At 39.5% G+C, this 72,089-nt stretch overlaps 3 protein-coding genes across 9 annotated transcripts in view; 1 reads left to right on the top strand and 2 right to left on the bottom strand.

Moving 5' to 3' along the window:
* Positions 1–19,101: 19,101 nt before the first annotated feature.
* Positions 19,102–41,652, bottom strand: LOC131366363 (6-phosphofructo-2-kinase/fructose-2,6-bisphosphatase-like). Of its 7 annotated transcripts, none has more exons than XR_009206799.1 (15): positions 38,538–38,733; positions 37,842–37,967; positions 36,866–36,962; positions 36,445–36,511; positions 36,230–36,304; positions 34,818–34,874; positions 34,037–34,158; positions 33,101–33,308; positions 32,417–32,563; positions 31,565–31,669; positions 30,428–30,557; positions 29,274–29,336; positions 28,157–28,221; positions 19,972–20,226; positions 19,102–19,167 (listed from the first exon to the last, which is right to left on the bottom strand). XR_009206799.1 is itself a non-coding variant. In XM_058410778.1 (15 exons), the coding sequence occupies exons 1-15, from the start codon at positions 41,560–41,562 to the stop codon at positions 24,657–24,659; spliced, it is 1,500 nt and encodes a 499-aa protein (XP_058266761.1). In that variant the 5' UTR covers positions 41,563–41,652; the 3' UTR covers positions 24,132–24,656. The 7 variants fall into 7 exon arrangements, 6 of the variants coding, with proteins under 6 accessions (XP_058266764.1, XP_058266765.1, XP_058266761.1 ...); XM_058410778.1 differs by lacking the exons at positions 19,102–19,167; positions 19,972–20,226; positions 38,538–38,733 and adding exons at positions 24,132–24,716; positions 26,566–26,691; positions 41,511–41,652; XM_058410777.1 differs by lacking the exons at positions 19,102–19,167; positions 19,972–20,226 and adding exons at positions 24,135–24,716; positions 26,566–26,691.
* A 4,549-nt stretch (positions 41,653–46,201) lies between these two features.
* LOC131366085 (structural maintenance of chromosomes protein 1A) lies at positions 46,202–61,872 on the bottom strand. Its single transcript, XM_058410249.1, has 26 exons — positions 61,452–61,872; positions 59,858–60,046; positions 59,160–59,272; positions 58,757–58,960; positions 58,352–58,590; positions 57,999–58,257; positions 57,767–57,907; positions 57,596–57,678; positions 57,168–57,267; positions 56,951–57,058; positions 55,189–55,374; positions 54,905–55,084; positions 54,120–54,266; positions 53,897–54,034; positions 53,695–53,811; positions 53,467–53,573; positions 52,058–52,199; positions 51,822–51,967; positions 51,531–51,684; positions 50,120–50,230; positions 49,305–49,461; positions 49,058–49,212; positions 48,813–48,964; positions 47,039–47,108; positions 46,838–46,948; positions 46,202–46,750 (listed from the first exon to the last, which is right to left on the bottom strand). Exons 1-26 carry the CDS (start codon positions 61,558–61,560, stop codon positions 46,670–46,672), a joined length of 3,699 nt encoding a protein of 1,232 aa, XP_058266232.1. The 5' UTR covers positions 61,561–61,872; the 3' UTR covers positions 46,202–46,669.
* A 2,195-nt stretch (positions 61,873–64,067) lies between these two features.
* The window catches only part of socs2 (suppressor of cytokine signaling 2), an 8,897-nt gene continuing 875 nt past the window's right edge, over positions 64,068–72,089 (top strand). The window contains exons 1-3 of the mRNA XM_058410919.1: positions 64,068–64,566; positions 66,395–66,648; positions 69,888–72,089. The exon at positions 69,888–72,089 is cut by the window's right edge and continues 875 nt beyond it. Coding sequence (XP_058266902.1) covers positions 66,402–66,648; positions 69,888–70,363 — 723 coding nt within the window. The 5' untranslated portion in view covers positions 64,068–64,566; positions 66,395–66,401 and the 3' untranslated portion in view covers positions 70,364–72,089. The remainder of the gene's footprint in view (positions 64,567–66,394; positions 66,649–69,887) is intronic.

Raw genomic sequence — 72,089 nt, 5'->3', positions numbered from 1 at the left:
GAAGACAAATAGAAAAAACAAAGGAAAGGAAAAAGAAAGGGATGAACTGGAAGAAGACAGATAGAATGCAGTCTTTCTTCATATCTTTCTTAAGCAGTGACTCAAATCCCTCTGGTGATATTTTTTGTGAGAAATCAGATGTTTGGATGTGAAAGTCTTCATCGTCATCCATCGATCCACTGATCACCAGCGGTTATACTCGTAGATGTGAAAGTGTCAGCCATCATGATGTCACCAGCTTTTCTATCATAATGTGCAAGAAGACACTTCTTTACTCAAGTCCTGAATGTGCAACACACAGTGGAGCAGTGTGTGTGTGTGTGTGTGCTCCAGGATGAGCTAATAGATTGTGCATGATGTCTTCAAGCTATTTGGAACAGGAGAGAGGGATGATGAAACACGTCAGCGAAGGGAGACACATGTGAGAGGAGGAAAGAGAGGGGGAACGCTGGAAGAACCCACGTCATACTTGTGGCTTTTGTTCGGTGTGTGTTGATGATGGGGTTGTGTTTCACCGTGTGGGGGCTTTGACTCAAGACACATCAGGAGCTAGAAAAAAAACAGCGATAACGTGTTTATGTATGTATCCTTACATGTACTCACCTTAAACCGCAAATGAAATCGCATCAGCGTCAGTCTTCGTTACTGCACTAGCTAACTAGCACATCATAGAATTAGGTTAACTAGCTACAAATGACAGTAGCTACCGTTTATTTTCCTGTTTAATGCTGCTTAGCTATCTGTTTAGCTAACATTAGCTATTAGATAGATAGATAGATAGATAGATAGATAGATAGATAGATAGATAGATAGATAGATAGATAGATAGATAGATAGATAGATTATTCATCCATTTATTCATTTTTTAGTTGGCTAATTTACTATCATTTAATACTATATTGTTCTAAACGTGATGCACTTCACTAGCTAAATAACTCATACAATCAGGATAAATTAGCATTTGTTTGCCAGGAGAACGTTGCTATATATCTAGCTTTCTTCCTAATTAGCTAATATTTGGATAAATTGCTAACTTGCTCATGATTCATTTGGGTTAAATTATATTTGCTAAAATATTTCTTGCTGCAGTCCTTTTAGCTAGCTTTAGGGTTAGCTATTATTTGGTTAAATTACATTAACATCAGTTTAGCTAACATGTTAATCAAGGATTAAATGACTTTGAAAATTTCTCTCCTAATGATAGCTATCTAGCAAAGTTAGCTGTTTTTTCTCATCAAATATTTAGGTCAAATTACATTGAATTACATTTTTTATGCCTTGTTAATGTCGCTATCTATTTAGTTAATATTAGGGTTAACTTATTTTCCTTGCTAGCTTGTAAGATTCTCTTTTTCTGAAGCTTTTGTACAGAAAGTAAAATCGGCCTGAACGTGTATTTATACATCAGGTAAAAAAAAAAAGCTAAAGAGCTGTAATATAGCGACAACAGAGCTAAAACAGCTCCATTTTCTCTAAATGTTCTCCCTTACACAAGAAAGTGCATTCGAACTCCATCAGTGTGCGTTTGCTGTAATTACAAAGCGTCTGCTCTCTAATTACGACATCAGAAGCTCTGTGTGTAACGTAAGACAACTTTCTTCTCCAGAATCTGCCTGCAGAGCGACAGCGTGTCATGACGAAGCCCGAGCAGGAGAGAAGAGCAGGGAGATGTGAAGAGAAGGCTGTAATTAGCCGAGTTAATCAGAGAGATTTCACACAGGACGAAGAGGAGGAAGATGGGGTGGAGATGGGCAGGTGGAGGAGGAGGAGGAAGATAAGGTGGAGGTGGGCAGGTGGAGGAGGAAGAAGATAAGGTGGAGGTGGGCAGGTGAAGGTGGAGAAGGAGGAAGATATAGTGGAGGTGGAGGTTGGGGTAGGCTGGTGAACGAGGAGGAGGCGGAGGAAGATGGGGTTGAGGTGGAGGTGGGCAGGTGGAGGAGGAGGAAGATGGGGTTGAGGTGGAGGTGGGCAGGTGGAGGAGGAGGAGGATGGGGTGGAGGTGGGCAGGTGGAGGAGGATGAGGTGGGCAGGTAGAGGAGGTGGGGGAGTAGGTGGAGAAGGAGTAGGGGGAAGATAGGGTGGCGGTGGATGTGGGGGGGTGGTTAGGTGGAGGAGGAGGAGGAGGCGGGCAGGTAGTAGCAGGGCACTAATTGTTGTTGTATTTTGTTCTCAGGAACTCTGAAGTTCAGGGCGTATCCCCTCTGTGTGTGGTGCACCTGCTGAAAGGGAGAGAGGGATCACCTGTGTTCTCCCCTTCTCTCTCTCTCTCTCTCTCTCTCTCTCTCTCTCTCTCTCTGTCTCTCAGGTATTTGGACCCTTAATAGCTGGAGGACGTGCCAAGAAATGCAAGGTGCACTTTTGTTCTCTTGTCTGGACTTGCTGAGGTTTAAAGCAGCCGTGAACGTCAATCGTTCCTCTACATACCTTTAGAGACAGAATGAGAGAGAGAGAGGGAGAGGGAGGGAGAGAAGGGGTGTGGGCGGTAAGAGACATAAGAAAAGACAGTAAAAATCTAAGGAGGGACAAAGCAGAAAAACTATTTAAACATCAAGATAGATAGATAGATAGATAGATAGATAGATAGATAGATAGATAGATAGATAGATAGATAGATAGATAGTTAGATAGATAAAGAAAGAAAGAAAGAAAGAAAGAAAGAAAGAAAGAAAGAAAGAAAGAAAAAGAGGCAGAAGAGTTAGAGGAAGGAGAAAGAGAGGCAGTGGGGAGAGAGAGAGAGAGAGAGAGAGAGAGAGAAAATGACTGATAGAGCACATAAGGAGCACAGATTGAGTGCACACACACACACACACACACACACACAGAGCATGTGATGAGGAGATAAGAAGTGGCAGCCTAAGGGTATGGGTTTCAAGCAGGTGCAATCACACACCAGCATCTTCTCTTAGGGACAATATGGAACAAGGCAGGGGGCAAGTGTGTGTGTGTGTGTGCGTGCGTGCATACATGTGTGTGAGTGTGTGTGTGTGTGTATGACGTGTCCCCTTACCATGACTTATGTCAATATATCACATTCCTTTTCTCCAGAAACCTTTGAGATAACTGATATACATCACACACACATACACACACACAGACACACACACACACACTGCATATCGCTAATGTCGCCACCGCCACAGAGCGATCTGGTGGATTAACGGTGTGTTATTCTTGGCTCGGTGTCGCGAGGGGATGGAGGGACGGACGGACGGATGGATGGATGGATGGATGAAAACATCCCTGAGTATTTCTCCAGCAGTGCTGAATCTGAAAGAAGGAATGAAATAAGTTCCAGATGCTAGTGTATGACGGATGTTTATGCTAATGAAGAGTTCATGCTAATGAATAAATCCTGCTGGTACAGGACAACAGGCACAGATAGCACACTAGGAATGAGTCACGATGAGAGAGAGAGAGAGAGAGAGAGAGGAATTCAGATAGATAGATAGATAGATAGATAGATAGATAGATAGATAGATAGATAGATAGATAGATAGATAGATAGAGAAAGTAAGAAAAGTAAATGAAGCTAAGTAAGGACAGAGTGACATGAATATACATCAATAGATAGATAGATAGATAGATAGATAGATAGATAGATAGATAGATAGATAGATAGATAGATAGAGAGCGAGAGAGAGAGAGAGAGAGAGAGAGAGAGGAATTCAGATAGATAGATAGATAGATAGATAGATAGATAGATAGATAGATAGATAGATAGATAGATAGATAGATAGAGAGCGAGAGAGAGAGAGAGAAACGGAAGGGAAGGAAAGGGATGAACTGGAAGAAGACAGATAGAATGTGGTCTTTCTTCACATCAGGAAGCAAAATATTATTTACTCATTTACATTATTTATCAATTAACTATAAAATAAAGAACCTTTCCTGAGGGGCGGGGCTTCACTCACTGGCTTCATTCATTGGTCAGAAATACAACGAGTAAAGAAACCTTTGGCCAGAGTGTGTGGATATGATCAACCTCACCCTGAGAACCAGGATAGTTAAATCAGATATTAGATTATAGAAATGATAAAAATTATTTTGTTTATTTTATTTAATCTATATTTTCTCGAACACATGGCTTGTCCTCTGCCGTTTGGATAAATGTAGCTAAAACGTCTACCACTATCCGTGCCCTTCCTGTAATTGGTTCATTCAGGATGATGTCACTTTTTCCCTCCAATCAAACTGGCCTGAGTTTTGAACTGGAACCAGACCTGCACCTTCTCTCTGGAGTTAGGTGATGGATCTAAGATCACGTCATGATGTTCTCGTGCTCTCATGTTCTCCGTCTCTTTACTTTAAGGTATACAATGCTCCGGTTCCCTGCACACTTATCACCCAGTGTCACAGACGCCTCCTGTTTACTTCCTGTCCTTCTTCCTGCTTCCTTCTTTGTCTTCTTCTTCCTGGTTTTCACAGTTTCTGCTTTATGTCTTCCTACTGCTCCGGTTCCATCCTGAACCCTGATAAGGCTACATGCTTGATCGCTGCCCTGTCTGAGAGAAACTGCATGATTTAGAAATGTGTGTGTGTGTGTGTGTGTCAGCACAGAAGGCAGAGCCAGGTGGAGTGAAGGTGGACAGAAGGTACCTTCGCCCTGAAGGTGCACTCAGGTGGACGCACACACCTGTTCCCCAGCTCACAGAACAGATTCTGGTTACCTCTCTCTCTCTTTCTCTCTCTCTCTCTACCTCTACCTCTCATCGTCATCATAATCATCATCATCATCACAGTGAAGCTTCTTTATAAAGATTCCTTGTATTTACCAATTTTTTCATATTATCATAATCACACACACACACACAGGTCGCTGAGCTGTGACAGACAGAGTGAGCAGCTTGGGCCGTCTCTGCTGAAGTGTGTGTACAGCTGTCAGTGTGTAACTCGAGCCGCTGCCCACCTGAGTGTGTAGAGACACAACAATAACACAATCTTCTGCTCTTCTTTTCTATGTATTTTCTTCTATGGACTTAAATATTGTGAGGGTGGAGGAGTGTGTGTCCGAGAGAGAGAGAGAGAGAGAGAGAGAGAGAGAGAGAGAGAGATAGATAGATAGATAGATAGATAGATAGATAGATAGATAGATAGATAGATAGACACTATGAGAGGGATACAGAGAGAAACAAAGTAATAAAAGAGAAAAAAAGAAGTGTATGTGTGTGTGTGTGTTTATGAGAGAGAGAGACAGAGAGAGAGAATAAGAGAGTGTGTGTGCGTGTGTGTGTCACAGATAGATAAAGAGAGAGAGAGAAAGAGAGAAAGAAAGAATCAATGGCCAGTTTTACACTTGCAGACACTGGATTTTTTTTTTACAATTTTGAAGCCCCACATATTCTCTGCTACCCCGTCCACTCAGAATCCTGATTCGGTCATTCGGGATAGTCTCCTCAAGTCCGCCTGAGTCTCTGAGATCAGCATGTGAAGTTAAATCAACATGGCCGCTCACAGCTTCAACACCAAACACTGTCTCTAACATAAAACAAAAAACTCTAAAGCATCCATGCTTTTTTCCATCTCCGGCGTCCCATTTCCATGGCAACTCTTGGACATGTATGTTGTATGATGAAGGTTTCACACACGCTGGGAATCGGACCCGGGACTACAGCAGGAAAAGGGGAGTGAGGAAGCATTTAAACGCCACATGTGTGTCTAAATCAGCTCTGCCATATGGAGCCTTTCCTCCCCGGGGAACGCAACAAACCTGAACATGTGCCACAAATGCGCATCTGTGCGTGTTTGTGTGTGTGTGTGTGCTTGTGTGTGTGTGTGTGTGTGTGTGTGAGAGAGAGAGAGAACACACAGCAGGCAAGTGCATGTGCTGCCATAAGTATCCACTTGTGCGTCAATGAACAAGTGCACAGACTTCCATAAAAGGTGTGTGTGTGTGTGTGTGTGTGTGTGTGTGCGCACATTATGGGCAAGTGTTTCTGCTATTGCTCTGATTTCACACAGCCTGTATATCACCTGACACACTATCCATCTTTTTTTTTGTTCTGAACCTGTCTCTCTGTCTGAAAAGCGAATATTTTAAATTACTAGTGAGAGATTTCTTTTCTTTTAAAGTTTCACTGAATTAATAATAAAGTAAATATAAAATAGAATTTAAAAAATCGAACTATACAGTTCAAATGCTTAGATTTCATCATCTCATGCATTTTTTAAAAAAATGTCTCAATATTCTCTCTCTCTCTCTCTCTCTCTCTCTCTCTCCCTCTGTCTCTCCCTCTGTCTCTCTCTCTATGTGTCTCTCTCTGTCTTACTCTCTCTCTCTGTTTCTCTCTCTGCCCCCCCTGTCTCTCGCTCTTTCTCTCTCTGTCTCTCTCTCTCTCTGTAGTTTTTTTTCTTTTCTTTAAAGATAATAAACTTTATATTAGAATTAATCAATAAACGTTTATTGACTCAGATATACGAAAAAACACTGATCAGTCAAAAATGAAAAAAGATCAATCAAAAAAAATGTAAAAAGCCTAAATAATATTTAAAATAAAAATCCTGTTCTTACACAAACCCCTCCTTTTTAATTGAAATGAAAACAAAATGATTTTTTCTTTTTAGATGTATAATTCTTCTACTGATCTTTCTACATGTTTGTAAAAGAACAAATCTACTTTAAAACATCATTTTTTTGACATTTATTTGTTATTTACGCCGAATAACATTTTATTGTGCTGAGGAATTTTTTTGCTCTCAACTTTATTGCTTAATAAAAACAAAATTGAAAAAAAAGAAGGAACAATTGCACTGGAGCGTTGCCTCACAAAAAATCCCACAATGCACCGCAAATCCCAGGGAGCATCCATGCACGCTATTAACAACTCCTTACAGGAAATGATGTCATACTTTCTAAAAAAAAAAAAACCCTACAAACGTATAAAAGGTAGCTTTCTCTCGTTGTCATAGCTCTGAAACGATCCCTTAAAGCATTTTAGAGTAAATATTTTAACTTTATTCAACATTCTATATACGGTTTATTTGAGTCTGATTCATTTGAAGCGTTTAATTATTTCTGAAATCCACTAGCGAGCCTACGATCCTGCCTGAAGCACTGCGACAGAAATGTGTCTAATGAAGCGAACATGTTTATATGACATATAAAAAGTTGATCATTTTGGGGTCTGTCCACTGACTGATGATGAAATTCGAGGTCATCTGTGTCTCAGTGTGGAGTTCGTGTCCTCACCAGAGCCTAGTGTATCTAGGGAGCTGGAGAGCTGACCGAGACGCAGCCTACGATACAAGAGAAGGATTTTGTGATGCGTTAATTCTAGCTCCGCCCACACTGACCTGTTGGAGGTACGTGGTAAAGTCAGAATGTTTCTACAGATCACTTCTTTCCTTTTTTTTTCTGGACGAATTACCGAACATTTGTTCTCAATTATCTCTTTAGTCCCTTTTTTCAATCCTAAGTAAATAAGAACAGACAGTAAAAAAAAAAAGAAAAAGAAAAAGGAAGAAAAGAATAAGGCAATAAGAAGAGAATAAGGTTTTGTTTTCTAGATTAGACGTGCTGAAATGCCAACTGGCTCCGTGTGTCTGCTCTTTTCTTTCTCTCTGGGTTAAAGACACACACTGAAGTCATTACACTGCAGCTTGTTTTTTCAGGGTTGCAAACCTCCAGGAAAACGGCCCTCCTGCAGAGGGAACTGAGAGAATTCCCACACACCCCTACACACACACACACACACACACATATGCAAACATGCTGCGGAACCGGCACCACTCCAGAGACCCCTGCCGCCACCACATAAGGCTTTCCAGATGTGCTTACATCCGTCCCTGTGCACAGAGATGCCACCAAACACACACACACACACACACACACACAGAAACACACACACACCCCACACGCACTCACTTTGGGGATAATCTGTCACAATAGTGACAGTGTCATGTTAACAATGCATCTATTCTCTCTAGTGTGTGTGTGTGTGTTTTCAAAGCTGCTTCAAGCACTAACCAGTGATCTGCAATGCCACACGATGACAAAACACATTACGCTTATAAATGACGGCTCCTCGAAAAGCTCGCTATAAGGGGATCCAGATCACTGGCTTCTCTGATACAACAGGATTTACATTGCGGGTTTGCGCCTGTCGTAGCGGAAACGACGGAAAATCACATGATGAGAGTGTATGGAAGTAGGTCATGATTATTCACAAATGTGCACACCATGAGCCGATAATACAGTAGAGTGGAACCTCAGCATAGGAACACCCTCACTTATGAATTGTCGCCTTAAGAACTGAAATTTTGTAAGAAATTTGTGTCATCATATGAAGCATTTTCGGCATACGAATCGTAGCGAACGCCAGCTAAGTCGCACGTATGTCCGGGAGCTGTTCAAAACTTGTTAGCGTCAGTGGAAAGCCAAATGAAGAGACTTTATGAATTTGTTTTCAGTCAGTGAAAGCTGTGTTTAAGAGTCAACCCACGATACCAACGTCGCCTACGTTCAAAAGCTAGGTGATATTTGGGGTGTTTTTTTGTTGACAGATTGGTTGTGTGGGCGGTCTGTTCTATTTTTAGCCCAGGCTTGGTGGCATGACTTCCTGTGAGGAGCCTTGACATGGAATGCTTGGCTTGAGTCAGTTCTTTATAAGCAGCCATACAGTTTCCATACTCTTCATATCGGGAATATTGGTCATATTTTTGGGTGGCTGGAACGGATTATCTGCATTTACATTATTTCTTATGGGAAAATTGATTTCACAGTACAAATTTTCACCTGAAGAATTCAATTATCTTAAACAAACAAGCAGCGATTCAGACCAAACAGATTGATAGATAAATGCTACATGGACTCAATGCTAATGCTGGGAAATGCAGTGAGAAATGGTAGTGAAAATAAAATAAATAAATATTGTTAAAAATCGTTAAATGGAATCAAAAGCATGATAAACGTCCTAATATTCTTCCCATATAATGAATTCAATGGAAAACTATCAGTGTTGGTATTAAAAAATAACTAAAAATAAAATGCAAAATATTAGCGTTTTGCTTTGATTCATGAGATGATTGAAGCGATATATTTAAAATATTGGAAAAAATATTTTGATGGATCAGTGTGTTTAAAATAAGTGATTAATTTAAGAAAAAATTCTTTTAACTTTATTTTAATTTAAGTAAAAATATTCAGCTTTTACATGTTGATATAATGCCCATCTTACTTTAATGAATTTAATTAGTATTAATTAAATCATGCATTTATTTCTATTTAATATTTATTATTTCTGTTTAATAAAGCTATTGAAAATGATCTAATGATCTACTTACAATTTTGCCCTTAAGCAATTTATTTCAGTGATGGTTATATACTATAGTGATTTGTTAGCATTGTTTATAATAATTTATATTAATTTATTCATAGAAAGTATTATCATCTCTTTATTTAAATTTTTTTATTCATCATTTTACATTATATTTAATTTTTTTTTAAATTCCTTCTTCGGTCCACATTTTCTATCCCTGAGTTTTTTTAAAGTCAGGTGTTGGGGTTTAAAGCCGGTGGTTTAGATGCTATTAACAACCTCGTCTCGAAGGTTACTGCTAAAGAGAAACGAAGAAACAAAGAGACGCAGGTCATTTGCATAATCCGCAAGAGGAAGTGGGAAAATCGGCTTAAGTGTCTGAGCAAAGGAAATGATTCTGTGTGTAAATATTAGCTTTTAGTCTGAATTCAACTTTCAGCACATGCAGTGTATAGTGAGGGATTTTTGTTATAGCCATTATGTCCAATTAGTAAAAAAAAAACATCAGATTTTTGTTCACCTCACACTTAAAACTTCTGATTTCTCTCCGAACGTTTTGTGAAAACATGAAACAGGGTTTTTTTTAAGTGTGTAAACATCAGCAAGTCCAAATGATCCTTTTTTATTAAGGAGGCAGAAAGGAAACTGCTTTGACTTACGTTCTCATCCTCCTCTTCACACACACACACACACACACACACACACATTTTCACACACAGTTTCACACACACTGTATGCAGGAAGTCATAAATGTGAGTTCACAGTCACATGGGCCAAATGGGGCAGTGATAGCAACAGGCTGCTGCGAGACGAGACACTGGGGAAGAAGAGGTGTGAGGTGTGTGTGTGTGTGTGTATTTGCAGCCGGGGTACTTAACAGTACTGTGGCAACATCGACAAAAAAGCTGTAATGGGCCGTGGAGGAACAAACAGGAGGAAAACATTTGGGAGGAGACAGACTTGAGAAAAGTGTGTGTGTGTGTGTGTGTCTGGATAAACACATGGAAGAAATCATCCAGCATTCAGATGAGCAAATTAGACATACTGTTACTATGATACTTTGCATCCCTGTTTTGCTATTAGCAATGATTAGCCTGTGTTAAGTATCAACAGCAGGTGGAGACGCTTTCTAAACGTTAATATCTCTACATGTTTCTTCGCTAAATAACAAAAATAAATAAATAAACAAAATAAAAATGTGTTTATTGTTAGCTTTAGTCCCTGTCAATATTCTGTTACTATAGAAATGCTAACGTACTACATTGAGCGTATTAATATAAACATTTGCTCTGTGGCTGCACTATAGAAAATTAGTCAACACCTTTTGACCAATCAGAATGCAGAATTCAACATGGTTTACTTTATACACAAGGTACACGCCTTATACACAAGGTACACGTCTTTTACACAAGGTACACGCCTTATACACAAGGTACACGTCTTATACACAAGGTACACGCCTTATACACAAGGTACACGTCTTATACACAAGGTACACGTCTTATACACAAGGTACACGCCTTATACACAAGGTACACGTCTTTTACACAAGGTACACGCCTTATACACAAGGTACACGCCTTATACACAAGGTACACGCCTTATACACAAGGTACACGTCTTATACACAAGGTACACGCCTTATACACAAGGTACACGTCTTTTACACAAGGTACACGCCTTATACACAAGGTACACGCCTTATACACAAGGTACACGTCTTTTACACAAGGTACACGCCTTATACACAAGGTACACGCCTTATACACAAGGTACACGCCTTATACACAAGGTACACGCCTTATACAGAAGGTACACGTCTTTTACACAAGGTACACGCCTTATACACAAGGTACACGTCTTTTACACAAGGTACACGTCTTATACACAAGGTACACGCGTTATACAGAAGGTACACGTCTTTTACACAAGGTACACGCCTTATACACAAGGTACACGTCTTATACACAAGGTACACGTCTTATACACAAGTACACGTATTATACACAAGGTACACGCCTTATACACAAGGTACACGCCTTATACAGAAGGTACACGTCTTTTACACAAGGTACACGTCTTATACACAAGGTACACGTATTATACACAAGTACACGTATTATACACAAGGTACACGCCTTATACACAAGGTACACGTCTTATACACAAGTACACGTATTATACACAAGGTACACGCCTTATACACAAGGTACACGCCTTATACACAAGGTACACGTCTTTTACACAAGGTACACGCCTTATACACAAGGTACACGTCTTATACACAAGGTACACGTCTTATACACAAGTACACGTATTATACACAAGGTACGCGCCTTATACACAAGGTACACGCCTTATACAGAAGGTACACGTCTTTTACACAAGGTACACGTCTTATACACAAGGTACACGTCTTATACACAAGTACACGTATTATACACAAGGTACATGCCTTATACACAAGGTACACGTCTTATACACAAGTACACGTATTATACACAAGGTACATGCCTTATACACAAGGTACACGCCTTATACACAAGTACACGTATTATACACAAGGTACACGCCTTATACACAAGGTACACATCTTATACACAAGGTACACGTCTTATACACAAGGTACACGCCTTATACACAAGGTACACGTCTTATACACAAGTACACGTATTATACACAAGGTACATGCCTTATACACAAGGTACACGTCTTATACACAAGTACACGTATTATACACAAGGTACATGCCTTATACACAAGGTACACGTCTTATACACAAGTACACGTATTATACACAAGGTACACGCCTTATACACAAGGTACACGTCTTATACACAAGTACACGTATTATACACAAGGTACATGCCTTATACACAAGGTACACGTCTTATACACAAGTACACGTATTATACACAAGGTACACGCCTTATACACAAGGTACACGTCTTATACACAAGTACACGTATTATACACAAGGTACATGCCTTATACACAAGGTACACGTCTTATACACAAGTACACGTATTATACACAAGGTACATGCCTTATACACAAGGTACACGTCTTATACACAAGTACACGTATTATACACAAGGTACATGCCTTATACACAAGGTACACGTCTTATACACAAGTACACGTATTATACACAAGGTACATGCCTTATACACAAGGTACACGTCTTATACACAAGGTACACGTCTTATACACAAGGTACATGCCTTATACACAAGGTACACGCCTTATACAGAAGGTACACGCCTTATACACAAGGTACGCGCCTTATACACAAGTACACGTATTATACACAAGGTACGCGCCTTATACACAAGTACACGTATTATACACAAGTACACGTATTATACACAAGGTACGCGCCTTATACACAAGTACACGTATTATACACAAGGTACGCGCCTTATACACAAGTACACGTATTATACACAAGGTACGCGCCTTATACACAAGTACACGTATTATACACAAGGTACGCGCCTTATACACAAGTACACGTATTATACACAAGGTACGCGCCTTATACACAAGGTACACATCTTATACACAAGGTACACGTCTTATACACAAGGTACACGTCTTATACACAAGTACACGTATTATACACAAGGTACACGCCTTATACACAAGGTACACGTCTTATACACAAGTACACGTATTATACACAAGGTACACGCCTTATACACAAGGTACACGTCTTATACACAAGGTACACGCCTTATACACAAGGTACACGTCTTTTACACAAGGTACACGCCTTATACACAAGTACACGTATTATACACAAGGTACACGCCTTATACACAAGGTACACGCCTTATACACAAGGTACACGCCTTATACACGAGGTACACATCTTATACACGAGGTACATGCCTTATACACAAGGTACACGTCTTATACACAAGTACACGTATTATACACAAGGTACACGCCTTATACACAAGGTACACGTCTTATACACAAGTACACGTATTATACACAAGGTACACGCCTTATACACAAGGTACACGCCTTATACACAAGGTACACGTCTTTTACACAAGGTACACGCCTTATACACAAGTACACGTATTATACACAAGGTACACGCCTTATACACAAGGTACACGCCTTATACACAAGGTACACGCCTTATACACAAGGTACACGCCTTATACACGAGGTACACATCTTATACACGAGGTACACGTCTTATACACAAGGTACACGTCTTATACACAAGTAAACGTATTATACACAAGGTACACGCCTTACACACAAGGTACACGCCTTATACAGAAGGTACACGCCTTATACACAAGGTACACGCCTTATACACAAGGTACACGCCTTATACACAAGGTACACGCCTTATACACAAGGTACACGCCTTATACAGAAGGTACACGCCTTATACACAAGGCACACGCCTTATACAGAAGGTACACGCCTTATACACAAGGTACACGCCTTATACAGAAGGTACACGCCTTATACACAAGGTACACGCCTTATACACAAGGTACACGCCTTATACACAAGGTACACGCCTTATACAGAAGGTACACGCCTTATACACAAGGTACACGCCTTATACAGTAGGTACACGCCTTATACACAAGGTACACGCCTTATACACAAGGTACACGTCTTTTACACAAGGTACACGCCTTATACACAAGGTACACGTCTTATACACAAGGTACACGCCTTATACACAAGTACACGTATTATACACAAGTACACGTATTATACACAAGGTACACGCCTTATACAGAAGGTACACGCCTTATACACAAGGTACACGCCTTATACACAAGGTACACGTCTTTTACACAAGGTACACGCCTTATACACAAGTACACGTATTATACACAAGTACACGTATTATACACAAGGTACACGCCTTATACAGAAGGTACACGCCTTATACACAAGGTACACGCCTTATACACAAGGTACACGCCTTATACACAAGGTACACGCCTTATACACAAGGTACACGCCTTATACACAAGGTACACGCCTTATACACAAGGTACATGCCTTATACACAAGGTACACGTCTTTTACACAAGGTACACGCCTTATACACAAGGTACACGTCTTATACACAAGGTACACGCCTTATACACAAGGTACACGCCTTATACACAAGGTACACGCCTTATACACAAGGTACACGCCTTATACACAAGGTACACGTCTTATACACAAGGTACACGCCTTATACACAAGGTACACGCCTTATACACAAGGTACACGTCTTATACACAAGGTACACGCCTTATACACAAGGTACACGCCTTATACACAAGGTACACGCCTTATACACAAGGTACATGCCTTATACACAAGGTACACGCCTTATACACAAGGTACACGCCTTATACACAAGGTACACGTCTTTTACACAAGGTACACGCCTTATACACAAGTACACGTATTATACACAAGTACACGTATTATACACAAGGTACACGCCTTATACAGAAGGTACACGCCTTATACACAAGGTACACGCCTTATACACAAGGTACACGCCTTATACACAAGGTACACGCCTTATACACAAGGTACACGCCTTATACACAAGGTACATGCCTTATACACAAGGTACATGCCTTATACACAAGGTACATGTCTTACACCCAAGGTACACGCCTCATTATCATATATTCCCAAATATAATTAGCCTCATGCTATGCCTGTTTCACAGACGCTAACACACTCGGCTCAGCCTTCAGGAGTGTGTTAATTATTTGAATTCCCCCTTTGTTGTTTTCTTCCTTCTGCCATTGACGTGTAAAAGATCTGTACTTTAGCACTTTCAAGCTAATTCTCTTACAAGGCTGCTTTTCACCCAGGTGCTAAATGAAGAGTGGGGCTAATCACCTCACGCATGGTCACCTACCTGGATCAAAGGGGTGTGTGTGTGAAGGGGGGAGAGAGAGGGAAAGAGAAACGCGGTGTACTTGAATTAAATTAGCTATTAAACTTCCTTTCCCTCACACACACACACACACACACACCACTGCTGGTTTGAAGTACCCTCATACTGCAACAGGTGTGAGAACATCAGAAACGGAAGAAAGAGAAAGAGGGAGAGTTAAAAGAAGTAAGAACACCTGTTGTAGAAACCTCCCACTTGTCATTAGAACACACACACACACACAAAAAACTCATGACATACCGGATTTCTGCACCTGTACTGCTCCATATCTGGAGATCAAAATCCCTCACATAACACTCCACTTGTAATGATAAGAAGGCTAAGAGATTTAACCTGTTAGTCTTTTTTTGGCTGTTTAAAATGAATTTTTTTAATCAATGTAAAGGTGTTGCGATGTTAAAAACTACACCTACCTGTAGGGAATACCAACATTTACCTCAGATATGTTGATAAATTACCAAGAAAACATTTCCTATGACTGATATTCCACTATAACTACACTAAAGCATAAGCTGCTAATTAAACTTCTATTATTTTTTAAGGTATTGAGAAATTTCAACACTGAAGCACAGAGATAAGCTCTGAGCTAGTGAATAACAGTGTTGGCTTAACATTAAATAAATAAGGATAAAATAGTTTAATTACTTTAATTCAATAATTTATTTTTATTTCTAGTTATTTATTTATTTTTATTTATTTATTTATTTACCCCCCCCTTCTCTGTTTATCTTCTTTTGTAAAGCTGCTTTGAGACAATGTCCATTGTAAAAGGTGCTATACAAATAAAATTGAAATGAATTGAATTGAATTGAACGGCGTTTTCTTGTAGTATTTATGAAAGAAATCTAAAAAAAAAATAAATTAAAAAAGATTGCTATACAATGTTAATATGGCAGAACCCATAGAAAATGGATTAGCAGTCAACGCTAATCCAAATCAAATGTTTCTGTGGATAATGTTTACACTAATGTTGGGTTTTATTTTGTTTCTCATGTTCTAACGACTTCATGTTGTTCCTAAAAGACTTAATGGCTAGATTCTGACTAGCTAAATCCACCAAGCTAACCTCATTCATCCAGGCAATTAGCAGCTTTTTGTCTTTCACGTGAATAGTATACAGGTTGTGATTTAATGCTCATCACTATGGCGGAACATGCGAATGTTCAGTTAGCCGTAAATGCTAAATGTAATTACAATGTAGTTACAGTCGTATGAATTGTGTTTTTGGTAATAAACCAAGAAATCTGAGGTAAAAGTTTTTATTCTTCTTGGTTTTGTCTGGTTTGTGATATTCCCGAGTATGTACACTGTCTTTTGACAGCTCTGAGTAGACGTTGTGCTTCAGTGTTTCTTAGCACGGTGGAAAACATGGAGGAAGTTCAGTTAGTAAGTCAGTTAATACTGAGCATAATTGCAATGTTATTGCAGCTGTATGTGTTTTCTTATGAAATAATCAACATTTCTGAGGAAGAGTTCTTATTTCAAATTCTTTAAGCTTGTTTTGAATGTTCCCAAGGCTGTACATTCTTTGTAAGAAGACTTGAGCTAGCTGCTCACTAGGTAGTTTTTAGGTAATTAGCAAATTAGCAACCTTTTTTGTCATTCGCTTGCTCTGAGTACACTGGTTTGAGCCAGTGTCTCAATATGGAGGAAGTTCAGTTAGCGGTCATTGCTAAATGTGATTACAATGTAATTATAGTTACATGGAGTGTTTTCTTAGTAATTAAACAATACTTTTGAGGAAAATGTTCATACCAAAGTTTTGTCTGGTTTTATGTTCCTAAGTCTGTACAATGTCTTTAAAAAAAGCTAAAGCTACATGGTTGACTAGCTAAATCACCTCATTTTAAGCTAATTAGCAGTCTGCTTTCCCTCAAGCTTTCTTCCTCGTGTCATCTTAGGGAGATTTTCCTTGCTAGCTTCATCTATCGTGTGCTAATTATAACTAATTTGGGTTCAAATTAATTTGAATTGAAGTGAATATTTTAGACACAACTAAAAACAGGAAGTGGTTTGATGGAGACAGCAGGGTCTCATGAGGTTAATTTACTTTGAGTGCTTCCAAAGCCTGAGGACAAAACAAGCAACTACACACACACACACACACACACACACACACACTCACTCAAGACTCATGACATGCAGGATTTCTGCACAGACAGACAGACAGACAAAAAAATTACAGTTAACGAGATGAGAGATGATAGTGTCGAGTGAAGTGTAATCAGGTGCACTTTACACCCATATCTTGTATCTCATGACAGTCAGCAAGGCATGTGTGTGTGTGTGTTTGTGTGTGTGTCTGTGTGTGTGAAAGCTGATGAGACAAAGTCTAGGCACATGACACAACTGCTAATTGTGTCATGCATAATCAATAGACTAGGTTAACACACGTTTAAATGCACATCACACACACACACACACACAGATTATTAGCAATTGATGGTTTGTTACTCGATACAGCCAAAAGTATGTGGACACCTGACCATCCATGTGTGTGTAGGACTTTCACTAAATTCTGGAATATGGCTTTGGGGATTCCTATGCTTTCAGGCTCTGGTGTTGTGCTTCTTGCTAGTGTGTGTGTGTGTGTGTGTGTGTACGTGTGATTCAGAGAGTCCTCTGTCCTTCTCTCTGTCTCTCATTAACCCCTCTGCAGGTGGGAGCATCAAAGTGGCAGGATGACACCCTCTGACACACACACACACACACCTCATCCTCAATCCTCATGGGGGTCTGGAGCCAGAAAGGCTAACCCCCTATTGAGTGGCTGGAACACACACACACAAACACACACACACAGGTTGCTGTATAATCACATTCCATTCTATCCACATACTGGTATGTGCGTGTATAAAGCTGTAATAACGCTGTAATAACGCTTTATACTGCAGCACTGATGAAGTCTGTATCCTGATTGCTCAGAAGGTGTCGATTAATTCTCTATAACAGCATCTGACGGTTATGATACGTTATCGTTTCTATAGCAACAGCTCATTCATGTACAGGGGTGTGTAATGGTTAATACAGTGAGGTTTCCTGTAAAGACATGTGGAAGGAGTCTCCAGTGTCAGTGTGACGTTGTGGAAGTGGAATAAAACACCCGAGGCATGTGCCTTTTGAGGAAAATAATCAATTTTGTTACATATTAAGTGACATAATACTTTTACTTATCTGATTATTCTCCAATTAAATTAAAACGATAAATAATATTAAAATAAAAAGCTGTTAGAAGACATTCTTTCACTGAACACAGTCTCTTTCTGTCTTTTTTTCTGCAACCCACAAACACAAACATTCCTTCTGCCTGCCAGATGCATGGCCTGTGTGTGTGTGAGAGAGAGAGAGAGAGAGAGAGAGAGATAGTGTGTACCGAACATTTAAAGCTCTAAATCCCCTCTTTATCTTCCTTCCGTCTTCCCTTCACTCTCTGTCTCTCGCTTTTAATCATTCTTTAAATTCACCTTATCTTCCCATACTGCTCAAGTACAAGCTAGCTTAGAGCCGTCATGCTAGCCAGAAACGTAGCCAGGAATTCTGGGATGCCCGAAGACATTCTGGAAATTTTTTGGGTGCTTAACATTGTCAGAACCACTTTCTCATCGCTAGCGATGTATTAGCTAAGCATACACAGCTAGCTAGTGCCATAGAAGGAAGCATTAATAACACTAGCTAGCTAAAGCGGCTGTCACTGATGCGAGCAAGTCTGCAAATTTAGCATGCGGTTTATTTATATTCATGTGCTAGTTCTACTATGTTATTGTTTCTATAGCAACAGCTCTTTCAGCAGACGCTCCACATGATCTAAACCTAATACTGATCATTTTTTATTCATTATGTAACACATCAAAATATAATCAGTGACACGGTGAAGGAGGAATGTGTTTATTTGACACTGATGGAAGGAGTCTCCAGTCTCAGCACTTTGTGACAACGTTCAGGACAGATGACTTTAGCAGTCTGAAAACAGTGCAAAAATGTTATTTAGTACATTACAGTTTTTGTGATACTTTAATAATAACTAATAAACTTTAACTATATTTTATCTAATTCTATTGCATCCAGGAAGTACAGTTTTTATGGTTATATATATATATATACATATATATATATATATATATATATATATATATATATATATATTTGAGCTACATTTCAGCTAAGTATGTTTAGCTAAGTATTTCAGATAAAATAGATGAGTGTGTTTGAGCTCATTTTGTTGAGTTAGCTATGTTTTAGTTCTCTTCAAATCCAGAATGTCGTAGCGCAGTATTTTGAGCTAGCTCAGTTTCAGAGCTACATACATTTTACTTAAGCGTGTTTTCGATATTTTTTCCTGAAAACTGGCTAGGTATATTGTAGTTATGTTTTCATCTCAGTAACATGTAAAGTGTGTTCTACGTTCTAAGCTTGCTTCAGGTTTGTTTTTAAGAATTGGTTTAAAAACATTTTACAAATATTTTTAAGTATGTTTTTTGGCTAAACCGAATCTTCCTAGCCAAGTATGTTTAGCTAGGTTTGAACCACCTAGAGGTTGGTGGTGGAATTGCAGGTTGGTTCATAAAGCCGTGCTAGAAATGTAATTATAAAAACAGTAAAAAGTAACATGCTTTACATAAGATGTTTTGGAATATATTATAAAATTATTTAGCATGAATCTCTCAAGGGACATAAATGAAGTCGGCTGGCAAAATAGTTTAAAAACTTTTCACATAGGTCATTTTTTTTTAAGCAATGAACAGTAGTGTTGCTATGACAACGCACCATATGACGCGTTATGAGCCTTAAGGTCTCAGCAGTGTGTCCTACGCCTGGGGGATTGGGACAGAGCCGGTCTGTACTGTAGGTGTCACCGTGAATCACTGGTTCATATTCCAGCTGATGGGAACCTGGTGGGAATAAGGAGCCCCTGAGTGTGTCCTACGCCTGGGGGGATTGTGATGGAGCCCAGCTGGGTGTCCTCAAGAATGACATCATGGGGTGAGGAAGATGAGGGTAAATTTTCCAGCAGCTGGAAACCTGAGAGGTGCAAGGTGTTATATAGAGAGGCGTGACAAACAAAGGCACATTTGTATCTGCCTTTATCCACATCTCCCACTCTGAAGCCGAGCACAAAGGAATAGTGGAAAAAAACAATACTCTGTGTGTGTGTGTGTGTGTGTGTGCATGTGTGTGTGTGAGTAATAAAACACATTCACAAATCACCCAAGGCTTTATACGCTAAAGTAAAATGGAAGCAGTTATCCAGCACACTTCAGGTCAGGGTTTATTTCCTGTACCTCCAGCTCCAGAGACTCGACTCGTTAAGCAAAGACGCGTTAATTAGCCACACATGAGCTAAAACAATGACGCTCATGAACTTGTGCGCATGCTAACCTGCATCAGAGAAAAAAAAAAAACAACCAGGAGAAATAAACAACAACAACAACAACATATTAGTTCTACATGTTTGAGCTAAGTACATTTGGAATACATTTTAGCTAAATACTTCTTGCATTTAAACGTATATATATATATATATATATCTGCTACATTTACATCGTGTTTATCAGACAGCTACGTCTTAGCTACATTTAACTATCACATAACATCTTTCAGCCAAGAATGCTTTAGCTAAGTATGATCAGCAAATACTTTTTACTTTAAAAAAAAAAAAATTATATTTCAGTATTTCAGCATTTTATTTTAACACGTTTTAGCAAAGTAAGCTCTAAATACATATTACGTTGTTACGTTTTTACTGATATGATTAGTTTGATGTTTTAAGCATTGAAGTATTGAAGATTTTTTTATATTTATTTCACAGTACATTGTAGACAAACAAAACAACAAATACAAGAACGAATGAGGAGAAGAGAGGACCCATGTACAATGTGTCTGTGTTTGCAAAAGTGCATTGGGGTAATGGGTGGAGGGGATATTTTTGGGAAAGAGAAAGAAGGGAGCAAAGAGGGAGGACACAGAAAAAGGAGAGAAAAAAATGTAAATAAAAAATCAAATACAAAATAATATATATATACATATATATAAGTACAGTTCGTAGTTTTAGCTCAGTAAGTTTCAGATTCACTTTAAGTACTTTTTAGATAATTATTTAATAATTTTTTATAAGAATAGGTGAACTAAATACTAAATACTTGTTTATTCTGGGTTTTTTTTAACTAAGTACACTTTAAAATCCAAATTTGTTTTAATGTATTGTTTCTATTCTAGATCAGATGTTTTATCAATTTACATTCTATCTAATTCTACATTTAAGTAGCTTTTAATGTTTTTTCTTCATAAAATCTATCGATATGAATATATTTTAAACACTAAGCTAATTTTGGGTGTTTAATATCTTTAAGTATATTTTTAGTCAGATATGTTTGAATTTTTACTTTAATTTTTATGTTTTTATTTTTTTTCCTAATAAAAAAAAAATACAGATTAAATACTCATTTCAAGTTTTTTATTTTTTTTTTTAGTTTTTTTTTTTTAGTTTTTCAAGTTAAATGTATGTCTTAAATATTTTAGCTTCAATATGTTTCAATAATTTTGTATAAATATGCTTTAAGTATATTTCAGGCCTGTTTTTGACTCTGTATGTTTTCGCTACATTTAAGGACTTTTCGGATATCTGTGCTTAAGCTACGTACAATATTAATGAAGCTTGTTTTCTGTTTTAGTTAGGTTTATGTACAGTACATAAGTTCATGTTTTATGAATACACCTAGCTTAAAGGCAGAGTGATGTTTTTAGCGAAGCATGCTAGCACGTAACAGAGCAGAGCAGATTACAATACAAAGACAAGATAAGGCTAGAGATAAAAGATAGAGTGAAGTACAGAGATAAAAAAAAAAAGGCGGATTAAAATACAGAGTGACAAGAAAAAAAGATGAGCTGCGCCTGATGAGTCTCTGTAGTAAAACAAAGAAGGAGAGAGATAAAGAGAGAGAGAGGTAAATAATTAAACTAATCAGTTAATCATGGGGATCGATGAGGATTGACACACAGCCGGTAGAAACCTTCAGGGGTGTCGAAGTGAGCAATCTGCCAAAAAGGCAAGTGCAGCAGTGTGTGTGTGTGTGTGTGTGTGTGTGTGTGTGGAGGGGTGGGGTGAGGGGGGGTGGAGGCACCTTGCAACAGCTGGTCTCAATTAACTACCCCAGGGGCAGGTCAGTGTGTCTGAGTGTGTGTGTGTGTGTCTGAGACCGCTGGCGCCAGCAGAGGAGCAACAGGTCAGAGAGGATGAAGATTATAAAAATACTGGCAGGCAGTTGGCCTCAGTGCTGAGTGTATGTGAGAGCAAGTGTGTGTGTGTGTGTGTGTGTGTGTGTGTGTGTGGGAGGGAGACACTTGCTGAATGAGACAGAGTACGAGAACATATACATGCTTTGCTGAATCGGTGCAACACGGCGCCCTAAAACATGCCGACTTCCTGTGAGAAGGTCGCCATGTTCCTGTTTGTTCTCGTCTCTTAGGTTCCGATCCACAGACACGGTTCAGTCCCTTTTATTTACATTCCACTGCCTGCCTATGAAAATATTAGGATGAACAGAATTCGGTTTACAAAAAAGGAAATGGCCGGGTGGCCCACGACTAAACATTCCTCCAGAGGGATGGATTTCTAATAGACTTGAAAAATAATAATAATAATAATAATAATAATAATAATAATAATAATAATAATAAATAAAATAATAATAAACAAAAAAAATTAAAATATATAAAATTATCTAAAAATAAAAAAATACAAATTTAAATAATTTTTATTAGTAATAAGTTTTTAAGTAATATAAAATAATGTTGTTTTTTAATATAAAGTGGACTTTATTTAATTTCCTTTAATTCAATTTTTTTCAATTCAATTTATTTGCATAGCACCTTTAACAATGCACATTGTCTACAGAAGTCTAGAAACATAGAATAACAATTATAAACTTTAAAGTTAAGCTATTGTTTATCTCTAACATTTATCCCTAATGAGCAAACCTTTAGGATTTAAAAACATCCTTGATTAAGAATCATTTTAGATGAAACTGGACCAGAATGTCCATATATGGTTATATGACCTGATTTAGCTTTTATAGCTTTTATAGGATAGGTTTATATTTGTGAAACATTTGGCGATTTTACCTGAGTACATTTTAAACATATATATAAATATATAAAGTATGATTTAGCTACATATTTTCCCCCAAGTATCAGGAACCATATTATTAGCTAGTACATTTTAAGTATATTTTTTTACCTCCATTTTATCTCAGTTTGTCCAAATTTATTTTTGCTAAAATACATTTTACCTGAGAATTTTTTTTTTGCCTTAAGTACATTTCACCAAGATGTACATGTACGTTTAATCAGAGTGTTTCTTTAAGTAAATATGTTTGAGCAAATAGTGACCCCAGGACTGTGGGGCAACATAGAAATCAGTGACAGATTAAACATTACATGAAATAATAAAAGCAGTGGTGTGTGTGTTCCCAGAACTAGTTGCAGCCATTTATTTAAAGTTTATTTAAAGCTTATTAAATTCCATACAGTTTCTCACTGTTCTTTATCGCGGTACTTTAGCTCCCTCTGCTGGTCACTTTGGGGAGTGTAACACATTGGATACAAACGAATAATATAATATAATATAATATAATATAATATAATATAATATAATATAATATAATATAATATAATATAATATAATATAATATACATCTGTAGTGAGAGTCAATGATAAAAGATCAATAATGATTTAAATTCTTTTTAAAATTTATTTATTTATTTATTTTTTTACTTATTATATTATTTTATTTAGGTTTACATACACATTATATATTGTATTTGAAATGATTACAATCATTACAATCACTTTTAAATAAAAACTTTCTAATTTTTGTAGATCATATACATACAATTATTATTATTTGAATACCTTTAACATATTAATTTAATCAATATGTTTTTTTAGGCATTTATTAATTTTATTTTTACAGATGTTACATGATATATTACATTTATTTATTTAATTTTAGTTTTTTTTTTTTACATGCAATGATTCTTGGCAGTTTGTGAAGAAACCCCATATGAGTCAGTACACCCATATGAGTCAGTACATAAAAATAGACGATAGAAAAAAACATTGTTGTTTATTTACTCGATTTCCTGCACGGTTTCATTTCTAGAATTTATTAATGAATTATTAATTTGCATAATTAATTTATTCTTAAATATTTATTTATTTTTTAAACTTTGCTGGTGTTCTTTCACTCAGGCCATCAGGCTTCTCTATCACTATATAGATAAAACTCTAAAACAAAACAGTTTAACTTCACATCTCTATTTCCTGATCAGGAACAGCCATTTCACTGAGACGTGGCTCTCAAAAGCAGCCGTAACTAACTGATTACACTGTAATTAATCCAAACGGGTTTAACGGTACTTGTAACGCTGACTCAGTGTGTTCTTCTTGGCTTTTAGATATGTGCAGGAACCGTTAGGAGAGCTTCTTCATCGTCTCGGTCCAAGCTGACGTTCTGCAACATCACATTGTAATCAGATTTGCTGAAACATTCACTATGTTGCCAAAAGTTTTGGGACGCCCAGGTTCAGGTGTTGTTTTTCAGGGGTTGGGCTCCGCCCCTTAGTTCCAGTGAAAGGAACTCTTAATGCTTCAGCTTCATACCAAGACATTTTGGACAATTTCATGCTCTTTGTGGGAACAGTTTGGGGATGACCCCTTCCTGTTCCAACATGACTGCACACCGGTGACCAAAGCAAGGTCCATAAAGACATGGATGAGTGAGTTTGGTGTGGAGGAACTGGACTGGCCTGCACAGAGTCCTGACCTCAACCCCATAGAACACCTTTGGGATGAATTAGAGTGGAGACTGTGAGCCAGACCAAATGTTTTGGGACGACTGCCTTTACATGCACATGAATGTAATATGGAGCTGCCCCGCCCTGTACAGCTATAACAGCTTCAACTCTTCAGGGAAGGCTTTCCACAAGGTTTAGGAGTGTGTTTATGGGATTTTTTGACCATTCCACCTGAAGTGCATTTGTGAGGTCAGGCACTGATGTTAGATGAGAAGGTCTGGCTCACAGTCTCCACTCTAATTCATCCCAAAGGTGTTCTATGGGGTTGAGGTCAGGACTCTGTGAAGTTCCTCCACACCAAACTCACTCATCCATGTCTTTATGGACCTTGCTTTGGTCACTGGTGTGCAGTCATGTTGGAACAGGAAGGGGTCATCCCCAAACTGTTCCCACAAAGAGCATGAAATTGTCCAAAATGTATGAAGCTGAAGCATTAAGAGTTCCTTTCAGTGGAACTAAGGGGCTGAATACAACACCTGAACTCAATGATTTGGAGGGGTGTCCCAATACTTCTGGCAATATAGTATATCTGAATTAGCTCATGTATTAGTTCATGTAATATATAAATTCCTAAACAATCAGAAATCTTTCTGTATTATATAGTCATCTATTAGTGTTGATATGAATCAGAGCTGCAATCAGAGATGGAGAGTTAACACCAAGACTGATGTCATTATTCACACTGAAATTTGTTAGCAAAAATCTTGGTAAAAATGACAGGAAGAATATTGATACTTTGCTGATTGTGGCAATGGCACAAAAATTTGATTGTAAATGACTTATAAACTTATTAAGCTTAAAAATTAAGCATTTAAATACTTTAACACATTCCTACAAATCTTGTTCCTGAATGAACAGGTTTGGATTTTCTTTTATGTCTTTATTCAGCGTAGACATAAAAAAAACACTTTGCAGCTAACATAAGTTACATTTTTCTAAATAAATTAAATTATAAACTTAAAATAAACTTTAAAATGCAAATTATTTATTGTTATATACTTATTATATATGCTAATTATTTGCACTGCGAAAATGCACTTCTGGTTAGATGCTAACTGTATTTCGTTGCCTTGTACCCACATGTGCAGTGACAATAAAGTTGAATCTAATCTAATCTAATCTAAAAAGAACAGTTTTAAGTTTTAAAAAAATCATTAAATAAATAAAAAAATAAATGTGATTTATGTCTATAATTACTCCATTTCATGCAATAACAACTATTTATATTTTTTAGGTTATATTGTGATGTTTATGTGATTAATGTTAGACCTGATATTATTACAATGCATGTTTGAGAAGCGATTAAGGGGCCCAAGCACCGAAATCCTTCTTGAGATTTTTATCACATCCAGGACTGGTGTGTTGTTATCGTGTTATCGTTGTTAGGTTTTTGTCATGTGTTTGCTGCTTGTTAGCATTTGAACATTAACAAAAGAATGAAAGATTCGAATTAGCGAGTGTTAATTATTAGCTCGATTCAGTCTCATCCGTATCTGACCGTGATACCTGTACGCTAAGCTCGGCGAGGTCGAGCTCTGGTAGGCATGGGGCTTTAGTCGGGGTGGGACTGGCCATGGGCTGAACACGATTTTGACGATATGGTGGAGTGTGACTGCGCTCAGCTTCGTCACTCTGGTGAAGAGGGAAGTTTTACACAGATGTCAATAATTGATGTCTGGTGCCTGAGGTTCCGTACATACAGTATGACGACAAATATACTATTAATAGATATATTTTTGTAACCTGACTAAGCTGCTCTAACACAAGAAGTTTCCTCATGGGATTAATAAAGTATAGATATCTATCTAACTATAGCTATAGAATGTACTACTGCTGGGCTACTGATCTGAAGGATGTGAGTTTGAATCCCAGGTCCACCAATCTACCACTGCTGGGCCCCTGAGCAAGGCCCTTAACCCTCAATTGCTCAGTTGCATAAAATGAGATAAATTGTAAGTCGCTCTGAATAAGGAAGTTTGCCAAATGCCAGAAATGTAATGTAATGAATGGTTCACAGCTTCAATAAAAAAATAAAGCAGCAACTTTAGACACAAAACATGTCTTGCCTCATCTGCAATATATTTAATGTAGTAGAAAATTTCTGTAGCTTTTTTAAAATGATTTTTTTCTTTCACGTATCTTACAAAACAATCTGTCTTCCTATAGCCAGTACTAGGAATCCCGAGTAAACAGGAAGTGTAATGTGATTTGCAGAAGCAAATTGAGACCAAGAGTAACGAGGAATTACGCTCTTTAAAAAGCTAGTAAAATCTAGCTAAGTGTCAGGAACAGGAAAATAGAAATGTGGGAAATGAAATAAAAATGAATCAGAAACTGCATTGTGCGACAGAATTGTGATTTTGCCTCGTAAAGAAAAGATTAGAAAATAAAATTTGTCACTAGTGAAGATCACTTAAAGGAGATATATTATTCAGAGCCAAGCTTCACCCACATGCCCTGGTTTAAACGTTGGTACGTTCTAGTCGTGTCTGAAAGATCAGAACACACAGGAACACCACCGCAAAGTCGGAAAACAGCTTTCACTGACTGAAAAAAAAATTCGTGAAATTCGTAAATTCACTTCGGTTGCCTTTGCTTGGCTTTCCACTGACGCAAACAAGTTCTGAACAGCTTCTGAACGTACACACAACTTAGCCGGGGTTCGGATTGGTTTGGTTTGTTCGTATGCCGAAAATGCTTTGTATGACGACACACGTTTCTTACAAAATTTTAATTCTTAAGGTGAAAATTCGTAAGGGAGGGTATGCGTATGCCGAGGTTCCACTGTACTAATCTTTATATTAAAGACCGTCAGTCAGGACAGTGGTAAAGATGAGTTTGCAGTACTTTCTGGTATTTGACCAATCAGTGATCTGCACTATGGTAAGCTCCGTAGCTTACCACAGAGCCCTGTTTGTGAGGCGTAAGCGAATTAACCAGGTTTAACAATCACCATGACAAAAAGTGCTAACATATTGAAAATATAGTTCTTATTTTTTTAATAAATATAGTTAATTAATTTGCTTTTATAATTATTCTTGTGTTTTATAAACTTTTTGTGATAAATGTTTTTGAGATATGCATTTAGTGAACTCACCACAGGTCTGTCTCGATGTGTGTTCACTGCCTCGATGTTTAGGAAAACTGACTCAACTTTACAGCCTGAGGACAGGGAGAGAGAGAGAGAGAGAGAGTCTGCCTCATTTGTTTATCACTCAAGCTACAAAGCTAACAAATAGCAGAAGTACAGGGTGGGGTGCAGAAACTTCACTTTTTTGAAGGTGAATGAAAGAAAAATTGTTGCTGATAAACAAAATTTATTTTTTTGATAATGAAAGAACATAATTTCAATTTTCAAAACATGCGGTTTTAAACAAAATATTTTGAAGGTGGTGGCCACCCTTCTCTATGCACTGATGCAACCGATTTCTGACGTTTCCCTCTACATGTTCCAACATGTCCACCGAAATTCAGGCTATTTCCTGCCGAATAACATTCTTCAGCTGAAGCAGGTTTGTGGGGCGATGTTTAAAAACCTCTGCGTTGAGGTAACCCCATAAAAAAAAATCACAGGGCGTTAGATCGGGCAAGGGCGCTGCCCACAGGATGTCACCTCTAACCGAGATGAGCCATCCGGGGAACATTGCCCTCAAACATGTTGGAACGTGTAGAGGGAAACGTCAGAAATCGGTTGCATCAGTGCGTAGAGAACGGTGCTGCTAGGAAACAGGTCAACTGACCACGCTAGGTAGTTATTCCTATAACATTATATAGCACTCAATATAACACTAGCTAGCTAGCTATATTCAGTACATGTTTTATTCTGACATTAGCTAGCTAGCTAATGTTTTAGGTTTGTTTTAACTAATGTACTTTAATGATAACCGCTTGTTGCAATGCTAGCTTGCTTAATCTATAGAAAGCTAACATTACAAACCTTTCTTGATAACAAATTGCGTATAGCTACCACTTTAGCTGTTAATCTACATGCCACAGTCACGCCTTCCTAAACAAGGACCCAAAGACGTCACAGAGATAAAAAACACAAGTCGTAGCCCTGGTTCCAGATTTTTTCTCCTCAGGTTTGAAATTTGCGACGTCAGAAAAGATTCCCTTTGCTTTTCTCTACATTAGCATTGTAGCTCCTGTACAAAAATAGACATTCAAACATGTCTTAGACAAAAAAGGAAATAAATTAATTCTCTGAGATTTACCGTAAGCCACAGGCGTGAGCTTCAGTACTGTGTGGAGAGGACATTTTAAATACGGCAGCTCGTCTAAAGAAGAGGAGAAGAAACAGTGAAAAAACATTGATGTGAATCTTCTCATTTTTATCTAATGCTATAATTAATTATAGTGTGTTTCCCATAATACACTATGAACATATGTCAGTTTTGATGATTGTGTAATGAGATAAGGCATAGCCAATCAAATTAGCCAGAAAGCTAATAATGCTAAATCCACCATGAATTAGTGGAGGGCCCCATGAGGTCATCGTTAAAAAAGTGACCGCTTGCAAATGTAGACATAATGCTTAGCTACTCTCATATGTCATTTAGTCAATACATAGAAATAAGAACAGCTATGAGTGGATGTGGCCTTAAGACAAAAATGGGTGTGTTTATGACTCCATAAGAAAGTTTAAAGAAAGAATTTTGTTTTTGTTGACTATTCTTAGACATTCTGACAGGATTTATGTAACCTTCATCGCTAATCAAGCTAGCTACAACATTTTTTTTAAGTCAAATGTTTTAGATATTAATAGTTGCTGAGAAAATATGCTAATCTGAGCTAACTGGATGGGATTTCTGTGAGAAGTCACATTTCTAATTTTTTGTTTTAAATTTAGCACTGTTAATGTTAGGTATATGGATAATATCAGCTAACTTCACAGTAATTTTCCAGAAAACTAGTTAACAAGATGTTTATATTTAACTTCTATATTCAGAAATAGTCAGCCCTTCAGCGTTAAACCAGCCAGCTAGCATTATTCAATATCTTCTTTCATGCTGGTTTTAGTTAGCCAGCAATTTGCATTTAGATAACATACTCACTTTGCTAGCTTTCCTAATAGCTAGTTATCACTACTGGCAATCTTTACCTGTTAAAATGAATGCTAATTCTCTCAAACATTAGCTAAAACTCTGTGTTAGCAGCAAATCTGGACTCTTTTTTATGGTTTGTTATGTTTTGTAATCTTTTTTTCCCTCTTTGGCCCAGTTTTCCAGATCTAGACCTTCCTGATCCAGTAGTTTTGAGTCATTGTTTGCCTGTAATGGCCTGCTGTGCAATTTGACCAACATATTTGAAAAAGCCTTAAATGGCCTTGTCACACAGACTCCCTGGAGCTTTAAAGCATTATATTCACCTGCACTTTTGTCCAGGAAATACGCCAGCAGACAGCGCATGACGGCCTGGTGACAGATGACCAGAACGTTCTCCTGACGCTCCAGCTCCATGATCACAGGCTCCAGTCTGTGAACCAAATCTTCATACGACTAGCACAAGAAGGATGAGAGAAGGAAAGTAAACACTCAATAATAATAATAAATATAATAATAATAAATTGCAGACTTAGAATATTAGTAGCAAAATGCTGTATGTGTAAGGTCTTTTAATTTATATTATCCTACTAGCACAGAAAGTTTTAGTGTAGTTTTAGCTAGCTAGCAAACAATTAGCATTGACTACTGTTTACTGACAGTTACAGATCAACTTATATAATGTGTAAGCTAATCTTTCAACAGTGCTTAGATATAATGTTAAAACATTTTACTAGCTAAATTTATTTGTTTGTTTGTTTATGGTTATGTGGTTATGCTCTTTCATTTGCTTTTTCATTAGCCAATGTTAGCTGATGGTTACTGATTTAGCGACAAGGACGTGTAAGCTAACCTTTCAGTAATGTCTAGTAGTTATGCTCCTCGTTTTGCTAGCTAGCTAATGTAAGCTGACAGTTACTGATTTAGCCACAAGGATGTTTAAACTAATCTTTCAGTCATGTTCAGTTTTTCAGCCAAGTAGTGGACTAGAGGAAAAAAATCTGTTGTATATGTTATGCTCATTTTAGATGGCTAGCTAGCTAATCTTACCTCAGTGAAATTCATTTAGTTAAATATGCTATTAAGTATATTAGCTATATTACTGCTATGGTGAGCTAGTAATATACCTTTTTACATAATGTGAATGTTGAATGCTAATTTAAATTTAAATTTAATGTTAGCTAGATAACTCTGCAATTAGTGATATTAACCATGTTGTCACTGCAAAAAATAAATAAATACATAAAAATATATATAGTAATAATAATAATAATAATAATAATAATAATAATAATAATAATTAATATTGTTATTATTAATTATATATTTTAATTATTATTATTATTGTTGTTGTTACTATAGTGGAAGGCATGGCTGAGATTTAACGCCAAGTAACTATAAGTTTATGAGTATGAATTTTTTATATTAATATAAGTTAATAATAATATATATTCATTATTAACCTCGCCCTTTGGGTAACGGTAGCGATACTTGTCCTGGTCTCTCAGTGCAAACTCTTCAGGAAAGTTGTCCTGAATCTCTTCATATGTCATCTCCTCACACACACCCTACACACACACACACACACACACACACACACAAATGGAAAGAAAAACAATGGAATGCTCACTGGAGTGACACTGTATGCAAGAAAGCATCATGAAATGGCCTTTCAATGGACAATACATGATGAAGTGCCCTATAGAGTTTCTCTGACATGCCTAATGGGGACCCTTCCAATGGAGAAAGTAGTGCCCTTTAGGGTGTCCTACCAATTGAAATACATGATGCAGTGACCTGTAGTGAGAAAAATATGAAATAGTGCCCACTAGGGTGGCTTTTCAATAAAAAATACATTATGCAGTGCTCTATAGGTAAGAAAAATATCACAAAGTGCCCCCTAGGGTGGTCTTGCAATGGAAAATACATGACGCAATGCCCTATAGGCAAGGGAAAAATGATCAAATGTCCTCTAGCTGCTCCGTTTACGAGAAAGAGTTAGGAAAAAAAACCATTGACAGCCCTCCAGGTGTCTTTTTTATGTTTTTGGTTTATGTAGTTTTGGTATATGTCTGTTTTCAAAGGTGTACAAAATGTGCACTCAAGAAACAAACGCTACATGAGCGGAAAATGGTGCCAAAGTGGCTAAAGTGCATGCTGGGATGACAGGTGTTCATTCGGCTGAAAAAAAAAATCGTGTTCAAATGGACGCCTCAGAAATGCAGCCCAGAACCGGTCATGTGGTTCTGCCAGTCCATATCTCACAGAGAGGCTTAGTATCTACGGTTCTGAATGCTGTCTCTGTCGGTACTCACTGCATCAATCTCATTGAGAGCTTTCCACTGTTCGTACGGCACCCCGATTCCCTCAGCAGTCTGGATCGTCCTCCTCATGTGACTCGTCCAGATTTTTAGGTCCAGGATACACTGACTCCTGATGTACTTCCCCAGTGCCCCAGCAAACTGAAAGAGAAAACCAGTGCAAACTTATAAAATAATTATTATATAAAATGCAACTCAGTGTGCTGTGGAGGATTAGCAAATAACAAAACCTAGCGTAGTATACAGAATACCTAATCTAAACATCAGATCTAAACATCGTTACTATAGCAACAACTCATTCACATGACTTGTAACATGGATTATTACATAATTTAAGCTGAATACTAAACAGATTTCTTCTTGCTTTGGCGTAATTTTCTCCAAGGAGATGTTTATGTAAATTTTTTTTGGAAGGAATCTCCAGTTTTAGCACTTTGTAGCATTAAGATTTTGTGCTTTAAAGTTTTTTGAAAATGTAGTAAGCTGCATGCTACAAAAGGAGAGAGGCTGTTCGTAGCTGCTATAAGGTAGTTATATTTTGTTTTTTAATCAATAAAAAAATGCACTCATTGTCAACTCACTGAAGTGCAAGAGGAATAAAACACACCAAGATGTGCTGTTATAGAAAATCAACAATAACCAATCAACATTAATCAACAATATAATGAGGAGAGAAACCTTATTTCCATGTGACGAGAGACCGGAATCCCCGCCGATGCGGCCCAGCAGGTTGAGCTCGCTCTCTCCGTGCCTGCACAGGTAGATGGTGCGTGGCGTGACGTGAATATTCATCAGGTAATAAACGATCCGGCTCTGGATGTGATCCTGAACACGATTCACTAAATACCTGCTGCCTACATTAAAGATCTTTATATAGGACAGGTGTCTGTATGAGAGAGAGAGAGAGACAGAGAGAGAGAGATGTTACACTCAGGCACACAGGTAATCATCATTTTTTACCTCATCTACAGCTCTTAATGAGACACTCAAGCTCTCTGAGCATGCTCAGTATGTACATATATAAGCTTTTCATGACATTAGGCTCGTGTTGTCATATGATATGGCATGGAATATATTTTCAAAATAAATTCTTCAGGCTAGTGATAATACACACAGATGGAAAGAAACATGATGAAATGCCCACTGGATGGTGGAGTATACATGATGTAGTGCCCTATAGTTTTTACATTCTAGAATGGGAACAGCCCTCCATGGTGCCCTTCTAGAGGAGAATACATAATGCTGTGTCCTATAGAAGAGAAAAAATATAACAAAGTGTCCTATAGAAGTGCTCTTCCAGCAGATATGTGATGTAGTGCCTTAAAGGTTTCATTTCACATGCCTTAATGGGCACCCTTTGAGTGCAGAAAATGAGATATTGTGCCCTACAGGAAAGCAAAATATGAGGAGGTGCCCACTAGGCTGCTCTTCCTGCAGATAATATGTAAAATCTTTTTTCCACACATCTCTACATCACATCACATATAATACAATATATTTTGATCCAATTCATACCGTCTATAGATATTTTGTTATGGACAGATCAATCAAATCTCTCAAATAGTTCCCAGAGTTGAATGATTTAACATCGCTTGTGTTTGTGTGTGATCTCACCTGTCTTTATCGTCATCCAGAGGGACGTATGTGATCTTATAGCACTCAATTCTCTTCAGAAAGTCTTTCACGGCTTCCTCTTTATCACAGCCGATGTAGTCCGGGCTGCTGAGCTTCACTTGCTGAAAGGAATGCAAAAATACACCACATGACGTACACAAAGAAAAATAAATCAGGTTTTCTTAAACAACTGACTAAACTGTGATGTACACCAAGGTCTATTAACCTCCTACAACCTGGTGTCCTCATATGAGGACATCACATTTTTGGTTGTGTGCATCATAATACTTAATTCTTTGTAACTGGAACCTGTTGTACACAAAAAGCAGTGGCTTCATGTTCAAAGATAATATCTGGTTATTATATTTATTGGTTCCTCCCAACTCCAAATAGGTAGAAGAAATCTAAAATGCAAGCTCAGGTCTTAGGAGGTTAATAATGAACTACTTTTTTAGGATATCTGACATAAAATATATATTTATATATTTAAAAAAAACACAAGCTGAACTCTAAAACGTGTACAAATGGGCATGGCTTGATATGCTAATGAGCATGCTAATTTGCCCATCCCTCTGTCTATCTATATTTAATAGTTATGGCTTGTGAATTATTTATTTTAGTCATGATTAAACACCATCATTTCCAGAATTTTTTATGATGTTTATATTTATGAGAATTGTCATATATCTGCACTTTAATAACTTTGATAAGATTTACAGGAAACTCCAGAGCTGTTCATAGTGGAGAGAGTTTGATCTTCTTCTCTACTGAATTCCTTTACCTTGATGTTTTCAGCGATGATCTCAGGATCATCACACACAGACTCCACGAAAAACACCTAACAGAGAAACAACACTTTCTTAAATAATAATAACAATAATAATAATAATAATAAATAAATAAATACATAAATAAATACAAAAAATTAATAATAATAATAATAGTAAAAAAAATTATGTATTTATTAATTAATTATAATAAAAAATAATAAAATAAAAAAAATGAAACATTTAGTGAAAAGACATTAGACCCAAACACAGGTATATATTCTGAATCATCTCCAAAGTAGGAGGCAATTATTTCATCATTATCAGGAGCAAAAATCTAATTTTGTTTCCGTTGTAGATATCGCTGTAGACTGTTTACATTGTGTGTGTAATTTTTTTTGTTGCTGCAAATCAGCAAATCTGCAAGTTCAGTGGGACTGGTCACTGTTAAGATTGTCCAGCATGGTGACTGAAATACAAAATAATAAACATTAAAAAAAAGGAACAAGAAATGAGCAACAGAATCCAGGAGACAAAGACCAGACAGCAGGTGTAAATAGAGAGGGTAATTAGTGAGACGTAAGTCACGGATGTGCAGGGGGGTGGGGGGGCTGGGGGGATCGGGTGGGGCAAACACAAAAGGTAAACAGAAACACATGGGGAAATAAGAATAACATAAACAAAACCCTGCCACATCGCCCTCTGGTGTTCAGGCAGCTGCTCCTTATTCAGGGTCGCCAGAGTGGATCATTTTGTCCACATGTTTCAATTTGGCACTGGTTTTAAAGTTAAGTAGTCTTTATTTGTCACATATACATTACTGCACAGTGAAATTCTTTCTTCGCATATCCCATCCTTGGGGGTTGGGGTCAGAGCGCAGGATCAGCCATGATGGATGGTGGCAGCTTGGCGGTGCTGGGGTTTGAACCCCGATCTTCCGGTCAACAACCCAGAGCCTCAACCACTTAAGCTACCACCACTCAATTTAGACCTTTAAGGCCCCCTCCACCCCCACTGCTGGATGCCCTTCCTGACGCAGCCCTCCCATTTAATCTGGGCTTGGGACTGGCACTGAGAATGAACTTTTCAGTGGCTGGGTTAGATCCCTGCCCGTGAATCGAACCCAGGCTGCAGCAATGAGAGCGCGGGATCCTGCCGCTGGACCACCGGGAGCCTCTAGCCTCTTTTAGAAGGAGTCTCCAGTGTCAGCACTTCGTAAGCGTTAAACAGATCAGCTCATGTTTTGAGCAGTTATGTTCAATGTATCTATAAATGGATAAAAAAATAGTAGTGGTGTTGTTTAAGAGGAATAAAGTGAACTTTAAGCTGTTCTTGAAGAACAATCACGACATCATTTGAGCTAAACACTTGTAAATGTTTTCAAGTTGAAACGTTTGTGTTTGTTTGTTTTTTTCCTTTTACCGACCTTGTATCCGTTCTCTTTGGCGAAGGACAGAATCACCTCCCTCCTTTCACGCGTTGTGTTTGTGGCATCAAACACCTGCAGGCAAAAATAGCAGTAAGAGACGCTAAACCTGAGGGTTTTATTAGCATCAGTGTATATGTAAAGACTCAGACTTTACACATCATGGCTGTTTGATTTAATTTTTATTATTTTTGGTTCGTTGTTTGTCCACTCACCGCCACTTGGCCCTGCTCCTGATTGAAGTAGATGGCTACATCATTTAAAGCAGCAAGTGCACAAGCTCTGAACACAAAAACACACACATCACTTCATACATCATCGTCTCATGTTTTACGTCCCATACAGCACAGACATAAAAAGACATGAAGTCAAGTTTTACAATAAACAGATATTAACACTGGGACAGCTCTCTCTATGGGAGGGGCATACTCTGTCTCCACCTGTCAATCAAAGCGACTCTAGCTAATCATGGCTGTCTGGGAGCTCAGGTATGCGGAAGACAGCGGATAGCGCCCATCTTACATGTGACGGGGATGAAGCAGAGGGAAGAGAGACGCTCTTGTGTGTGAAAGAGAGAGAGTGTGTGTGAGAATGTGCATGTGAGAGTGTGCGTGTGTGTGTGTGAGACGCTCTTACTTGCGGATCTTCATGGCCTCCTCGTTGTCTGGACGGAAAAACTCAAAGCTTTTGTAGGACTGGACGGCTTCCCTGCGGTACTGTCCAACATTGAACACTGTTAAAAAAAATTATATAATAAATATAATATATAACATTAAGTTGATCATATTTAAAAATATTTTTAAAATATTATATTAATAAAGATTATTAATATTAGTATTTTGTTTCTATATTTTATCTTTTTCTTTTTTTTTCTTGATCTTTATGGATTTTCACTAGATCCCTGTGTGGTTCTAAACTGAAGAGAATCCTGGGTTACAGTTAGAGCTTTCACACTGCTCACACTTCACCCCGGGGTTAAGACTGAATCCTGAGGATCTTCATGATCTGATTCTTCACACTCTACATTCCTGAACCCTGCTGCAGTCTTCTGCTTCCTTACATATTCACAGCATCAGCAGTCCTGATTGGAGAAATCCAGCTTTAAAGAACGACTTGTCTCACGCTTTCACATCAGTGAGGGAATAAACACTTCAGGTCTGTGGTTCTGCACTCCAGCAGGTTCCGTTGTCTTTCACAGCTCCATCATCTCTTTATTTGCTCTTTGAACGCTCTTCCGTGATGTTCCCGGTGTGTTTCACCGTCTGACTCGATCCACCAAGCTGTTTTTGTACACGACATCCTGCTTTTCACCTGATATGAGGCTGGGAGATGTGTTAGCTTAGTGGCTAAGGTGTTGATCAGAAGGTTTGAATCCCAGGTCCACCAAGCTGCCACTGCTGGGCCCCTGAGCAAGGCCCTTAACCCTCAATTGCTCAAAAAATGAGGTAAATTATAAGTTGCTCAAATGCTGTAAATGTAAAATGAAGCACTCAGGTTCTGCTTCTAGTGTTTGTTGCTAAGCAACTAGCCGTAAGGTTCTAATGGATTAAAATATAATGTACAATTTAGCTCGAAAGGAACAAATGCTACAGATATGTTTTCATTTCCTCACCTTTGGTAGGAACGCCGATCCAGTTGAGGTAGCGTGTTAGCTTTTTAGAGATGTAGGTCTTTCCTCGGGCAGGCAGACCGACCATCACGATCATCGTGGGTGAGTTTGTGAACTGCGGCACGGACGCTGGAACACCACAAAAACATTTGTTTTTTTTTTAAATTAAACCACTAATATGTATGAAATTATTCGAGTGTGTGGAGTGGGGGATCGATGAGAGCCGGAAAGCCATAACGGGATTAGAAGAAAGAAAATCTCAGATGTTCAAAGCACTTCTAAATGAAGAGGAGCAAATTCTAGCCTCCCGATGTTTATTAAATTGTAATAACATAATATAAATTCTGTATTTAATCATCTGATTAGTCAGAAGGAGAAGAATATGTGTGTGTGTGACTGTGTGGGTGTGTGACTGTGTGTGTGGGTGTGTGTGAAAGGACCATGAACTTGTATCTCACTGAGGTTAATGGCCCTGAGGTCACCCTAAGGGACACACACTGAGCTGTGTGTATTCTCTAAATTAACAAACTCTAAACTCACAGCTGCACCATTTATCCTGGATTTAATGACCTAGTCATGATAAAAAAAGAAAAAAAAGAAAAATCATTTGTCTTTTAAGCTAATCCAGTTAACACAGAGAGAGAGAGAGAGAGAGAGAGAGAGAGAGAAAGAAAGAGACGTCGCTCTCATGTCACTTACAGCCTCGTCTTCGGCTCAGTTTACTGTTCATCCACGGTACCCAGATCTTCTCCAGGGGATTCTGGGTAAGCTCGCTCTGCAGGTGAGCCATTTCAGTGTGTGTCTGTCTTTGTCAAAAAGAACTGCAGATATCTATCCAGCAGAGGATAGTGAGTGTGTGTGTGTGTAGGAGCCTGTCCTGTAAGGCCAAAGTCCAAGATTTGGACATCCTCTGTTAGCCAAATTATTTGGGTTGCCCCCCCCACACACACACACTGTCCATGTTGTTCATTAATGGTAACCCTGGACATATATAACCATGCCCCACTACTAATCACCCCTGGTGCCAACAACCAATCACTGATCAGCACTGTTCCCATCCACCAATCACTGATCAGCACTGTTCCCATCCACCAATCACTGATCAGCACTGTTCCCATCCACCAATCACTGATCAGCACTGTTCCCATCCACCAATCATTGATCATTATGGTTCCTAATGACAAATCACAGATCACCATGGTTGCTTGTTTCTCAACATCCAATTACTGATCATGACTGTTTGCCAACACCCAATCCACGATCACCATGGTTTCCAAACGTCTAATCACTAAACACCACTGTTTCTCGACATCCAATCACTGATCAGCACTGCTCCCATCCACCAATCACTGATCATTATAGTTCCTAATGACAATCAATACCATGGTTACTCCAACAACCAATATTTGATCAGTACTGATCCCATCCATTAATCACTGATCACTGATCAGGTTCCCAACATCTTGTCATCAGCATTGTTCCCAACGTCCAGTCATGGATCATGACTGTTTGCTAACACCCAATCTATGATCACCGTGGTTTCTCTAACAACCAATCACTGATCAGTATTGTTCCAATCTACTAATCACTGATCATTATAGTTCCTGATGACAAATCACAGATCACCATGTTTTCATGAACAACCAATCGTTGATCAGTATTGATCAGATTCCACTAATCAGGTTCCCAACATCCTGTCACTGATCACCATTGTTTTCCAAAATCTAATCACTGATCACCATTGTTTTCCATGGTCCAATCACTGATCACTATTGTTTTCCATCATCCAATCACTGATCACCATTGTTTTCCATGGTCCAATCACTGATAACTATTGTTTTCCATGGTCCAATCACTGATCACCAATGTTTTCCATCATCCAATCACTGATCACCATTGTTTTCCATGGTCCACTCACTGATCACCATTGTTTCCCAATGTCCAATCACTGATCACCAATGTTTTCCATCATCCAATCACTGATCACCATTGTTTTCCATGGTCCACTCACTGATCACCATTGTTTCCCAATGTCCAATCACTGATCACCAATGTTTTCCATCATCCAATCACTGATCACCATTGTTTTCCATGGTCCAATCACTGATCACCATTGTTTTCCATCATCCAATCACTGATCACCATTGTTTTCCATCATCCAATCACTGATCACCATTGTTTTTCAACGTCAAATCACCAATCGTATACATGTTTTAAATGAAACAGTTTAAGAGTGTTTACATTTTGGTTATTATATCAGAACTTTTAAAAACCCTTTAAAGCCACGCCCACTTCCTGACTGTCTTACTCTATAAGAACACATATAATAACTCTTTCTGATGCTGGGACCTGTGTAGTTTTTACAGGAAGTGAAGATTCAATCAGACATGAGTGGGATTACAGGTAATGTAATCAAACCAGGAGATAAAGCAGTGCTCAGTGATCCAGAGAGATCTGTATTCTGTCCCCCTCTACACGCCTCTGACGTCCCTCAGGACATTGTGCGACTCTGTAAAGCGACACTTGAGCTTCAGGAACTTGGCATTGCGTGTCGGTGTTCTCGGCACCTCTGAACGATGAGTATTCAGGGCAATGAAAGACAAATATTAACTCACAACAGACACGATGGTCCTCAGTTCCACTGCTGGCATTTTACACACCAGATTAAAAATCCTGAGCTTCTTCTTCCATATCCCACTGTTTCTGTCTACTAACATCACTTCCTTACACTCTCTACATCACAACATCAACTGAAAATTATTCCAGCAAAACCTTTCCAAATGGATACCATCCATCCATTTCCTATACCCGCTTTATTCCTAATTAGGGTCACGGGGATCTGCTGGAGCCTATCCCAGCACACATTGGGCGAAAGGCAGGGATACCCAGATCTCAGCATCAGCCATAAAGTAATAAAATTCCATCAGGAACTGACTGGAAAACTAAAGACATTTGAAACCCAGGTAACGTTCCCTTCACCAGCGCCTGCATTCACATTTCAGGTCAATCCCTTTAACATGAATGAAACCCACAACATCAACAGCATTTATATATTTTTGATAAGAAAAAGGGTTTTAAAGATTCAGTGGATAATTTAAGGTTCAGAACTATTTGAATCCCTTTCTGATGGAAATATCTGTTCTAGGTTTTTACACAGAACCTACAACGGTTCCTACTGAATTATTATTATTATTATTATTATTATTATTTAAGTATTATTTAAGATATACTATTCAGCATAAAATAGCTCTAATATTTATTAGTAAATTATATGAAAATTAAATAACTGGACATAATAATAATAATAATAATAATAATAATAATAATAATAGTCTCATATACAATAATATAATTGTTAGTTATTATTATTATTATTATTAATAATAATAAACAATAATAACTGGACATGGAAAAAAATATATACATCATAGTCTCGTATATGATATAATAGTATAATAATAATTAATAATAATAATACTAATAATAATTATAATAAGTGCATGCTGTATTGTCACTACAGTAAACAGTAAATCCATGGCTGCAGCCTGGAGGCCTGTGAGTGACCCATAGTGACCCGTCATCCCGGTCACCATGCAGCCGTTTGAAATCTGAGCCTTAAATCAAAACCCAGAGTGAATTCAAATAACACACAAAAGTCCTGGGTGTCCTCACCTGTGCTCTCACAGCGGACTCGCTTTCTGGGCGCCGGCTTTCTCGCCTCCATGTGCTTCAGTGCAGCAGATCAATGTGGACGTGAAGTGACCGGCTGGCCACACTGCGTGTGTGTGTGTGTGTTTATAATTATCCACAGAACTCCTCACAAGCAGCCCAGCCCACAGAGTATCAGATATAGCCACGGTTGCCAGATTGGAGAAAATGTGTCCGATTTGATCGAATGGATCTACAGCTCTATCTGAATTAAAAAAAAACACAGCCAAACAAAAATTTAATGCAAAATTATATTTTAAGACATATTTCAGCGATCTGAAGTAGAGGAAACTGCTGGAAATGGATCAGCCTGGGTCTTTTGTCTCAGCACTGACCTTTGCCCTTTGCCACACTGAAATAACTAATACTACAAGCGGTCATGTTGTTATCACCACTTTAACAGTTAAACTTTAACGCAATCTATCCGTGAGCTTTAAAGGAACAATCCACCGGTTTGCAGATTAATCTCGTCTTCCTGTTTTACCCACAATTCCATTCAAATACACTGTATTGCCGAAGGTTTTGGGACACCCCTCCAAATCATTGAATTCAGGTGTTGTTTTGGTGTGGAGGAACTTCACAGAGTCCTGACCTCAACCCCATAGAACACCTTTGGGGTGAATTAGAGTGGAGACTGTGAGCCAGACCTTCTCGTCACCACAGCATCAGTGCCTGACCTCACAAATACGCTTCTAGAGGAATGGTCAAAAAAATTCCCATAAACACACTCCTAAACCTTGTGGAAAGCCTTCCCAGAAGAGTTGAAGCTGTTAAAGCTGCAAAGGGCGGAACAACTCCATATTACATTCATGTGCAGGTAAAGGCAGACGTCCCAGTTTTGGTCTGGCTCTCAGTCTCCACTCTAATTCATCCCAAAGGTGTTCTGTGGGGTTGAGGTCAGGACTCAGGCCAGTCAAGTTCCTCCACACCAAACTCACTCATCCATGTCTTTATGGACCTTGCTTTGGTCACTGGTGTGCAGTCATGTTGGAACAGGAAGGGGTCATCCCCAAACTGTTCCCACAAAGAGCATGAAATTGTCCAAAATGTCTTGGTATGAAGCTGAAGCATTAAGAGTTCCTTTCACTGGACCTCAGAATCCGAGCCATGAAGAAGAATAAAAAAATAACACCTGAATTTAATGATTTGGAGGGTTGTCCCAAAACGTACCTAAATAATGCCGCAGTAGGATTTATCCCTGGCTTGCTTTCTATAAAGAGTGATGCAGCGGCGCTTTAGAGTTTGAGTTAGAGTTGATCTTCCTAGACTCTGAAACCTTCCTCAAATGCTTGCTGTCGGATTTTCCTTTAATTTGTGAATGACAAATGAAGTCACATGATCTCTCTGCTAGTTTAACACAGCATGCTAACATAACTCACCATGCACACCGGGCGAGAGCGAGTCGGTGCTGACCCCGGGGACGTCACTGACCATCTCTTCACATTTCACTACGGAGCTATTTTTATATCAAGGCTCTATTCCTGGAGGCAGCAACCTAGCTTGCTGTGAAAGTTTGACGTCTTATGTGTCCGAAGGGAAGGGAGTGGGTGAGATACCAGACATCGGGACTCAGTTATCAAACTGGATACCAGTTCATTTTTCCTTACTCTTTTTATGAGCATTTGGGAGGGGGGGGGTTCTTTGTTTCATATCACATGCTGTAATTGTCAGTGTATTTCATATTAAAGACTGAAAGAACAAAACACATCAACATGATTAATACTATTTAATTAGAACAAAAGTAATGGCACCCTGTGACAGGAGGAGGAGGTGTTTACTGGATGCTTGAGCATGCTTAGAAGGTGCTTTTTCAAACCTCTCTGAGCTTTGCTTTTTATGGAGTTTACTCCCTCTCTCACCATCTCCCAGTCTTGCTTGCTCTCTCCCTCTCCCACCATCTCCCAGTCTTGCTCGCTATCTCTCCCTCTCCCACCATCTCTCTCTCTCACCATCTCCCAGTCTTGCTCGCTATCTCTCCCTCTCCCACCATCTCTCTCTCACCATCTCCCAGTCTTGCTCGCCATCTCTCCCTCTCCCACCATCTCCCAGTCTTGCTCGCTCTCTCACCATCTCCCAGTCTTGCTTGCTCTCTCCCTCTCCCACCATCTCCCAGTCTTGCTCGCTATCTCTCCCTCTCCCACCATCTCTCTCTCTCACCATCTCCCAGTCTTGCTCGCTATCTCTCCCTCTCCCACCATCTCTCTCTCTCACCATCTCCCAGTCTTGCTCGCTATCTCTCCCTCTCCCACCATCTCTCTCTCACCAACTCCCAGTCTTGCTCGCTATCTCTCCCTCTCCCACCATCTCTCTCTCTCACCAACTCCCAGTCTTGCTCGCTATCTCTCCCTCTCCCACCATCTCTCTCTCACCATCTCCCAGTCTTGCTTGCTATCTCTCCCTCTCCCACCATCTCTCTCTCTCACCAACTCCCAGTCTTGCTCGCTATCTCTCCCTCTCCCACCATCTCTCTCTCTCACCATCTCCCAGTCTTGCTCGCTATCTCTCCCTCTCTCACCATCTCCCAGTCTTGCTCGCTATCTCTCCCTCTCCCACCATCTCTCTCTCTCACCATCTCCCAGTCTTGCTCGCTATCTCTCCCTCTCCCACCATCTCCCAGTCTTGCTTGCTCTCTCCCTCTCCCACCATCTCCCAGTCTTGCTCGCTATCTCTCCCTCTCCCACCATCTCTCTCTCACCATCTCCCAGTCTTGCTTGCTATCTCTCCCTCCAACTCCCAGTCTTGCTCGCTATCTCTCCCTCTCCCATCTCTCTCTCTCACCATCTCCCAGTCTTGCTCGCTCTCTCTCCCTCTCCAACCATCTCTCTCTCACCATCTCCCAGTCTTGCTTGCTATCTCTCCCTCTCTCACCATCTCCCAGTCTTGCTCGCTATCTCTCCCTCTCTCACCATCTCCCAGTCTTGCTCGCTATCTCTCCCTCTCTCACCATCTCCCAGTCTTGCTCGCTATCTCTCCCTCTCCCACCATCTCTCTCTCTCACCATCTCCCAGTCTTGCTCGCTATCTCTCTCTCTCACCATCTCCCAGTCTTGCTCGCTATCTCTCCCTCTCCCACCATCTCCCAGTCTTGCTCGCTATCTCTCCCGCTCCCACCATCTCTCTCTCTCACCATCTCCCAGTCTTGCTCGCTATCTCTCCCTCTCCCACCATCTCTCTCTCACCATCTCCCAGTCTTGCTCGCTCTCTCTCCCTCTCCCACCATCTCTCTCTCTCACCATCTCCCAGTCTTGCTCGCTATCTCTCCCTCTCCCACCATCTCTCTCTCTCACCATCTCCCAGTCTTGCTCGCTATCTCTCCCTCTCCCACCATCTCTCTCTCTCACCATCTCCGTCTTGCTCGCTATCTCTCCCTCTCCCACCATCTCTCTCTCACCATCTCCCAGTCTTGCTCGCTATCTCTCCCTCTCCCACCATCTCTCTCTCACCATCTCCCAGTCTTGCTCGCTATCTCTCCCTCTCCCACCATCTCTCTCTCTCACCATCTCCCAGTCTTGCTCGCTATCTCTCCCTCTCCCACCATCTCTCTCTCTCACCATCTCCCAGTCTTGCTCGCTATCTCTCCCTCTCCCACCATCTCTCTCTCTCACCATCTCCGTCTTGCTCGCTATCTCTCCCTCTCCCACCATCTCTCTCTCACCATCTCCCAGTCTTGCTCGCTATCTCTCCCTCTCCCACCATCTCTCTCTCTCACCATCTCCGTCTTGCTCGCTATCTCTCCCTCTCCCACCATCTCTCTCTCACCATCTCCCAGTCTTGCTCGCTATCTCTCCCTCTCCCACCATCTCTCTCTCACCATCTCCCAGTCTTGCTCGCTATCTCTCCCTCTCTCACCATCTCTCTCTCTCACCATCTCCCAGTCTTGCTCGCTATCTCTCCCTCTCCCACCATCTCTCTCTCTCTCACCATCTCCGTCTTGCTCGCTATCTCTCCCTCTCCCACCATCTCTCTCTCTCACCATCTCCCAGTCTTGCTCGCTATCTCTCCCTCTCCCACCATCTCTCTCTCTCACCATCTCCGTCTTGCTCGCTATCTCTCCCTCTCCCACCATCTCTCTCTCTCACCATCTCCCTCTTGCTCGCTATCTCTCCCTCTCCCACCATCTCTCTCTCTCACCATCTCCGTCTTGCTCGCTATCTCTCCCTCTCCCACCATCTCTCTCTCTCACCATCTCCGTCTTGCTCGCTATCTCTCCCTCTCCCACCATCTCTCTCTCTCACCATCTCCGTCTTGCTCGCTATCTCTCCCTCTCCCACCATCTCTCTCTCTCACCATCTCCGTCTTGCTCGCTATCTCTCCCTCTCCCACCATCTTTCTCTCACCATCTCCCAGTCTTGCTCGCTCTCTCTCCCTGTCCCACCATCTCTCTCTCACCATCTCCCAGTCTTGCTCGCTCTCTCTCCCTGTCCCACCATCTCTCTCTCACCATCTCCCAGTCTTGCTCGCTATCTCTCCCTCTCCCACCATCTCTCACTCACTATCTCTTGCTCGCAATCTCTCTCTCTCTCCCCATTTGAAATTTTTTTTTTGCCATTTTTCGCATACCAGAATCATCACATGCCCTTAATAACAAAGTGAACATGATCTTGTTAAGAGTGCAGAGAGTATTAATATTAACACTGCAGTCGTCATAATCCTCGCTCGGTTTATTACAGAGTTTATTGTCAAAACAAAATCAATAACAATTGTACACTTGATTTTTACTAGAAACATCAACCTGGGTAGAGAAGAAAATCCATCATTAGCTATAAATCATGGCTAAAAACATCCTGAAGTTCGTAGCAGTTACACGATCTTACAAAATAACAAAAATAAGAGAAAAAATTTAAAAAAAAAAAAGTCATGTGAGGATGAAGATTCATACAAATCCATCAAAAATGCTGAGGAATAAAAATGTAGGAGGGAAAAATTGAACATTTTCAACATGATTACGATTAAAGAGTTAATATCTAAACAACAGAAATGAACAGAACTACATCGGAAATGTCAAACGACTAGAGAAGAGGAATAAATGACATGAGAAAGGAAAAACAAAACATTTAAAAATAGAGTACTAAAAAGCGAGATGAGATTTAACACACGGCGGCGTTCGGGAAGGCGTGAGCTTCTTTACTCGCCAGGGTTGGGGTTCGCATCTGGATACTGGGAGAGGTCAAAGGTCAGGACTTTACTGATAACGCAGTCTCCTTGCTGGAAGTTGATGAAAGACAGAGCGACGGTTAGGCGAGATTTATTATTAAAATGAAACAGAGAAATGAAACTGGCCAGTTCACTGACCTCGGGATAGACGCCGATGAGCGAGTCGGCCTTGGTGTAAAACTCCTCCTTCAGAGAGATGACGATGGCTTGGAAGTTTTGGATGGACTGGTCTTTAATGTAGTTAGCGACCTACATGTAAACACACATGTACGTGCGTCAGACCGAGCGGGACGTTAACAGACAATAACAGATAAACCTAACGGATTCCTGAACACTGACCTTGCCGATGTTGGTGTTGTCCAGAGCGGCGTCGATTTCATCCAGCACGAAGAAGGGAGCGGGTTTATAGCTGGGAGAGAGAGAAAACAATTCAGAAAGATTGCTACAAGGTTGAAAGAATTAGTGTTGACTTGAGGAGCATCCCAAATCGCAAACTAATGCAATAATTCTGCGGCATTGTGTAGAGCAAACGGTGTGAGTCCTGTGTTCATACTGAAAACTCCAAGAAGAAGAAGACAGAAGAAGAAGAAGAAAACGATGAAGACTAAGAAGAAGAGGAAGACGACAAAGACAAAGAAGATGAAGAGCACTTCAAGATCCTGGATGCTGCACTTATTCAACCCCAAAAAATAAATAAATACATAAATAAATTAATTAATTTAAAATAAATAAATAAAAATGTGGAATGTTGGACACTTCATGCACTCATGTATGTAGTGGAAAAGGGGTGGGGCTACAAGGTGCACAAGCTAGAAAGGAGAAACGATTTCCAAGATGGCCGACGTCACGTCTGTGGGTGAGACGTCATACAAACATCTTTTAAATAGGCCCAGGTTGTGTGATATAGCCAACATTTAAAAAAGCAGTGCATTGTGCTAAAGCGACTGTAGCATTGTGTTATTATTCACCGTCACTGTATTTCTGGCCTGAGTGACTCTTCACGCGCGCTACAACACACGGCGTCAGTCACGCGCGCTACAACACACGGCGTCAGTCACGCGCGCTACAACACACGGCGTCAGTCACGCGCGCTACAACACACGGCGTCAGTCACGCGCGCTACAACACACGGCGTCAGTCACGCGCGCTACAACACACGGCGTCAGTCACGCGCGCTACAACACACGGCGTCAGTCACGCGCGCTACAACACGGCTTCAGTCACGCGCGCTACAACACACGGCGTCAGTCACGCGCGCTACAACACGGCTTCAGTCACGCGCGCTACAACACACGGCGTCAGTCACGCGCGCTACAACACGGCTTCAGTCACGCGCGCTACAACACGGCTTCAGTCACGCGCGCTACAACACGGCTTCAGTCACGCGCGCTACAACACGGCTTCAGTCACGCGCGCTACAACACGGCTTCAGTCACGCGCGCTACAACACACGGCTTCAGTCACGCGCGCTACAACACACGGCTTCAGTCACACGCGCTACAACACACGGCTTCAGTCACATGCGCTACAACACACGGCTTCAGTCACACGCGCTACAACACGGCTTCAGTCACGCGCGCTACAACACACGGCTTCAGTCACATGCGCTACAACACACGGCTTCAGTCACACGCGCTACAACACACGGCTTCAGTCACACGCGCTACAACACACGGCTTCAGTCACACGCGCTACAACACACGGCTTCAGTCACACGCGCTACAACACACAGTGCAGTAAGTGTGTAGTACATCACTGGGGACACGATCATTATTCTGTTCAAATCGGTGCTTAAAGTCTCAGGAGAGCCGATCGAACTGGACAGAGCGCAGCACTTCAGGAAAGTTCTCAGAAACTCTATCTACCTCTCTCTCTCTCTCTCTCTCTATCCATCCATCCATCCATCTTAAATATTTACTTATGGCTGGATTTAATTAGTTATTAGATCTTTTGTTTTAAGTAAATCTTATTTTAAAAACCTTATAGACAGGCTATAAAAATACACAGATAAACATCTCAAAATATAATTCGTGTTAAAGCGACTGAGACCGTGAGCTCACACGGCTGCTTCCATTTCATCGTCCAGCCTGTAGAAGTCTCATCACTTTCTCACCTGTGGATGGCGAAGAGTAAAGCCAGAGCAGCCACGGTCTTCTCTCCTCCTGATAAATTATCCATGGGTCTGAAACGTTTACCCGGTGCCACACAGTTGTAGTTGATCCCGTCCAGGTATGGCTCCTCCGGGTTCTCCGGGCCAAGGAAAGCCTGTAATGACATAAGCGGGGGTTTTAATACAGACAGCAGGATTTCTGAACGCTCCCCAATAACCTTATTAATTTCCACGATGTGTGTATTCACCTGAGCGCTGCTGTTGCGTGAGAGGGCTTTGTAGATCTCGTCGATGTTAGTGGCGACGGATTCGAAGCAGGCGTTGAAGCGATCGAACCTCTCCTTCTTGATCTGCTCGAATGCCTGCTTGGCTTTCTTTGCCCTCTTCCTAGCAGCTTCGAATTCTGAAAGTGTAAGAAAGACATTGTGGTGTTCTTTATTTCTTAGTCAGAAGAACCTCATGAGGATCCATGTGAAGAAGTGAATGGGTTCTGACCGTCACTCGTCTCCTGGAATTTGTCTCGGACACTCTCCAGCTTCTCCATGGCCTTCATGTTGGGAGCACTGATCCTGTGGAGGATGCTCTGCTGCTCGTTAAGCCTCTGCTGAAGGGTGTTCATCTCGTTTTTAATCTCCTCCTCCGACAGAGAGTCCTGGGGCACACAGACAACATAACAGAAACCATCACCTCGGATGACCGAAAGTTGTCATGGTTGCGGCTTGAGCCTTGTTTCTTTATTATTCAATAATAATAATAATAATAATAATAATAATAATTACACAGATGAGGTATAACACTGAGCAGTGAGAGGTGAAGTGAATAAGACTGAGTATCTCCTCATCATGGCCCCTGTTAGTGGGTGGGATATATTAGGCAGCAAGTGAACATTTTGTCCTCAAAGTTGATGTTAGAAGAAGGAAAAATTGACAAATGTAAGGATTTGAGCTTTGAGTTTGTTTATTCTTATTATTAGTTTCTTATTCACTTCACCTCTCACTGCTCACATTGTTATGCCTGATCAGTGTGTAAGCATACTGTGAAGAAGAAAATTTTCTCTGAAAGATAAAAACAGACACGCGAGTGGGTGAACTGATTCATTACATTCCTGAAACCCTGAGGATATTTTATTTCTCCTAAGATATAAATGCATTTTGTCTGTTCAAGGATCCTCAAAGTATTATTATTATTATGAGAATTTCTCTTTTCTTAACCCACACGAACATTCCTGGAAGCTGATGATTGAGAAGAATTTACTATGTGTTTGGTTAAAATAAATAAATGAATGAATGAATGAATGAATGAATGAGTACCTTGAGGTCTTCAGACAGGCTGCTGTAGTCGATCTCGATGAGAGCCTCTTTGGCTAAAACGGTGCTAGATGTTTTCTGGCTGCTGCTCAGACTTTCTTCCTGGGAGCTTCCCTGAATGTCGACATGAAAAACGATTACTTTAGCACACATATAAACCTGGTGATCAAGGCAACGATTAGCACAGACACTAATCCTCTGATATAAACTACAGTGTACACCCTTCAACTTCCTTTAAAACACCGTCATCTTCGTCTTCTTTGGGCTTTTCCCTTCAGGGGTCTCCACAGCGAATCATCTCTCTCCACCTATCCCATGGCAGCTCCATGTCCAACATTCTCCTACCAATACACTCACTCTCCCTCCTCTGAACATGTCCCATGCATCTTAATCTGTCCTCCCTAACTTTGTCCCCCAAACGTCCAACATGAGCTGTCCCTCTGATGTACTCGTTCCTAATCCTGTCCAACCGTGTCCCTCCCAAAGAGAACCTCAACATCTTCAGCTCTGCTCCCTCCAGCTCTGACTCCTGTCTCTTCCTCAGTGACAGTGTCTCTAAACCATACAGCATGGCCGGTCTCACCACTGTCTTGTACACCTTCCCCTTGATTCTCGCCGATATTTTTCTATCATACAGAACTCCCAACACCTTTCTCCACCCATTCCAACCTGCCTGCACTTTACCTCTTTCCCACACTCTCCATTACTCTGGACTGTTGACCCCCAAGTACTCCTGTACCTTCTTCACCTCTTCACCCTGTAATCTTACAGAATCATACTGGTTTTAAACTACATGTACACTAGATGGCTGCCGTGAGCATTCTGGTCATTCAAAGTGCTGCTCGTGTACCAATGTAAGCAGTGTAGCATGTGGTCAAACACTGTGTCCAAAACCAGAATAAACAACATCAAAACACATACATGTAGAACATTATTGTGTAGTAAACTAACTGCATTTTAAAGTCTTAACTTTTCAAGTTCTGGATCTTAAATAAGATCATGATATCCATCATGACAACAGCGTTTGAGTGAGCGTTCTGTGTGTGTGAAACCCGACCACTCTGCTGTGGTGTCTGGAAGACGCTCCTTTTTAACCCTCCAGACTTATGTGAGATATGAGAGCGTGATCAATGAAGGAGATAAGAGCGGTCGTATGTGGTCCTCCAGACTCCACAGCAGAGCGGTCCATCAGGTTTCACGCACAGGGCGCTCACTCGAAAGCTGTTGTCCTGATGGATGGCATGATCTTATTTTAGATTACTTTAACAGTCTGAAAGATCCAGAAGTTTTAATAAAATAATTTATTAATCCACAAATAATTATGGATTTTCAGTCTGATGTTCATATGTACTGAATGCTTTCACTGTAGATCAGATCTGCAGCTATGAAAAAGAAACGGGATTAATAAAGCTACCTCCTCCTGGCTGATGTCGTCCATGGTTCCGGATCTGAGAGGAAGTTTGATGTCCTGCATTTTACAGGCCTGCAGCAGGTTGTGTCGGTCACTGCGCTTCTGCTCCAGCTTTGTCTCGATGGCAGTGACTTCCTTCTGAAGCTGCGTCAGCTCTCTAAATCATACACACATATTTTATGCTTATTTACAAATTCCCTTTAATGAGAAGGACGATAAGTCACTTCCTAAAACAGAACTCACTTCACTGCATTTTATTTTTATTTAAAAATTTTTTTTTTTTTTTAAACTCACTTGTTGGCTCCACCGAGCTTCTTACGAATTTCTTCCATCTCATGGTTTTTATCATTAACCTCTGACTTTTTGGTGAGGTGCTGATTCTTCAGGTCCTGAAGCTGAGCCATGGTCTCATCGATGATCTTCATGTGCCTCTGCTCTTCCTGTTGAAAATCATTAGATCCCAGAGACACGGTGAAGCTGAGGATTTGGATACATGTGCATCATGTCAGAGTTTCAGAAATCTCCTCTACCTTCTTTAGTCTTTCGATCTCGCTCTCGTCCTTCTTCACCGTCTGCTCCCACATGATGACCTTCTCCTGGTCCTCTTTCAGCTGGTTCTTCTCGTAATCCAGCTGGATCGCCAGGCGAGTCTTCTGGGTCTCGAACTCCAAGCTAATGAAAAATGTGTTTTAAACAAGTGTGAAACCATGTGCACTGAGCAAAAAAAATTAAATCAAAAATTAATTTCTATTCAATTTACATGGAAATTAGGCTTTCACATTTTTAAATGGATTTTTTACTGGTTTCTAACAACTGATTAAAAAACAATGCTTTTTAATCATTTAATATTATATATATATATATATATATATATACACACACACACACACACACACACACACAATATTTAAACTATAAATTTATAATAAATAATAATAAACTATATTTAAAACTGTAAACTGCAGTTAAACTGTTGTAACTAAAGAGAGAAATTCAAAATAATGTAATAAAAAAATAAAATGAAATATTTTGTTGAATTCTGATTGGTCAGAAGGTGCTGAATAATTTGAATAATTCCGTATATTACGTGTTTATTATTGCACGTCTTCTGCCACATTATTGTTTTAAAAGAAGTGCATTAATAAATATGTAACACACAAAATTATAAAATTATTCAGCACCTTCTGACCAATCAGAATCGAGAATTCAACACCACCATGGCTCACAAAGTCCCCTTAGTTCCAGTGAAAGGAACTCTTAATGCTTCAGCTTCATACCAAGACATTTTGGACAATTTCATGCTCTTTGTGGGAACAGTTTGGAGCTGGCCCCTTCCTCTTCTAACATGACTGTGCACCAGTGACCAAAGCAAGGTCCATAAAGACATGGATGAGTGAGTTTGGTGTGGAGGAACTTGACTGGCCTGCACAGAGTCCTGACCTCAACCCCATAGAACACCTTTGGGATGAATTAGAGTGGAGACTGAGAGCCAGAGCAAAACTGGGACGTCTGCCTTTACATGCACATGAATGTAATATGGAGTTGTCCCGCCCTTTGCAGCTATAACAGCTTCAACTCTTCTGGGAAGGCTTTCCACAAGGTTTAGGAGTGTGTTTATGGGAATTTTTGACCGTTCTACTAGAAGCACATTTGTGAGGTCAGGCACTGTGAAGTTCCTCCACACCAAACTCACTCATTAAGAGTTCCTTTCACTGGAACTAAGGGGAGGAGCCCAACCCCTGAATTCTTTAATTTGGAGGGGTGTCCAAAAACTTTTGGCAATATAGTGTATGAACACAGTTATGCCTCTTGTGAGTTAAACAGACTTTAACTAGAAAACCGTTACCCAAAACAGTTACCCAAAATGTTGAAGATGATGATAGCGTGATGCTGAGTGTTGTATAACTGATCAGAGTTAAGCCCTACTGATGGAACTTACCGCTTCTTCGCGATCTCATTCTGCCTTTTTACTTTCTCCTCTTCAAACTCACGAATGTTCCTCACTCCGATCTCCTTACAGAACTCCAAAAACACCTCATCCTCCACCTGAGAACAGGGAACAATTGTATAAAAGAAAATAAAGACTTCAAACATGCAAAATTTCCATTTATACATTAAAAAAAAAAAAAAAAAAAAAATATATATATATATATATTTTTCCTCGTACCAAGTTCATGCGGTCTTTGAGCTCCTTCATGTCTCTCTCGCGTGATTGGATGATCCTCTTGATATCGTTGATGCGAGGCCCGAAGTTAGCCAGCTCGCTCTCCAGCTTGGATTTTTCCTAAAATACAATTTTTTTTTTTAATACTGCTGCACAGAGCTCCTGAAATTATACCCGGTCATATTCAGATGCTTCATGAAGTTACCTGCATATTTAAGGACAGGTGGCGAGTTTTGGTCTGCTCGAGGTCACTCTGAGAATACTTCAGCCTCATCTGCAGCCCGTGAGCCTGAGACTGCACCTGACGAAGCTCCGCCTCCTTTCTTTTCGCCTTCATTTGCTCCTACACGGGACACAACACATGGTTCAGACACCAGATTCTGCCTCATGTTTCAGCCTCACATGGAAAGCAGTTCGAGAGTCTTCACCTTGAGCTCATCGGTGAGTTTTTCTTTCCTGTCCTTCAGTTTGTCCACGGCTTTTTCGTCCCAGCGGCGAGCTTTGGCCTTCAGGTCGCTGGCACCTCCAGAGATCACACCAGACTTCTGGAAGAGTGTTCCATCTAGAGCCACGGTCTGTGAAACACCGACGTTAAAGAGATCAGGTTAGATTAGTTGATGTTCTAGTTCTGGATAAGTTGATTGAATAAAACTAGCAAAAAGCACATAGAAGAAATATTTATATTAATATACCTGTTCTAATATGTAACCGTTTCTATAGCAACCATGTGTCCATGAATTAAAGGAATAAATAATATTACATTTATATTAACTTCAAGAGATAGAAGATATGCTTTATAGCTGCTTTAACATAACAGGAACAGGAAGTACAGGACGAGACTTGATTTCTGGATGCCCCACGACTTTAAAGGTTAATATAAAGAGATAAAAACGTCATGAAGGATACTTTAGTAAACAGAAAGACAGCTGTGGTATAAGAGGAATAAAACATCCGATTATTTTTCCTACATCAAGAGATCCCCAAAAGTGTTTTATTCCTTTCTTAGGTATTTAAATAAATCTGTAGAACTTGTAAAACACTGTAGTATTTATTTATAACAAAATAACAGACCATAAAAACGGCTGCTACATTACTGCAACATATAAATTAATCTGTACATGTTTTTCTCTAATATGTGGAGGACGGACATATCTTTTTAAAAGTTTTAAAAAAGCATTAGATCTGATCAGACTGGTTTGGTGTAATTGAGTACCTTGTGCCTGTACGGTCCTCCAAAAGCGATCCTGCGAGCGTCCTCTACGTTCTCACACACCAGTGCGTTCCCGCAGGCGTACTGCAGAGCTTTCTTGATCTGTGGAGGCTCGTAGCGAATGACGTCGATCACCAACTTGGCACCACGCAGCTCTCGCAGCTTCTCATCCGTGGGTTTGACCTGACCACACAGGGACAATTGGCAGATTCATCAGAAACAGTTAAGTGGAAGAAAGAAATAAAAAAGAGATAAAGATAGAGAGAAAAGGAGAGAAACAAGAGTACCTCTAGATAGTCCAGCGGTAAGAAGGTTTCAGGTTCTCCTCTCTGCTCTTTAATGTACTGGATACAGTCACGGCCGGTCTTCTCAGAGTCCACAATGATGGCGTCCATGTTCTTGCCCAGCACTTTGGTCACGGCGATCTGGTACTTCTTCTGAGTGGGCTGGCACAGGTCTATAAGCCTTCCGTACTGGAGAGAGAACACAGTTATATACAGAATTAGAATCAGTGCTTTGATTAGATTAATAATAATTATAAAAAACTCAAAGTGTGAGACGCTGGACACTACAGATTTTCCATCTATGGAATCCCTGCGAGATGTCCTGCGTGTCCTTCAGTCTAGCAAGACACAAGTCACCCATGACGTTAGTTTGTCGGCTGTGGTCAACATCCCAATATTGGTAGATTTCTAAGATGCTTCATATTAGCTCTGCACTCATCTAAATGTCGTAACTTCTATTTTGGAAAGACCGAAGAAACACCACTGATTCACGAACTCCTCAACCCTGGAGTTCAGCAAGTGACATTAACTCAAGAGCAAACTTTAAATAAATTGCACTGTCTGTACAAGTAGGTCATGTAACAAAGATATTCCCTTGCTTAATCTGACTAGAAAAGGAAACCGACTATACAAGTCACTATTTTTACACCGACCAGCCATAACATTATGACCACCTGCCTAATATTGTGGTGTTCCCCCTTTTGCTGCCAAATCAGCCCTAACCCATCAAGGCAGGGACTCCACTACATCCCTGAAGGTGTGCTGTGGTATCTGGCACCAAAATGTTAGAGCAAGTCCTCTAATTTGTGAGGTGGGGCCTCCATGGATCAGACTTGTTTGTCCAGCACATCCCACAGATGCTGGCAGTGCACAGGGGTCAGCATGGGCACCCTGACTAGTCTGCCGCTTTATAGCCCCATAACATGGGCTTTATAACAGCGGCTTTATAGCCCCATAACATCACACATAACTGTGATGCACTGTGTATTCTGACCCCTTTCTACCAGAACCAGCATTAACTTCTTCAGCAGTTTGAGCAACAGTAGCTCGTCTGTTGGATCGGATCACACGGGCCAGCCTTCTCTCCCCACGTGCATCAATGAGCCTCGACCGTCCTTGACCCTGTCAATGGTTTACCACTGTTCCATCCTTGGACCTCTTTTGATAGATACTGACCACTGCAGACCGGGAACACCCCACAAGAGCTGCAGTTTTGGAGATGCTCTGATCCAGTGGTCTAGCCATCACAAACTTCATCAAACTCGCTCAAATCCTTACACTTGTCCATTTTTCCTGCTTCTAACATCAACTTTGAAGACAAAATGTTGACCTGCTGCCTAATATATCCCACCCACTAACAGGTGCCATGGTGAGGAGATACTCAGTCTTATTCACTTCATCTCTCAGTGGTCATAATGTTATACCTAATTGGTGTATATCACTCATCAGAGAGAGCTGGCTAGCTTGTTGCTGACAAAAGACAAATACGTAGTTTGAGAGCAAGGAGTTCTTAAAAAAAAAAAACATGTTGAATTCAGAGTAACTTTATTGGCAGATGCTCTAGTTAAATAGCCAACTACGCATTAGTGATTTCTGCTACATCCTTCTAAGCGTTATTCCAGATTTTTTGCACCAAACAGTAAATTCCACAGCAGCTGAATAGAAACCATGGCTCTGAGCCGTACATGTCGTTTTTGTCTCTTGCTAGTGTGTACAAAGGTGAACTGAAACACCTTTAGATGGCTTTTGGCCTGTTTAAACATACCACTGAGCCGGGATAGAGTCTCTTGATGCTCTCCATGATCTCGGCTTTGCGCTGCTGTCTGCTGTTCTCCTGTCTGTCTATACGAGCGTCGCCGAGCTGCTCCATCACCTGCGTAGGGAAAGAGGAAAAAAACACAACCATCACCACACCGCCGTGATGAGATTGCTTTCTCAACAGTTACAAAAGAAATGACCGATAGGCAGTGTTTATAGTTTACCTGATTAAGCTCCATATTAATCTCATCAATCCTCCTCTTAGCTTGCTCCACCTCCTCTGTGAGCTCCTCCTCCATCCTCTTCTGTTCATCCAGAGACTGTCTGTAACACACAGGAGGCGAAGATACTGACAACACGCATCACTGTCCATCAGAATGGACGAATAAAAAACAATACGCTGCATCACTATTCGTGCCTCATTCATCAAATAGTTAATAGAATTTTAGTGTAAATCTTTGTAAGCTAAAACATACAGAAGTCTTTTGTTGGATTTCCCAAAAAACATTTGGGAAAGAATTTACGGCTAATTAGTAATGACTATTCTAAGCGCTTGTTATTTTTATTACTGTACACGATTAGATATTTTAATTGTGTCAAAATAACTTCCACTGCTGTTATAATGTTCAAGCTGTTTTTCGTGGTTGTGTACCTGCTGGTGGTGATGTAATCCTCCAGCTTCTCGATACGCTTCTGGTTCTCCTCAATCTCTCTGATCTTCTGCTTGATCTTAGCCTGTGACAAGAACCCAGACGTTAATAAAGCTGGCTAGACGCACGACGTCTTTTCCCACTGACCCCGAGTACTACATATCCTCTGGTACCTCCGTCTCTACTTTCTTCCTCTCCTCCAGATCTAGGCGATCCTGGTCAGCTTTCTGATCGCGGTTAAACTTCTCCAACTCCTGAGCGAGAGTGGCAGCTCGTTTGCTGGCCTCTTCTTTCAGACGGTGGTAGGCTTTAACCTGGCACACAAACGGTTCTCCAGGCATCAGTGTATAAATACAAAAAGCTAAAAAGAAAAGAGTAATATATGTGTAAGAGTCAGAGGTGTACCTGGTTCTCCTCCAGCTGCAGGTCCTGACCCTGACTCTGCGCCTCCTCCTCCATTCTCTCCTCGAACTCCTGCCTGGCCGTTTCCACGGCTCTCTGTTCACGCTCCAGCTCGTCCATGTCCGCCTTGCGCTTCTTGTAGCACTTCTGGGCGTTCTGCAGGGATTTCCGTGCAGCCTCCAGCTTCTTGATCTTGTGAGCCGTGTTTTCTTTCGCCTTGATGTACTGTGGCCTTTTCTGGTTCAGCTCTGCATCCTTCTCTCTTTGAGCAGGAGAAACAAACCACATGTGTCAACCATCATCACTAACCACTGAATATTTATTGCAAAAGCTGCTCATGGGCTAAAATCGCTCACTTGATCTCCTTCTCCACTGTCTGCTGATCTCTCATCATCCTGCCAAGCTCTTTCTTCTTCTCCTTCAGCTCATCCTCCACACGGTCCATGCGCTTGCGGTCTTTGTCGATCTCTTTGTTGCGCTGCATCAGCTCGCGGTTCAGTTTCTCTATCTCGCACTCGTTGTGATAGAGCTTGAAGAGCTGCAGCTGGACGTTCGCACGCACAACTTCGTCCTTCAGCCTCTGGTAGCGCTCGGCCTAGGGGGCGGGGAGAAAAAATACAGCTTTATCTCTGCCTGTTACAAAGCACTGACACTGGAGACCCTATACTCCGCTTATCGTTGTTAAAGCCTTGTGTGTAAGATGTTTTTGTTTCTATATTAACATATTTCCTTAACACTGCTGTTCAGGATGATTTTCTAACCTCTTCTTTCTCCTGCTTGGCCTCTTTGCGCTCAGCAGCGATGTTCTTCTTGCGGTGGTAGTTGAACTGCGTGTCCTCCTCAGCCTTCACCATCTCTTTCTTGCACCGGTCGTACTCCTGCGCCAGCTCGCCGGAGCGAGAGATCTCCTCAAACAGAGCTGTTCGCTCCTTAGGGTTCTTCATGGCGATGGACTCCACTGCACCCTGCGAGCCACGACAGCGACAGGTCAGTTATGTGCTCCATTGGGATATTTGGACCATAACTAGAGCTCTTGCATTGTATCTGTATGATGTTATGCCTCGTGTTGCTGACACATCATCGTGTGATTGGAAAACTGCATGAAGGTGTGTGGGTGTTCCTAATAAAGTGGACGATAAGTGTACACAGTTAAACGCTTCTGACCTGAAAGACAAGGAAGTTCCGAGCTTTGATGAGAATGCCGAGTTTCTCCAGCTCCTCGCTGTACTCAGGCAATCCCACGACTTTATTATTAATGCGATACTCTGACGAGGATCCTAAGAGAGAGAGAATAGAACAAAACGAAGGAGGGCGGTGCGAGGAGAAGAAAAAGAGAGAGTGAGGAAGTAGTGAGAGAGAGATGGTGAGATAAAACAGAAAAAGGAGGGAAAGCAGAGGGAGGTAGAAGATTGATTAAGAAGGTGGGATAGAGAGAGATGAAAGAGAGAGAGAGAGAGAGAGAGAGAGAGATGAAAGAGAGAGAGAGAGAGAGAGAGAGAGAGAGAGAGAGAGAGAGAGAGAGAGAGAGAATAATAGATTTATTATAAATAGATCATTCTGATTAAGGTGACTTTCTTTGATTTTAACTTAATTCTAGTGTTAACTTTTTATTGTAGAAATAAAAATAAATTAATTCCATTTTCCTTTCAACATGTAATTTGAAAATCTTCATCAAATCAGCCACTTCAAGGCTTTAGAATTGATCAAATAAATCAAAAGATGAACAAGTAGTCAGCAAATCTACACTGAATTCCTCTGGAAAAGATTCCTTAACAGTATTATTATTAACATACAGATGTTGAGAGTGATGTGACTAACTGTACAGTATGAGGGTATGTGTATCGTTATCTCCACAGCCTCACCGATGATGACTCTGGTGAAGGCGCGCTCTTCTCCACTGTCCTCCTGGTACACCATGCTAACGAAGGCCCGGTTAGCCGCCGGCTTCCCCACAGGCGCACCGTGAATCAGATCTTTCAGTGTTTTCACGCGCAAGTTGCTGGTTTTCTCAGCCAGCACAAAGCTGATGGCGTCCATGAGGTTGGACTTTCCTGGAGAGAGACAGAAAAAAAAAGCACAGCTTGAGGGGTGGGGTTTGTTTAGGGGTTGGGCTTAGAAGTTAAAAGTTTGCTTGCAGATAAATTTGGGTATTTTAGTATTTTTTGTTATATTCCTTCCTATTTTATCTATTACCTGTGTTTGTGGATACTGTTGAAAGCTGTGAATTTCCCTTTGGGATGAATATCTATCTATCTATCTATCTATTTTTGAATTAGTTAGGCACACATCAGGTTTGTAAAGACTATGGGATCTTCGAAAAGATCTACATGTAACCCTTTCTTAAAAATAATAATAATAAATAAATAAAATAAAGTTTTAAACCCATAAAGCTTCTTTGGTTGTACTTCTGAAGAAATTATTCAAGCTTATCTTTAGAAACCTTCAACTGAGCACTTTCACATGAGTAACAGTTCCTCCAAAACCCTTTTATTCTAAACACAAAGAACTTAACCTAACTAACCAATGAACACTTGAAGAACCTGCGAAGAACCCATAGTGCAGAACCTACAGAACCCTTTATTCCTTTTAACTAGAGCTTAACTATCCAATGAACTCTTGGAGAACCTGCGAAGAACCCTATGAGATACCAAGACGTCCTGACAGGTTCTAGACTTTAATCTGACTCTGTAGGATTTTATGCGTTGTGCTGCTGCCACCTGATTGGCTGATAAGACAACTACACTATATTGGCAAAAGTATTGGGACACCCCTCCAGATCATTGAGTTCAGGTGTTGTTTTTCATGGTTTGGGCTCCGCCCCTTAGTTCCAGTGAAAGGAACTCTTAATGCTTCAGCTTCATACCAAGACATTTTGGACAATTTCATGCTCTTTGTAGGAACAGTTTGGGGATGACCCCTTCCTGTTCCAACATGACTGCACACCAGTGACCAAAGCAAGGTCCATAAAGACATGGATGAGTGAGTTTGGTGTGGAGGAACTTGACTGTCCTGCACAGAGATCGCAGAGGTGCTCTATGTTGTTGAGGTCAGGACTCTGTGCAACTTCACTAGTAAACAGTCATGTTGGAACAGGAAGGGGTCATCTCCAAACTGTTCCCACAAAGAGCATGAAATTGTCCAAAATGTCTTGGTATGAAGCATTAAGCGCTTCTTTAATTGAAACTAAGGGGCCGAGTCCAACCCCTGAATTCAAGGACTTGGTTTGAGAGGTGTTCCAATAGTGCACATGAATGCGCATGCGTGTTCCCATCAAAGTGAACGGTGACAGTTCAACAATATATTCTGATAAATGATAGATTATCTATTGCAAGTATACAATAATTCACCATATGGTAAATATATTATAGTTATACTAGCTAAAGAGCTATCTAAAGTATAGCTAGATACAGGAATTAATATTTATTTATTATTAATTGAATGATCTACTTTACTCACCTGATCCATTCGGTCCAATAATCGCAGTAAACTTATGGAAAGGCCCAATTATCTGTCTTCCTTTGTAGGATTTGAAATTTTCTATCTCGATTAACTTTAAATAGCCCATTTTAATTTAGCTAAATGCAACTTAAATACAGAAATTCAAAGAAAACGATTTTTAGCTCCCTTGCTAGCTTAGACAGTTAGCCAAAATGCTAACACCCCGCCACTAGCCCAGCTTATAAATAATCAAATATCAAAGCGTCATTAGCCACACCGAAACTGCACCCAAACTCATTTACACTAGAAAAAAAGTAATAACAATAATAAATATGACTATTTTCAGAAGTTCCGCTGCAATTTCCTTGGGCTGTAACGCAGCCAAACTTGCAGCGGACACGGGAAAAAAATAAACACTCTTCTGCGCGCCTACTACAAAGCGTTATCGTAGATTCTCGCGAGACTTGGACGGTGACAACCCGGCTCCCTTTTGTATCTCGCGAGACTTGAGAATCCAAAATGAGTTCGAGTGACATCTCGCGATATTTCAATATAGACCCAGCCAAAACAACGAAATTATGTCGTTTTGATATTAAATATTAAATATTTTTAAAATATACCTAATACGAATATAAATGTTTACTTTTTACATATTATGACAAAATGTCCCCATGATGAATACATTTCTGAAAGTGATTAGGTGGTGGTGTTTGATTTTTGTTTAGGTCTTTATTATTTTAAAATATTATTGTTTATTATTTAAAAATAATAAAACAGCAGCAATTTAATTAACGAAAGGTTAAATGTTTAATGATGATTACTTTTACTAAGCGTAAGATTAGATTAGATTTAGGATTAGTTCTCCTGAGGGTTTTTTTTAAGTTAAGTTAAGGAATAGAATTACATAAATTAACTTAATCTCAGGCTCCAATTTGTTTTATCAAGATTAAGTTGAGGATGTGGATTAATTTACTTTAGGTTATTGTTTACCATTATGATTGTTTTATTTAGATTAAGATTAGGATTAGGTTTACTGATGTGGAGTTTGAGATTATGGTCAGTTTTATTGAGGTGAAGATAACGATTAGGATTAGTTTTACTGTGGAGACCTTTGAGATTAGGATTACTGAGGTGAAATTTGAGATTATAGTTAGGTTTACTGAGGTGAAATTTGAGATTAGGATTAGTGAAGTGAAGTTTAAGATTATGATCAGTTTTACTGAGGTTTTCTTTACAATTAGGATTGTTTTACTTAGATTAAGATTGGGATCAGTTTTACTGAGGTGAATTTACTATTATGGTTAGATTTACTGAGGTGAAGTTTGAGATTATGGTTAGGTTTACTGAGGTGAAGTTTGAGATTAGGATCAGCTTTACTTAAGTGATCTTTACAGTTAGGATTGTTTTACTTAGATTAAGATTGGGATCAGTTTTACTGAAGTGAATTTAGGATTACAGTTAGGTTTACTGAGGTGAAGTTTAAGATTAGGATTAGTTTCTCTGAGGTGAATTTTGAGATCATAGTTAAATTTACTCTGGCGAGGTTTAAAATCAGGATTAGTATTTACTGAGGTGAATGTGTAGCTCTAGTGTTATATTGAGTACATTGATGGAATGATCACGGGCCTATGGGACGACATTGTGGTGTGATGGGTAGCACTAACACCAGCTTGATCTGTCTCCTTATAGTTTCCTTTGAGGTTCTCCAGTTTCCACACAGCTTCCAGAACATGCCAGTAGGTGGATTGTGTGCTCTACATTGCACCAAGCTGTGAATGTGGACGTGTCCAGACACGATGTACAGTGACGGACTGGCGTCACACGGAGGGTATATTCCCATCTCACACACAGTGTTTATCCCAGGATCAACTCCATATCCACTCTGATCCTGAACCCAGACAGAATAATGCATACCTCTGTGTGATTCAGATATGTGTATAGTTTATTACACTCTGTTTAATAATTATATTGTTGCTTGGGGCAACAAAGACATAATGACAACAATAAAACATTTTAGATTAAAAAAAAGAAAAGAAAAACAAATAAACAACAACGGCTTTAAAAAAAAAAATCAATGATAGTCCATTCATTATCCCCAATTGGGAGTTCACTTCCGGTCTGTGCTATGACGCAATTCTCCACCTACCAAGAAACTCTCGTGTTGTTGCTCAGCGGCAGTTTCTTGGAAACGCACATCGTGTGTCATTTATCCTGCGTGAATAAATCCGTGAAAAAAGAGAAAAATTCCAGGTTTTATTATTAATACTATTATTTTAAAACAACGTGGCGCGTTCGATTGCCAAATAATTAAAATGGCCATTGATGGAAATAACAACGTCATGGAGTTTTATTAGAGCAACACACATGTAATTAAGTTAGATTTCAGACGGATTGATTAGAGATCGGATCACACGCGCGCTCACTCTCTCTCTCTCTCTCACACACACACACACACACACACACACACACACACACACGCAAGCAAGCAAGCGCACACACACATACGCACAAGCACGCGCACACGTGATCTAGCTTTCTGGGAATGTTCCTGGAAAGCAGTGCGCTGCTTCAGTACGGAGGAAAGACTGTAAAATTTATATATATATATATATATATATACATACATACACACACACACACACACACACACTCACACACTCTCTCTCTCACACACACACTCTATCTATCTCTCTCTCTCTCTCTTACACACACACACACACACACACACACACACTTAGGATCTCGCGGTGGACCCAAGCGATTTCTACTCGATCCGTCGATGGAAGCGTGCAGTTTAAGAAATGATTTTGAAACCAAACAAACACACAAATATAAAGTGGAAGAACTGGCAGTGAAAACATGCCTAAGGCTGCGGTTCAGGGTTGGACAACACGAGGTCTGTGTCACCCGCCTGGCTGTGTCCTGTAATCTGGACTAAATACCTGTCTTTTAACAAACAAAACAACTCTGCTTGTTTTTTGGTTGTTTCTTTGGGCTTTATTTGGATTTGATGTCTGGAGCATTCTCTCTCTCTCTGAGATCTGGAACCTGGGATAAATAATTAACACAGTATTATAGGATGTGGTGAGATTGCCGCAGTGCTTCATTGAATCTGTGCAACTGCATGGAAAAGGTAAGTCTTAACTCATGTTTTCTTCATGAACTTTTACCATAAAGTAGAAATAATTGAAGGCAGGAACATCCACTTAGACACTTAGACACACTTAGACCATGAAGGATGTCTACGAAAACATCAGAAACAACAGGGAAATAATCTAGATTTTTGTTTCTCCATTCGAAACCATACAAAGAAACGAGAGCTCCACACATGGATCTATTTAGTATTCCTTTTTCCACAAGGTGTTATGGATAAACTAAACACTGGCTGAAATTCCTTGATCACTGAGCAGATTATACACATCTGGTGTAAAGGATTTATTCCGGATTCATCTCATTAGGTGTAAATTGGTTTCGTGTTAAACCGGATCTTCTTTTAAATGAAAAAGATCTGATCCAAGTTTCTTTGGGGAAAAAAAGCACCTTTTTACACAGCTTTTTATTTTTCCCCCTTTCAGTTGTTTTAGTTTTTTCCATTCCACAGGAACTCGAAGTGGCTCGTCTTGCTTTAAGTGCACTTCTGCTACACCCTTCTTTGCTATTTCCTCATATCTGCTCGTGCAGGATTCCTCGGCGACATTTTAATGAAACCCACTCGAAGGCGCTAGGCTTTCACGTACGTGGGTTATCCGAGACAATTGACACTATTTCTCAGACACCCACTGCACATCAGGGCTGCTTTATCACCAGCGCACTCAGTTCGATCCAAGTGCCGCTCACTTTAAGGGTGGTTTCTCCACTGGGGAGGGAACAGGAACTTATTAGTTATTCCTCACTCTCCTTGATAAATGTTTCTAAAGATATTGTAAAGGATCAGTGTCATATAGCAAAGAGTATGTTTGTTCCGTATTATAGGTGCACGGTTTAACTAAAAAGAAACATAAGGAATTGAAAAATACTTTAAAGAAACAGTCAAAATGGTCAGGAAATAAAGATTTTTTTTAAACAATATTTAACAGCTTTAATATTGAACAAATCTACAATATAAGATTGTAAATAATGTCAAAAAGAGATCTGGGATTATTATATGTCTTCACAGCTCATAAAAAAATGCAATATTTTGTTTACCTAGTTACATTTCATTTTTTTATTTGCTATTAAGCATTTTATACATACACACACACACACACACACCTATTCTGGTAGAATATGAAAAATCCACAATAATTTAATTTTTATTTAAACATTTTGAGAAAAAGATCAAAACAAACACAGCCTTAATATTAAATTTGAATTTTTTTAGTAATATAATAAAAGTTTTATGTGTTTATTGTGTGTGTGTGTGTGTGTGTGTGTAGATAGATAGATGTACACACACACACACACACACACACACAAATACACACACGAAGAAACAATTCTTTGGTTTAAATATGTATATAAAAGAATATAAATACAACCTTTGCACTACAACATTTAGACTACCCTGAAACAAACACAAACAAAACAAAAACGAAAGAACAGTAATAAAACAAATCTCTATGAAGCTCCTCTGTGATTTATGATGATGTTATATATATATATATATATATATATATATATATATATATATATATATATATATATATATATATATATATATATATATATATAAAATTTTTCTGTAGAGCTATGTGTAAAGCAAAATGTCAGGCCTGAAGGTACGATCACGTCCCTGATTCTCTGACATTTACAAAGTCGTCTGTTTCAAAACTGTACATCTAACAAGAAAGTCTGTGACGATCAGATCGGGGGATTCTGTGCCAAAGTTGAACACATGGACGTGGTTTATTCTCTCTTTTAAAACACTCTTCTTTATGGTCTCCCCTTTTTTCTTTTTTCTTTTTTTTTTAAAACCGTTGCAGATTTTGGATGGGGCACACACAGTGCATCTCCAAGTCAGCAGATTGCCAAGCATTCGTGGGCCAGAGTGGAAGCTGCAGGCTCGATGAGCTCCGTGCCGAACCTCCTGGGACTCCTGCGATCACCTCAGACCTCATTCCTGAAAAACCTGACACCGTAACACGAGCAAAGGAGCGCAGGCTGGAGCCGAACCGAACGGATTCCTCTGAGGAAGCCCAGAGATTACAGAATGCTATGACGCACCTTCACAAGTCGGGTAAGTGAGAGGACGGTTAAAAGCCTGAAATCCTGAAATGACTCAGTGCTTCATTGGAAAGCGTTTGAATCACTAGTTCAGTGAATTTAAATATCTAGGAAAGTGTTGTTAAGCTGCAGTCTACAGAAAGGGCCCTGTGACTTTCAGGGGTTAAACCGATTATATTTAATCTCCTAAATCTATTAGAATCAGATGGTAACTGCTAAAGGCACTCACAATAAAATTGTTCTTCGTCGTCTGTTAGTCAGTCCCTCTAGGATTTTTTTTTTTCTTGCTTGATTTTGTGGAAAACTACATGAACTGGCAAAGTCCCAAGCATAGGATTCTTCAGTCTCATACAAGTGAAGTCACATGTAATGACTTTCTATGATGTCTGTGCACGTGTTCTTCACACACCTGAATCTTCACACACGTGAGGGCTGGATGCGTGATGTGATGACGTTACATGATCTGTGCTGATTTTTTTTTTTTTAAATTCTGCTTGATTTTGTGTTGATTTCTGTGATTCTGGGAACACAATTTTAAGTGCACGCAGGTCAGTGTTTTGTTAACACGTTTATTGCTGTTGAGTTTTCTAGACCAGCAGCCCTGATAGTAACGCAGTTTATATTAATCCTTCTGATATGTTATCGTTTCTATAGTAACGGCTCGTTCGGGGGGTCTTAGATGGTGTACAGCAGATACGATATTTAAAAGCATTAAAAAAGAATTATGAATTTTATTATTATTATTATTATTAGTAGTAGTAGTAGTAGTAGTAGTAGTAGTGTTAATAATAATATTAAGAATTATTTTGTAATTATATTATAACTGTAAATGCAATTATTTTATTTGAATTATTATTATTAATATATATAACGACTAACATAATTAATATTTCTTTGTTGTTATTATAATATTTATTAGTTGTTTTAATTTTATTTGTTGAGGTTCCTCAGTAACATGTATTTATTTAAAAAATACATAAAAAATAAAACTATATTAAAGTTTATTAGAAACAGACAAAAAGGCCATTATTAAAAAAAATTCAATGCATTATTATTATTATTATTATTATTATTATTATTATTATTATTATTATTATTATTGCATTCATTAAGTTCCCTTTTTTCAGTGGTTTATTGTAATGTTTTAATTCACATATCATATTTTTTCAATTTAAACATTTAATGATAATGTATTTTCATTTATAACAATTATGAATATATTATTTCTGTATCATTCACTATTGATATGGAATTAATGTGAGAAATAAAATTAATAATAGTAATAATGACAACAACAACAACAACAACAATAATAATAATAATAATAATAATAATAATAATAATAATAATTAGGTTAGGTTGGGAATGTATTAAACATATTAATGATTTTTGGGAAAGAGATATTTTAGTGTAAATGGAAAAATATTTCTTTTTATAAATCATCATGGAATGTTGTGTTGTATTAGAAGAGTTTATCTGTTTTATTACTCTGTGATTATTATTATTATTATTATTATTACTATTATTATTATTATCATTATTATTATTATTATTATTATTATTGTTGTTGTTGTTGTTGCTGTTGTACATAAGCGCTTTATCTTGGTCATGGTGCATCTGGAGTCTGTTCCTAAAAACGCCTAGGGGTCAGTTGCTTCTTAAAAGAAGAAAAGCTTTATCACCATCGATACGGAACATGAGACAGGAACCCAGTGAAGATACTGTAGTTCATCACAGTGCACCTTTACACCTAGGGGCAATACTTCTTAGACAATACAATACTCTCCTACATGTATTGGGGCAGATGGAAGGAACCCAGAGACATGGATAGAACACGTGAGGCAGAAACATTACACACCGAGTCATTCCCAATTCTCCCAGTAGTATTATTGCTATTATCATATGAATACTCTTAGTGTACTGAGTTTATGGACGTCAGAAACATATTATATTGTCTCATAATTGTGAGATACCAAATAAGCCATAATTATGAGATGCTAAATATTTATTATGAGATAGTAAGAAATAATTCTGAGAAAACAAGTCGTAATTATGAGATGTGAATAAATTATGACACAGTATGCAATAATTGAGATATTAAGTCAAAATTATGAGATTAACAAGCCATGATTATGAGATACTAAATCCAAATATTTGAGAAAAAATTATTGTTATGCTAAATATCAATGATGAGATAGTAAACAAAAATTGACACATTAGGTTACAATTATTAGATAACAAGCCACGATTATAAGACACTAAGTCATAATTAGGAGATGCTAAATACTAAGTATGAGATATTAAGTCATAATTATGAGATAACAAACTATAATTGTGTGATACTATGTTACAGTTAGGAGATACTAACATCATTGTGATTTAAGAAGTCATAGGTTTGAGATACTTAAAATATTTGAGATACTATGTCATAATTGAGATGCTAAATATTAATGATGAGATAGTCAGCAATAACTGTCACATTAGGTAATAATTATAAGATAAGTTGTGATTATGAGATACTTAGGAGATGCTATGAGATATTATGTCATAATTAGGAGATAACAAACTAATTATGTGATACTATGTTATAGTTAGGAGATACTATGCCTTACTTGTGAGATAATGACATAATTTTGAAATACTAACATAATTGAGATACTTAATCAAAATATTCGAGATACTAAGTTATAATTGAGATACTAATCATTAATGAGGAGATAGTAAGCAATATGTACTTATAATTATTAGATATAGGCCTAATTGATTATGAGATACCAAGTCAGAATTAAGATATAAAACCATAATTCTCTGATACTATGCTATAGTTAGAAGATACTATGCCTTACTTGTGAGATATCAAGTCATAGGTTTGAGATACTAACATAATTATGAGATAAGCAGTCATAGGTTTGAGATACTAACATAATTATGAGATAAGCAGTCATAGGTTTGAGATACTACGCTATAATTATGAGATACTTAGCCATAATCATTATGTCGTAGTTTTGAGAACTATACCGTCTAAGAGCTCGGAGAAGGGTAGGTCTACCTGAGTAAGCACACACCTTCTAACAATATCTCACAGTGATGACATTTTAATAGTATAAACTGATTTAAATTTGCTCTATCATTATAACTATGCTGAACATACGAGATATTTCAGTATTACATCATAATGTTTCATGAGGTTTAGTTAGAATAATCCCTGATCCAGCATCTGTTTGTCTGTCTCATGTTTTTCCCGTGTTGCAGGCTGGTACTGGGGCTCGATAACGGCAGCCGAGGCTAAGCAGCTTCTGAACGAGGCTCCGGATGGCTCCTTCCTGGTGAGAGACAGCTCGAACCCGGGTTACCTCCTGACGCTGTCCGTGAAAACCGAGCTCGGCCCCACGCACCTGCGCATCGAGTACTCTAACGGCCACTTCGGCTTCGACTCCGTGGTGATGGCTCGTCCTCATCTCCGCCAGTTTAAGGGAGCTGTGGACTTGGTGCAGTATTACACTTTGGCTTATCGCAGGCAGGCGTCTCACCGTGAGCTCGGCATGGATCCCGATTCCCTTCCGGAAAACACGCTGCAGCTGAAACTCACTAAACCGCGGCACAAGGCAGCGCCCGGTTTACAACACCTGTGTCGTGTAGTTATAAACCAACATTCTCACAATCACAGAGATTTACCTTTGCCCGAAATGCTCAAAGACTTCCTGCGGGAATATCCGTTTGTACTTTAGACTGTATTTGCTATTCAGTATTCCGTTCAATTTGCTATTTCCACATATAATCAATCAAAAGTGGGCGTCTCCCTTCTTACATCATTTTTAGTAGGAACAAACACAAGAAATCATCCAAAATAAATTGTATGATCTCACAGGGATATTTTCGAACTGTAGCTAATCTATCTACAAGCACTACAAACCCCGCCCCCTTTTCCAAACTTCAACCAATCAGAGTATGAACCTCGATCACGAATCGTGAGCTCTTCCGAATCCAATTTCTGTGCTGTTTATCAAAGACACCATTTTAAATCATTACACATCTCGCTTTTAAATTATTCGTGATGTTATTATGATATTGTACTTTGAAAAAAACAAAACAAAACAAAAACAAACAAACACCTGTTTACCTGTAGTAACATTTTATCCATAAATGAAGAACGGAAGTGTGTGTGTGTGTCGTTTTGGGGGGTTTTAATGTCCATGTTGCGCTTAAAATATGCGCATAATATGCGTCTAAAAATGTTGTGCATGTTATAGAGTTGATCTCATCTGATTTTTTTTTGTGCCGGATGAATTGGAATATAGTCCAAACAATACAATAATAGAGAATTTATGTTTTTATTTTCCGCCTATTTTGATACAATTCTGCCATATTACAAGCGACACACTCCATCCAGGTAATTGTTTTTCTTTTACGATATAATGATATATATACAGTGAGGGAAAAAATGATTTGATCCCCTGCTGATTTTGTACGTTTGCCCACTGACAAAGAAATGATCAGTCTGTAATTTTAATGGTAGGTTTATCTGAACAGTGAGAGACACAAAAAAATCCAGAAAAACACATTTCAGAAAAGTTCTACATTGATTTGCATTTTATTGAGTGAAATAAGTATTTGACCCCTTTGCAAAACATGACTTAGTACTTGGTGGCAAACCCTTGTTGGCAATCACAGACGTCAGACATTTCTTGTAGTTGGCCACCAGGTTTGCACACATCTCACATCTCAAGGAATTTGGGCCCACTCCTCTTTGTAGATCCTCTCCAAGTCATTAAGGTTTTGTGGCTGACCCTTCAGCTCCCTCCACAGATTTTCTATGGGATTAAGGTCTGGAGACTGGCTAGGCCACTACAGGACCTTAATGTGCTTCTTTTTGAACCACCGCCTTGGCCGTGTGTTTTGGGTCATTGTCAGGCTGGAATATCCATCCACAACCCATTTTCAATGCCCTGGCTGAGGGAAGGAGGTTCTCATCCAAGATTTAACAGGACATGGCTCCGTCCATCGTCCCTTTGATGCGGTGCAGTTGTCCATCACCTGGGGATGGTGTACTTGGGGTCATAGGCAGCATTCCTCCTCCTCCAAACACGGCGAGTTGAGTTGATGCCAAAGAGCTTGATTTTGGTCTCATTTGACCACAACACTTTCACCCAGTTCTCCTCTGAATCATTCAGATGTTCACTGGGAAACTTCAGATGAGCCTGTACATGTGCTTTCTTTAGCAGGGGGACCTTGCAGGCGCTACTGGATTTCAGTCTTTCATGGCGCAGTGTGTTACCAATTGTTTTCTTGGTGACTGTGGTCCCAGCTGCCTTGAGATCATTGACAAAATCCTCCAGTGTAATTCTGGACTGATTCCTCACCGTTCTCATGATCATTGAAACTCCATGAGGTGAGATCTTGCATGGAGCCCCAGACCGAGGAAGATTGACAGTCCTTTTGTGTTTCTTCCATTTG

The sequence above is a fragment of the Hemibagrus wyckioides genome, linkage group LG15 (assembly GCF_019097595.1).
Source record: "Hemibagrus wyckioides isolate EC202008001 linkage group LG15, SWU_Hwy_1.0, whole genome shotgun sequence".
In the NCBI taxonomy this organism is placed as follows: Eukaryota; Metazoa; Chordata; class Actinopteri; order Siluriformes; family Bagridae; genus Hemibagrus; species Hemibagrus wyckioides.
The sequence above is the reverse complement of the archived record's forward strand: the minus strand, read 5'-3'. Positions and strand labels throughout refer to the sequence as shown.

Excerpts from the sequence above, each read along its gene's own strand:
- LOC131366085 (XM_058410249.1), bottom strand. The coding sequence starts at position 61,560 with ATGGGCTATTTAAAGTTAATCGAGATAGAAAATTTCAAATCCTACAAA. Across the intron at positions 58,258-58,351 it reads ACAGTGGAGAAGGAGATCAA|AGAGAAGGATGCAGAGCTGA; the intron begins GTGAGCGATTTT and ends TCCTGCTCAAAG. Across the intron at positions 48,965-49,057 it reads CACGCAACAGCAGCGCTCAG|GCTTTCCTTGGCCCGGAGAA; the intron begins GTGAATACACAC and ends ATGTCATTACAG.
- LOC131366363 (XM_058410777.1), bottom strand. The coding sequence starts at position 38,628 with ATGGCTCACCTGCAGAGCGAGCTTACCCAGAATCCCCTGGAGAAGATC. Across the intron at positions 37,968-38,537 it reads ACTGAGCCGAAGACGAGGCT|CGTCCGTGCCGCAGTTCACA; the intron begins GTAAGTGACATG and ends GTGGTGTTCCAG. Across the intron at positions 24,717-26,565 it reads TCGCCGAGCTTAGCGTACAG|AACGTCAGCTTGGACCGAGA; the intron begins GTATCACGGTCA and ends GTGATGTTGCAG.